This window comes from Ranitomeya imitator, chromosome 3 (genome assembly GCF_032444005.1).
Source record: "Ranitomeya imitator isolate aRanImi1 chromosome 3, aRanImi1.pri, whole genome shotgun sequence".
In the NCBI taxonomy this organism is placed as follows: Eukaryota; Metazoa; Chordata; class Amphibia; order Anura; family Dendrobatidae; genus Ranitomeya; species Ranitomeya imitator.
Genome location: NC_091284.1, coordinates 741,286,972 through 741,359,060, shown reverse-complemented (window position 1 = coordinate 741,359,060; position 72,089 = coordinate 741,286,972).

Here is a 72,089-nt window from a genome sequence, read left to right as displayed (position 1 = left end):
CATAGAATGTAATACAGCACAGCCCCCATAGAATGTAATACAGCACAGCCCCCATAGAATGTAATACAGCACAGCCCCCATAGAATGTAAAGCAGCACAGCCCCAATATAATGCTATGCAGCACAGCCCCCATAGATTTTAATGAAGCACAGCCCCATAGAATGTAATACAGCGCAGCCCCCATACAATGTAATACAGCACAGCCCCATAGAATGCAATACAGCACAGCCCCCATAGAATGTAATGCAGCACAGCCCCATAGAATGTAATGCAGCACAGCCCCCATATAATGTAATACAGCACAGCCCCCATAGAATCTAATACAGCAAGCCCCCATAGAATATAATACAGCCAGCCCCCATAGAATGTAATGCAGCCAGCCCGTAATGCAGCCAGCCCCCATAGAATGTAATGCAAGGAAAAATACTGAAAAACCAGCTCACATATTAGGCATTTGTTGTGGGGAAGCCCAGATACCGTGCAGTCATCACGTGGAACTATAAGGCAAACAGGAAAAGAAATCCAGCTTCCAAAAATATCAAAATTTATTGAGGATAAAATGTAAAGTCCAATGACATGGTTCACAGGAGAATGAGTAGCAGCAGGCTACGCATTTCGAACAATGAGTTCTTTGAAAAAGAACTCATTGTTCGAAATGCGTAGCCTGCTGCTACTCATTCTCCTGTGAACCATGTCATTGGACTTTGGATTTTATCCTCAATAAGAATGTAATGCAGCCAGCCCCCATAGAATGTAATGCAGCACAGCCCCATAGAATGTAATACAGCACAGCCCCCATAGAATGTAATACAGCCAGCCCCCTTAGAATATAATACAGCTAGCCCCCATAGAATGTAATACAGCCAGCCCCCATAGAATGTAATACAGCACAACCCCCATAGAATGTAATACAGCCAGCCCCTATAGAATGTAATACAGCACAGCCCCCATAGAATGTAATACAGCCAGTCCCCAAAGAATATAATACCACACAGCCCCCATAGAATGTAATACAGCACAGCCCCCATATAATGTAATGTAGCACAGCCCCCATAGAATGTAATGCAGCACAGCTCCATAGAATGTAATGCAGCACAGCCCCCATAGAATGTAATACAGCACAGCCCCATAGAATGTAATACAGCTAGCCCCCATAGAATATAATACAGCCAGCCCCCATAGAATGTAATGCAACCAGCCCCCATAGAATGTAATGCAGCCAGCCCCCATAGAATGTAATGCAGCACAGCCCTATAAAATGTAATACAGCACAGCCCCCATAGAATGTAATACAGCCAGCCCCTATAGAATGTAATACAGCACAGCCCCCATAGAATGTAATACAGTCAGTCCCCAAAGAATGTAATACAGCACAGCCCCCATAGAATGTAATACAGCACAGCTCCCATATAATGTAATGCAGCACAGCCCCCATAGAATGTAATGCAGCCAGCCCCCAAAGAATGTAATGTAGCACAGCCCCCATAGAATGTAATGCAGCACAGCCCCCATAGAATGTAATGCAGCCCGCCCCCATAGAATGTAATGCAGAACAGCCCCATAGAATGCAATGCAGCACAGCCCCATAGAATGTAATGCAACCATCCCCCATAGAATGTAATGCAGCACAGCCCCCATACAATGTAGTGCAGCACAGCCCCCATAGAATGTAATGCAGCCAGCCTCCATAGAATGTAATGCAGCACAGCCCCCATAGAATGTAATGCAGCACAGCCCCCATAGAATGTAATACCACAGAATGTAATACAGCACAGCCCCCATAGAATGTAATACTGCCAGCCCCTATAGAATGTAATACAGCACAGCCCCCATAGAATGTAATACAGCCAGCCCCCAAAGAATGTAATACAGCACAGCCCCCATAGAATGTTATACAGCACAGCCCCCATATAATGTAATGCAGCACAGCCCCAATAGAATGTAATGCAGCCAGCCCCCATAAAATGTAATGCAGCACAGCCCCCATAGAATGTAATACAGCACAGCCCCCATAGAATGTAATACAGTCAGCCCCCATAGAATGTAATGCAGCCAGCCCCCATAGAATGTAATGCAGCACAGCCCCAATAGAATGTAATGCAGCACAGCCCCCATAGAATGTAATGCAGCCCGCCCCCATAGAATGTAATACAGCACAGCCCCCATAGAATGTAATACCATAGAATGCAATACAGCACAGCCCCCATAGAATGTAATACAGCCAGCCCCTATAGAATGTAATACAGCACAGCCCCCATAGAATGTTATACAGCCAGTCCCCAAAGAATGTAATACAGCACAACCCCCATAGAATGTAATACAGCACAGCCCCCATATAATGTAATGCAGCACAGCCCACATAGAATGTACTGCAGCACAGCCCCCATAGAATGTAATGCAGCCAGCCCCCATAGAATGTAATGTAGCACAGCCCCCATAGAATGTAATGCAGCACAGCCCCCATAGAATGTAATGCAGCCCGCCCCCATAAAATGTAATACAGCACAGCCCCCATAAAATGTAATACAGCACAGCCCCCATATAATGTAATACAGCACAGCCCCCATAGAATGTAATACAGCACAGCCCCCATAGAATGTAATACAGCACAGCCCCCATAGAATGTAATGCAGCACAGCCTGTTGTGAATTCTGTTGTTAAGCTCCCTCCTGTGGTCATGAATGGTACTTCGGCTGGTTCTGTCCATGGGCTTCCTCTGGTGGTTGTGAGTGGGGCTGCGGCTTCTGAGGTTCCTTCCACAGGTGACGAGGTTAATTCGTTAGCTGGCTGCTCTATTTAACTCCACCTAGATCATTGCTCCATGCCACCTGTCAATGTTCCAGTATTGGTCTAGTTCGCTCCTGGATCGTTCTTGTGCCCTGTCTTCCCAGCAGAAGCTAAGTTCCTGCTTGTTTTTCTCTGTTTGCTATTTTTTCTGTCCAGCTTGCTATTTTGATTTTTGTCTTGCTTGCTGGAAGCTCTGGGACGCAGAGGGAGCGCCTCCGCACCGTGAGTCGGTGCGGAGGGTCTTTTTGCGCCCTCTGCGTGGTCTTTTTGTAGTTTTTTGTGCTGACCGCAAAGTTACCTTTCCTATCCTCTGTCTGTTCAGTAAGTTGGGCCTCACTTTGCTAAATCTATTTCATCTCTGTGTTTGTAATTTTCATCTTAACTCACAGTCATTATATGTGGGGGGCTGCCTGTTCCTTTGGGGAATTTCTCTGAGGCAAGTTAGGCTTTATTTTTCTATCTTAGGGCTAGCTAGTTCCTTAGGCTGTGACGAGGTGCCTAGGGAGCGTCAGGAGCGCTCCACGGCTATTTCTAGTGTGTGTGATAGGATTAGGGATTGCGGTCAGCAGAGTTCCCACGTCTCGGAGCTTGTCCTGTATTATTAGTAACTATCAGGTCATTCCGTGTGCTCTTAACCACCAGGTCCATTATTGTCCTCACCACCAGGTCATAACAGTACAGGTGGCCAAAAGTATTAATGCATCTCAATAGAGGGATAAGAGAAGTTCTGAGACCATTTTTTTTTCTTTGCAGTGTGTTTTGTCTCTCTTTTCCCCTTTACCTCTGGGTGGTTCAGGATACAGGTGTAGATATGGACATTCAAGGTCTGTCCTCTTGTATGGATAATCTCACTACAAGGATACAAAACATTCAAGATTTTGTGGTTCAGAATCCGATGTTAGAGCCTAAGATTCCAATTCCTGATTTGTGTTTTGGGGATAGATCTAAGTTTCTGAATTTCAAAAATAATTGTAAATTGTTTCTTGCTTTGAAACCTTGCTCCTCAGGTGATCCTGTTCAACAAGTGAAAATCATTATTTCTTTGTTACGTGGCGACCCTCAAGACTGGGCATTTTCCCTTGCGCCAGGAGATCCGGCATTGTGTGATGTTGATGCGTTTTTTCTGGCGCTTGGATTGCTTTATGATGAACCAAATTCAGTGGATCAGGCAGAGAAAATCTTGCTGGCTCTGTGTCAGGGTCAGGATGAGGTAGAGATATATTGTCAGAAGTTTAGGAAGTGGTCTGTACTCACTCAGTGGAATGAATGTGCGCTGGCAGCAATTTTCAGAAAGGGTCTCTCTGAAGCCCTTAAGGATGTCATGGTGGGATTTCACATGCCTGCTGGTCTGAATGAGTCTATGTCTTTGGCCATTCAGATCGATCGACGCTTGAGTGAGCGTAAAGTTGTGCACCGTTTGGCGGTATTATCTGAGCATAGACCTGAGCCTATGCAATGTGATAGGACGTTGACCAGAGCTGAACGGCAAGAACACAGACGTCGGAATGGGCTGTGTTTTTACTGTGGTGATTCCACTCATGCTATCTCCGATTGTCCTAAGCGCACTAAGTCTTTCGCTAGGTCTGCCACCATTGGTACGTTACAGTCGAAATTTCTTTTGTCCGTTACTCTGATTTGCTCTTTGTCATCCTATTCTGTTATGGCATTTGTGGATTCAGGCGCTGCCCTGAATTTGATGGACTTGGAGTTTGCTAGGCGCTGTGGTTTTTTCTTGGAGCCCTTGCAGTATCCTATTCCATTGAGAGGAATTGATGCTACGCCTTTGGCCAAGAATAAGCCCCAGTACTGGACCCAATTGACCATGTGCATGGCTCCTGCACATCAGGAGGATATTCGCTTTTTGGTGTTGCATAATCTGCATGATGTAGTCGTTTTGGGGTTGCCATGGCTACAGGTCCATAATCCAGTATTGGATTGGAAATCTATGTCTGTGTCCAGCTGGGGTTGTCAGGGGGTACATGGTGATGTTCCTTTTTTGTCTATTTCGTCATCCACCCCTTCTGAAGTCCCGGAGTTTTTGTCGGATTACCGGGATGTATTTGATGAGCCCAAATCCAGTGCCCTACCTCCTCATAGCGATTGCGATTGTGCTATCAATTTGATTCCTGGTAGTAAGTTTCCTAAGGGCCGACTGTTCAATTTATCTGTGCCAGAACACGCCGCTATGCGGAGTTACATAAAGGAATCCTTGGAGAAGGGTCATATTCGCCCGTCGTCATCACCATTGGGAGCAGGGTTCTTTTTTGTGGCCAAGAAGGATGGTTCTTTGAGACCTTGTATTGATTACCGCCTTCTTAATAAGATCACAGTCAAATTTCAGTACCCTTTGCCGCTGCTGTCTGATTTATTTGCTCGGATTAAGGGGGCTAGTTGGTTCACCAAGATATATCTTCGTGGTGCGTATAATCTTGTGCGTATTAAACAGGGCGATGAATGGAAAACAGCATTTAATACGCCCGAGGGCCATTTTGAGTACCTGGTTATGCCATTCGGGATTTCCAATGCTCCATCAGTATTTCAGTCCTTTATGCATGACATCTTCCGAGAGTACCTGGATAAATTCCTGATTGTTTATTTGGATGATATTTTGGTCTTCTCGGATGATTGGGAGTCTCACGTGAAGCAGGTCAGAATGGTGTTCCAGGTCCTTCGTGCTAATTCTTTGTTTGTGAAGGGGTCTAAGTGTCTCTTTGGAGTTCAGAAGGTTTCATTTTTGAGTTTAATTTTTTCTCCTTCTACTATCGAGATGGACCCTGTTAAAGTCCAGGCCATTTATGATTGGACTCAGCCGACATCTGTGAAGAGTCTGCAAAAGTTCCTGGGCTTTGCTAATTTTTATCATCGCTTCATCAGTAATTTTTCTAGTGTTGCTAAACCGTTGACTGATTTGACCAAGAAGGGTGCTGATGTGGTCAATTGGTCTTCTGCGGCTGTGGAAGCTTTTCAGGAGTTGAAGCGTCGTTTTTCTTCTGCCCCTGTGTTGTGCCAGCCAGATGTTTCGCTCCCGTTTCAGGTCGAGGTTGATGCTTCTGAGATTGGAGCAGGAGCTGTTTTGTCGCAAAGAAGTTCTGATGGCTCGGTGATGAAACCATGTGCCTTCTTTTCTAGAAAGTTTTCGCATGCTGAGCGCAATTATGATGTTGGCAATTGAGAGTTGTTGGCCATGAAGTGGGCATTCGAGGAGTGGCGTCATTGGCTTGAAGGAGCCAAGCATCGCGTGGTGGTCTTGACGGATCACAAGAATTTGACTTATCTCGAGTCTGCCAAACGGTTGAATCCTAGACAGGCTCGTTGGTCGCTATTTTTCTCCCGTTTTGATTTTGTGGTTTCGTACCTTCCGGGCTCTAAGAATGTGAAGGCTGATGCCCTGTCAATGAGTTTTGTGCCCGACTCTCCGGGTGTTCCTGAGCCGGCGGGTATTCTCAAAGAGGGGGTAATTTTGTCTGCCATCTCCCCTGATTTGCGGCGGGTGCTGCAAAAATTTCAGGCTGATAGACCTGACCGTTGCCCAGCGGAGAAACTGTTTGTCCCTGATAAATGGACTAGTAGAGTTATCTCTGAGGTTCATTGTTCGGTGTTGGCTGGTCATCCTGGAATCTTTGGTACCAGAGATTTGGTGTCTAGATCCTTTTGGTGGCCGTCTTTGTCGCGGGATGTGCGTTCTTTTGTGCAGTCCTGTGGGACTTGTGCTCGGGCTAAGCCCTGCTGTTCTCGTGCCAGTGGTTTGCTTTTGCCCTTGCCGGTCCCAAAGAGGCCCTGGACGCATATTTCTATGGATTTTATTTCGGATCTCCCTGTCTCTCAAAAGATGTCGGTCATTTGGGTGGTTTGTGATCGCTTCTCTAAGATGGTCCATTTGGTACCCTTGTCTAAATTGCCTTCCTCCTCTGATTTGGTGCCGTTGTTTTTCCAGCATGTGGTTCGTTTACATGGCATTTCGGAGAACATCGTTTCGGACAGAGGTTCCCAGTTTGTTTCGAGGTTTTGGCGATCCTTTTGTGCTAGGATGGGCATTGATTTGTCTTTTTCCTCGGCTTTCCATCCTCAGACAAATGGCCAAACCGAACGTACTAATCAGACTTTGGAAACATATCTGAGATGCTTTGTTTCTGCTGATCAGGATGATTGGGTGTCCTTTTTGCCTTTGGCTGAGTTCGCCCTTAATAATCGGGCCAGCTCGGCTACTTTGATTTCGCCGTTTTTCTGCAATTCTGGTTTCCATCCTCGTTTCTCTTCAGGGCAGGTTGAGTCTTCGGACTGTCCTGGTGTAGATACTGTGGTGGATAGGTTGCAGCAGATTTGGACTCATGTAGTGGACAATTTGACATTGTCCCAGGAGAAGGCTCAACGTTTCGCTAACCGCCGGCGCTGTGTGGGTCCCCGACTTCGTGTTGGGGATTTGATTTGGTTGTCGTCTCGTTATGTTCCTATGAAGGTTTCCTCTCCTAAGTTTAAGCCTCGTTTCATTGGTCCGTGTAAGATTTCTGAGGTTCTCAATCCTGTGTCATTTCGTTTGACCCTTCCAGCTTCTTTTGCCATCCATAATGTATTCCATAGGTCATTGTTGCGGAGATACGTGGCGCCTGTGGTTCCATCCGTTGATCCTCCTGCCCCGGTGTTGGTTGAGGGGGAGTTGGAGTATGTGGTGGAGAAGATTTTGGATTCTCGTATTTCGAGACGGAAACTCCAGTACCTGGTCAAGTGGAAGGGTTATGGTCAGGAAGATAATTCCTGGGTCTTTGCCTCTGATGTTCATGCTGCCGATCTGGTTCGTGCCTTTCATTTGGCTCGTCCTGGTCGGCCTGGGGGCTCTGGTGAGGGTTCGGTGACCCCTCCTCAAGGGGGGGTACTGTTGTGAATTTTGTTGTTAAGCTCCCTCCTGTGGTCATGAATCGTACTTCGGCTGGTTCTGTCCATGGGCTTCCTCTGGTGGTTGTGAGTGGGGCTGCGGCTTCTGAGGTTCCTTCCACAGGTGACGAGGTTAATTCGTTAGCTGGCTGCTCTATTTAACTCCACCTAGATCATTGCTCCATGCCACCTGTCAATGTTCCAGTATTGGTCTAGTTCGCTCTTGGATCGTTCTTGTGACCTGTCTTCCCAGCAGAAGCTAAGTTCCTGCTTGTTTTTCTCTGTTTGCTATTTTTTCTGTCCAGCTTGCTATTTTGATTTTTGTCTTGCTTGCTGGAAGCTCTGGGACGCAGAGGGAGCGCCTCCGCACCGTGAGTCGGTGCGGAGGGTCTTTTTGCGCCCTCTGCGTGGTCTTTTTGTAGTTTTTTGTGCTGACCGCAAAGTTACCTTTCCTATCCTCTGTCTGTTCAGTAAGTCGGGCCTCACTTTGCTAAATCTATTTCATCTCTGTGTTTGTAATTTTCATCTTAACTCACAGTCATTATATGTGGGGGGCTGCCTGTTCCTTTGGGGAATTTCTCTGAGGCAAGTTAAGCTTTATTTTTCTATCTTAGGGCTAGCTAGTTCCTTAGGCTGTGACAAGGCGCCTAGGGAGTGTCAGGAGCGCTCCACGGCTATTTCTAGTGTGTGTGATAGGATTAGGGATTGCGGTCAGCAGAGTTCCCACGTCTCAGAGCTTGTCCTGCATTATTAGTAACTATCAGGTCATTCCGTGTGCTCTTAACCACCAGGTCCATTATTGTCCTCACCACCAGGTCATAACAACAGCCCCCATAGAATGTAATACAGCCAGTCCCCATAGAATGTAATACAGCACATCCCCCATAGATTGTAATGCAGCCAGCCCCCATAGAATGTAATACAGCACAGCCCCCGTAGAATGTAATACGGCACAGCCCCCATAGAATGTAATACAGCCAGCCCCCTTAGAATGTAATGCAGCACAGCCCCCATAGAATGTAATGCAGCCCCACCCAATAGCCCCACAATCCAGTTATCACTCAGTGATATATTTAAAAAACAAAAAACACTCACCTCTCCTCGTCCCTAGCGCTGCTCCTGGCTCCGGTCTCAGCAGCTGCAGTCTGCCCGGACACACAGCAGGTGCGCGATGATATGACATTGCAGTGCCCTAGGGTCCTGGTCGTTGCAGTAATACAGTTAGGGCCAGAAATATTTGGACAGTGACACAAGTTTTCTTATTTTAGCTGTGTACAAAAACATGTTCAGAAATACAATTATATATATAATATGGGCTGAAAGTGCACACTCCCAGCTGCAATATGATAGTTTCCACATCCAAATCGGAGAAAGGGTTTAGGAATCATAGCTCTGTAATGCATAGCGTCCTCTTTTTCAAGGGACCAAAAGTAATTGGACAATGAACTCTAAGGGCTGCAATTAACTCTGAAGGCGTCTCCCTCGTTAACCTGTAATCAATGAAGTAGTTAAAAGGTCAGGGGTGGATTCCAGGTGTGTGGTTTTGCATTTGGAAGCTGTTGCTGTGAGCAGACAACATGCGGTCAAAGGAACTCTCAATTGAGGTGAAGCAGAACATCCTGAGGCTGAAAAAAAAGAAAAAATCCATCAGAGAGATAGCAGACATGCTTGGAGTAGCAAAATCAACAGTTGGGTACATTCTGAGAAAAAAGGAATTGACTGGTGAAATTGGGAACTCAAAAAGGCCTGGGCGTCCACGGATGACAACAGTGGTGGATGATCGCCGCATACTTAATTTGGTGAAGAAGAACCCGTTCACAACATCAACTGAAGTCCAGAACACTCTCAGTGAAGTAGGTGTATCTGTCTCTAAGTCAACAGTAAAGAGAAGACTCCATGACAGTAAATACAAAGGGTTCACATCTAGATGCAAACCATTCATCAATACCAAAAATAGACAGGCCAGAGTTAAATTTGCAGAAAAACACCTCAAGAAGCCAGCTCAGTTCTGGAAAAGTATTCTATGGACAGATGAGACAAAGATCAACCTGTACCAGAATGATGGGAAGAAAAAAGTTTGGAGAAGAAAGGGAATGGCACATGATCCAAGGCACACCAAAATCCTCTGTAAAACATGGTGGAGGCAACGTGATGGCATGGGCATGCATGGCTTTCAATGGCACTAGGTCACTTGTGTTTATTGATGACATAAGAGCAGACAAGAGTAGCCGGATGAATTCTGAAGTGTACCGGGATATACTTTCAGCCCAGATTCAGCCAAATGCTGCAAAGTTGATTGTACGGCGCTTCATAGTACAGATGGACAATGACCCCAAGCATACAGCCAAAGCTACCCAGGAGTTCATGAGTGCCAAAAAGTGGAACATTCTGCAATGGCCAAGTCAATCTCCAGATCTAAACCCAATTGAGCATGCATTTCACTTGCTCAAATCCAGACTTAAGACGGAAAGACCCACAAACAAGCAAGACCTGAAGGCTGCGGCTGTAAAGGCCTGGCAAATCATTAAGAAGGAGGAAACCCAGCGTTTGGTGATGTCCATGGGTTCCAGACTTAAGGCAGTGATTGCCTCCAAAGGATTTGCAACAAAATATTGAAAATAAAAATATTTTGTTTGGGTTATGTTTATTTGTCCAATTACTTTTGACCTCCTAAAATGTGGAGTGTTTGTAAAGAAATGTGTACAATTCCTACATTTTCTATCAGATATTTTTGTTCAACCCTTCAAATTAAACGTTACATTCTGCACTTGAATTCTGTTGTAGAGGTTTCATTTCAAATCCAATGTGGTGGCATGCAGAGCCCAACTCGCGAAAATTGTGTCACTGTCCAAATATTTCTGGCCCTAACTGTATCTGTCATGATCCGTTCCAGGGTTTATTAGTGTCTGCCCTTTTTTGGACGGATCATGTCAAGGGTTAACTTTGCTCTGCTTCATTCTGGGTACAGGTTTGTTATTTAGCTCCCATGAATCTTGCTAGCAGTGTCAGTTATAGTTCTGTCTTCGGCTTGTGAACCTGACTCTGGAAACCCTTGGTTTGTCCTGCTGTGAACCCTGACTTGTCCTGTGTCTGTTACCCCCCTCTGTCTGCCCTTTCCCTGCTTGATTCTCTGATTCTGACCTCCTGGCTTGGCTATTGACTCTGTCTTGATTTGTCCCTATTGTACCGTATTTTGCTCGCCCTGGTTTACTGATCTCTTGCTACGTCCTGTCTATCCTTTCTGTTTTAATCCTTTTTGTACTGACGTGTTATCTTGTGCCCTGACTCGTCTTTCCTACTATTCTCTTGGCACTAGGTGGCATCTGTTCAGCTGCTCAGTGTGTGCAGTCTCGCGTCCCTATAAAACTCCTCCTGGGTAAGGTTGCGCTGTACTGCACTGCAGCTGCATGACAATATCATTCTCCACTAGGGGGGAGTGATGTTACGTTTGGAGGCAATAAAGGAGATCTCTTTACCAGGTACCACAAACATACAACACATTTCATGCTCCAGTCCACCAGGGGGAGCTATGCTCCTATTTATTAGGGCACTCTTCACACTTAGGTAAAACTGGTGGCCTGGAGAGGAAGTTAGGCAGTTGCTGGCTGAGCTTTGCTCAGGTAGTTGGTCTCTGACAGGGGTGGGAGCCTGTCAGAGGCCTAGATAGAAGGTCACGGAGCTGCGCCTGCCCCACGTGCGGCAGTTCCTAATAAAGGACACGAAAAGAGAACTGTATTGTAGAGAATGAGAATAAGTCATAGCAAAGGAGTGGATGCCAGAAGGAGTTCTGCCCTGCACAGGCTGCCTCCTTCTGAGGCGCAGGATCCCGGTAGCCGGAACACCGAGGGAGCAACAGTCATTTATGCCTTGCTCCAGAGACCGGCAGGACAGCTAACTGCAAGTTACTGATCCGCCCCATACCCAGGAGGCAAGGTGGCACCCACTAGAGGCCAGGGCATGATAGAGTCTCTGTAAAAAGCCTCAAGCCACCGCTCATACGGGTTTGTCCTATCCATCTGGGGGACAGAGAGAGAGATAACATCGATAACATCTACAACATCTGTGAGGACCTTATGAGAGGCTTAGCAATAAGGTACTACAACACCATGGCGCTAGAGGAAGGCTACTGATTTCCACCTGGATAAGGGGACTCTGGATTTGCCTCTAAATCGGCCGGACTCTGCCTGCCCTGTGATCTGGTGCTCTGGACTGTGGATGCTGAAGCCTTCAGTAAAAAGGTAAAGAGACTGCAACCTTGTGTCCTCGTTCTTCACTGCGCCTCACACCATCCACACCACCATTCTACACACTGGGAAGCCCTGGGGACTGGGGACACACTTCACCTGTGGGAAGGTATACCATCTAGCTGCCATAACATCACCCCAGCGGACCCCCTTAGAGCAGCGTCGGTCATCCTGACCGAATACCACAGGTGGTGTCACGAACATATCCCTTTAAAGACCTATTCCCCTTTTACACGGACGTCCCGAGGACCACGGACCGGGTCAGCTACCGTGACATCCCCCCGAGAACCGAAGGACCCGGTACGGAGTACCCCTAGCCCTTTGAGGCGCTCCAACATCATCGCGCACCCGCAGTGTTAGCACCAGGCAGAGCGAGGAATGATGGGAGAGGGAGCATCAGGAGATGCTCTCTCCTCCATCATTGCATTCAATTGGCTGGCTGGCGGGGGGGTGAGTCGGCGGCGGTGGGGGGGTGAGTCAGGGGGGGGGAGTCGGCGCTGGCAAGCAGCCCACGACTGCCACCGGCCCTTCTGGCATTTGCCAGAACTGCCGATGGCCAGTCCGGCCCTGGATCCAGCCCAGGCGTTAAGTGATGCTCCTCGCGATGCTCTGTTCCCAGTGATGCCTTGCGGCAATAACCCGTGATGATGTAGCGGTCTCACGAGACCGCTACATCATCAGATTTGGCTTTCAGTACCATCTTTATGCCGACGACACACAACTATATATGTCATCCCCTGGCCTTACTCCTGCTGTACTACAGAACACCACTGACTGTCTGTCAGCAGTCTCTGACATCATGTCTGCTCTCTATCTGAAACTCAACCTCTCCAAAACTGAACTTCTTCTGCTCCCACCATCTACTAAGCTCCCTAAACCTGACGTTTTCCTCTCCGTGGGTGGCACCATAATAACACCCCGGCAGCAGGTGCGCTGTCTAGGTGTTATGTTTAACTCCGATCTCTCCTTCACATCCCATATACAATCTCTTGCCCGATCATGCCGCTTTCACCTAAAGAACATCTCTAGAATCCATCCTTTTCTCACTATAGAAACAACAAAAACCCTCACTGTCGCCCTGATCCACTCCCGCCTGGACTACTGCAACGCTCTATTACTTGGCCTCCCCCTCACTCGAATTTCCCCTCTCCAGTCCATCCTTAATGCAGCAGCCAGAGTCATCTATCTAGCTAATCGTTACTCAAACGTGTCCGCTCTTCGCCAGTCATTACACTGGCTGCCCATTCATTACAGGATACAATTCAAAGTACTTGTTCTCACCCACAAAGCTCTTCACAGTGCAGCACCCCCTTACATCTCCTCCCTCATTTCTGTCTATCGGCCTAACCTACCTCTGCGCTCTGCAAATGACTTTCGACTAACCTCTGCACTAATCCGTACCTCCCACTCCCGACTACAAGACTTCTCCCGTGCTGCGCCAATCCTCTGGAATGCTCTACCCCAAGAAATTAGGACGATCCAGAATTTGCATAGTTTTAGGCGCTCCCTCAAAACACATTTGTTGAGAGCGGCCTATTATGTTCCCTAATCTTTTGTACAGCTGACATGTGCGCGCAATGAGCGCGAGCAGAATCGCGATCCGCCCGTGCCCATTAACTAGTTAAATGCCTCCGTCAAGCGCTGACAGTGGCATTTAACTAGCGCTCCCGGCCGCACGGCCGGGGGTGCTCGCACTGCTGACCCCGTCACATGATCGGGGGTCAGCAGTGCATTGCCATAACAACCAGAGGTCTCCTTGAGACCTCTATGGTTGTTGATGGCCGATTGCTTTGAGCGCCACCCTGTGGTCGGCGTTCAAAGCAACCCTGCATTTCTGCTACATAGAGGTGATCTGTACTTCACCTCTATGTAGCAGAGCCGATCGAGTTATGCATGCTTCTAGCCTCCTATGGAGGCTATTGAAGCATGCCAAAATTTTTAAAAAAAGTGATTAAAAATATAAAAAAAAATAAAAAATATATAAAAGTTCAAATCACCCCCCTTTCGCCCCAATCAAAATAAAACAATTTTAAAAAAATCAAACATACACATATTTGGTATGGCCGCTTTCAGAATCACCCGATCTATCAATAAAAACAAAGGATTAACCTGACCGCTAATTGGCGTAGCGAGAAAAAAAATCAAAACGCCAAAATTACGTTTTTTTGGTCGCCGCGACATTGCATTAAATTGCAATAGCGGGCGATCAAAAGAACTTATCTACACCAAAATGGTATCATTAAAAACACCAGCTCGGCACGCAAAAAATAAGCCCTCACCTGATCCCAGATCATGAAAATTGGAGACGCTACAAGTAACGGAAAATCGCGCATTTTTTTTTTTCAGCAAACCTTGGAATTTTTTTTCACCACTTAGATAAAAAATAATCTAGACATGTTAGGTGTCTATGAACTTGTAATGACCTGGAGAATCATAATGGCAGATTAGTTTTAGCATTTGGTGAACCTAGCAAAAAAGCCAAACAAAAACAAGTGTGAGATTGCACTTTTTTTGCAATTTCATCACACTTGGAAATTTTTTCCCGTTTTCTGTTACATGGCATGGTAAAACCAATGGTATCGTTCAAAAGTACATCTCGTCCCGCAAAAAATAAGCCCTCACATGGCCATATTGACGGAAAAATAAAAAAGTTATGTGGCTCTGGGAAGGAGGGGAGCAAAAAACGAAAATGAAAAAGCGGAAAAAGCTAGGGGGGTGAAGGGGTTAATTATTGTATTGTTAACATTGTTACTTATGACTGTTGTGTTTGAAGCTGTTAGGGCGGTTTCACACTTGCGTTTTTGTCTGCAGCATTTTTTGCACAAAAAAAACGCATGTGTTTTTTTCCCTATATTTAACATAGAAAACGCATGCGTTTTTTTGTGTACGCGTTTGGTCGCGTTTTCAATCACATGCGTTTTTTTACTACATGCGTTCATTTTCAAAAATGCAACTTGTAGCATTTTTGAGAGGCGTTTTTTGGACACAAAAAAACGCATGCGTTTTCATGCGGTTTTTTGGGGTCAAAAAACACATTGGAGTCAATGGGAACGCATGCGTTTTTTTGTGGATGCGTTTGCATGCGTTAAAAACGCATGCATTTTTAAATAAAAAAACATAAATACACACTGATTAACCACCCCACACCATAAAATTGATAAAGGGATCCTACCCCTAACCCTAACCCTACCCCTAACCCTAACTCTACCCCTAACCCTAACCCTACCCCTAACCCTAACCCTACCCCTAACCCTACCCCTAACCCTAATCCCTTTAAGGGTAGGGGTAGGGTTAGGGGTAGGGTTAGGGGTAGGGTTAGGGGTAGGTGTTGTGAATTCTGTGGCTGAATTCACTCCTGTGGTCACAAGTGGTACTGCAGCTTCTGAGCTTCCTCCCTCAGGTGTTCTGGTGAGCTCGTTAACTGCTTCATTACTTAACTCCGCCTGATGCTGCTATCCTTGCTCCTTGTCAATGTTTCAGTGTTGGATCTGAGCTTCTCCTGATTGTTCCTGTGACCTGCTGCTCTGTATAGCTAAGTGCTTTTTGCTTTTTTGTTGCTTTTTTTCTGTCCAGCTTGTCTTTTGTTTTGCTGGAAGCTCTGAGACGCAAAGGGTGTACCGCCGTGCCGTTAGTTCGGCACGGTGGTTTTTTTTTTTGCCCCCTTTGCGTGGTTTTGCTTTAGGGTTTTTTGTAGACTGCAAAGTTCGCTTTACTGTCCTCGCTCTGTCCTAGAATATCGGGCCCCACTTTGCTGAATCTATTTCATCCCTACGTTTTGTCTTTTCATCTTACTCACAGTCATTATATGTGGGGGGCTGCTTTTTCCTTTGGGGAATTTCTCTGGGGCAAGTCAGGCCTAATTTTCTATCTTCAGGCTAGCTAGTTTCTTAGGCTGTGCCGAGTTGCCTAGGTAGTGGTTAGGCGCAATCCACAGCCGCTTTTAGTTGTGTTTAGGATAGGATCAGGTGTGCAGTCTACAGAGTTTCCACGTCTCAGAGCTCGTTCTTGTATTTTTGGGTATTTGTCAGATCACTGTGTGCGCTCTGATCGCTAAGCACACTGTGTTTCTGGATTGCCTTCATAACACCTGTCATTAGCAAACATAACAGTACAAGGTGCCTAACTAATGATTCTCAATAGAGGGAAAGAAAAAGTTCTGACATCATTTTTTTTTTTTTTTTTTTTTCTGCTCTGTGTTCATTTTTTTTTTCCCCTAGACATTTGGGTGATTCTGGACACAGGTGTGGACATGGATATTCAGGGTCTGTGCTCTTCAATGAATAATCTCGTTATAAATGTACAAAAAATTCAAGATACTATTGATCAGAAATCTATGTTAGAACCAAGAATTCCTATTCCTGATTTGTTTTTTGGAGATAGAACTAAGTTTCTAAGTTTCAAAAATAATTGTAAGCTATTTCTGGCCTTGAAACCTCATTCTTCTGGTAATCCTATTCAACAGGTTTTGATTATTATTTCTTTTTTGCGCGGCGACCCTCAAGACTGGGCATTTTCTCTTGCGCCAGGAGACCCTGCATTGAGTAGTGTCGATGCGTTTTTCCTGGCGCTCGGATTGCTGTACGATGAGCCTAATTCAGTGGATCAGGCTGAGAAAAATTTGCTGGCTTTGTGCCAGGGTCAGGATGATATAGAAGTATATTGTCAGAAATTTAGGAAATGGTCAGTACTCACTCAGTGGAATGAATCTGCGCTGGCAGCTTTGTTCAGAAAGGGTCTCTCTGAGGCTCTTAAGGATGTCATGGTGGGATTTCCTATGCCTGCTGGTTTGAATGAGTCTTTGTCTTTGGCCATTCAGATCGGTCGACGCTTGCGCGAGCGTAAATCTGTGCACCATTTGGCGGTACTGCCTGAGGTTAAACCTGAGCCTATGCAGTGCGATAGGACTATGACTAGAGTTGAACGGCAGGAATACAGACGTCTGAATGGTCTGTGTTTCTACTGTGGTGATTCCACTCATGCTATTTCTGATTGTCCTAAGCGCACTAAGCGGTCCACTAGGTCTGCCGTCATTGGTACTGTACAGTCCAAATTCCTTCTGTCCATTACCTTGATATGCTCTTTGTCGTCGTTTTCTGTCATGGCGTTTGTGGATTCGGGCGCTGCCCTGAATCTGATGGATTTGGATTATGCTAAACGTTGTGGGTTTTTCTTGGAGCCTTTGCGGTGTCCTATTCCATTGAGAGGAATTGATGCTACACCTTTGGCCAAGAATAAACCTCAATACTGGGCCCAGCTGACCATGTGCATGGCTCCTGCACATCAGGAAGTTATTCGCTTTCTGGTGTTGCATAATCTGCATGATGTGGTCGTGTTGGGGTTGCCATGGCTACAAACCCATAATCCAGTATTGGAATGGAATTCCATGTCGGTATCCAGCTGGGGTTGTCAGGGGGTACATGGTGATGTTCCATTTTTGTCGATTTCGTCATCCACCCCTTCTGAGGTCCCAGAGTTCTTGTCTGATTATCAGGATGTATTTGAAGAGCCCAAGTCCGATGCTCTACCTCCGCATAGGGATTGTGATTGTGCTATCAATTTGATTCCTGGTAGTAAATTCCCTAAAGGTCGATTATTTAATTTATCCGTGCCCGAACACGCCGCTATGCTCAGTTATGTGAAGGAATCCCTGGAGAAGGGACATATTCGCCCATCGTCATCACCACTGGGAGCAGGGTTCTTCTTTGTAGCCAAGAAGGATGGTTCGCTGAGACCGTGTATTGATTACCGCCTTCTTAATAAGATCACTGTTAAATTTCAGTATCCCTTGCCATTGTTATCTGACTTGTTTGCTCGGATTAAGGGGGCTAGTTGGTTCACTAAGATAGATCTTCGTGGTGCGTATAATCTGGTGAGAATCAGGCAAGGAGATGAATGGAAAACTGCATTCAATACGCCCGAGGGTCATTTTGAGTATCTAGTGATGCCGTTCGGACTTGCCAATGCTCCATCTGTGTTTCAGTCCTTTATGCATGACATCTTCCGAGAGTACCTGGATAAATTCCTGATTGTGTACTTGGATGACATTTTGATCTTCTCAGATGATTGGGAGTCTCATGTGAAGCAGGTCAGAATGGTTTTTCAGGTCCTGCGTGCTAACTCTTTGTTTGTGAAGGGATCAAAGTGTCTCTTCGGTGTGCAGAAAGTTTCATTTTTGGGGTTCATCTTTACCCCTTCTACTATCGAGATGGATCCAGTTAAGGTCCAAGCCATCCAGGATTGGATTCAGCCGACATCTCTGAAAAGTCTGCAAAAGTTCCTGGGCTTTGCTAATTTTTATCGTCGCTTCATCTGTAATTTTTCTAGCATTGCCAAACCATTGACCGATTTGACCAAGAAGGGTGCTGATTTGGTTAATTGGTCTTCTGCTGCTGTGGAAGCTTTTCAGGAGTTGAAGCGTCGTTTTTGTTCTGCCCCTGTGTTGTGTCAGCCAGATGTTTCTCTTCCGTTCCAGGTCGAGGTTGATGCTTCTGAGATTGGAGCAGGGGCGGTTTTGTCACAGAGAGGTTCTGATTGCTCAGTGATGAAACCATGTGCTTTCTTTTCCAGGAAGTTTTCGCTCGCTGAGCGTAATTATGATGTGGGCAATCGAGAGTTGCTGGCCATGAAGTGGGCATTCGAGGAGTGGCGTCATTGGCTTGAAGGAGCTAAGCATCGCGTGGTGGTATTGACTGATCATAAGAACTTGACTTATCTCGAGTCTGCCAAGCGCTTGAATCCTAGACAGGCCCGTTGGTCGTTATTTTTTGCCCGCTTCGACTTTGTGATTTCGTACCTTCCGGGCTCTAAAAATGTGAAGGCGGATGCTCTGTCTAGGAGTTTTGTGCCCGACTCTCCGGGTTTATCTGAGCCAGCGGGTATCCTCAAGGAAGGAGTCATTGTGTCTGCCATCTCCCCTGATTTGCGGCGGGTGCTGCAAAAATTTCAGGCGAATAAACCTGATCGTTGTCCAGCAGAGAAACTGTTCGTCCCTGATAGGTGGACTAATAAACTTATCTCTGAACTTCATTGTTCGGTGTTGGCTGGTCATCCTGGAATCTTTGGTACCAGAGAGTTAGTGGCTAGATCCTTCTGGTGGCCATCTCTGTCACGGAATGTACGTACTTTTGTGCAGTCCTGTGGGATTTGTGCTAGGGCTAAGCCCTGCTGTTCTCGTGCCAGTGGGTTGCTTTTGCCCTTGCCGGTCCCAAAGAGGCCTTGGACACATATTTCGATGGATTTCATTTCTGACCTTCCCGTTTCTCAAAAGATGTCAGTCATTTGGGTGGTCTGTGATCGCTTTTCTAAAATGGTCCATCTGGTGCCCTTGGCTAAATTGCCTTCCTCCTCTGATTTGGTACCTTTGTTCTTTCAGCATGTGGTTCGGTTGCATGGCATTCCTGAGAATATTGTTTCTGACAGAGGTTCCCAGTTTGTTTCAAGGTTTTGGTGAGCCTTTTGTGGTAGGATGGGCATTGACCTATCCTTTTCCTCGGCTTTCCATCCTCAGACTAATGGCCAGACCGAACGAACCAATCAGACCTTGGAAACTTATCTGAGAAGTTTTGTTTCTGCAGACCAGGATGATTGGGTGTCCTTTTTGCCGTTGGCTGAGTTCGCCCTTAATAATCGGGCCAGCTCGGCTACCTTGGTTTCTCCATTTTTTTGCAATTCTGGGTTCCATCCTCGTTTCTCTTCAGGACAGGTTGAGTCTTCGGACTGTCCTGGTGTGGATTCTGTGGTGGATAGGTTGCAGCAGATCTGGACTCAGGTAGTGGACAATTTGATCTTGTCCCAGGAGAAAGCTCAACTTTTCGCTAATCGCAGACGCCGTGTGGGTCCCCGACTTCGTGTTGGGGATCTGGTTTGGTTATCTTCTCGTCATATTCCTATGAAGGTTTCCTCTCCTAAATTTAAACCTCGTTTTATTGGTCCGTATAGGATTTCTGAGGTTCTCAATCCCGTGTCTTTTCGTTTGACCCTCCCAGACTCCTTTTCCATACATAATGTATTCCATAGGTCGTTGTTGCGGAGATACGTGGCACCTATGGTTCCATCTGTTGAGCCTCCTGCCCCGGTTTTGGTGGAGGGGGAATTGGAGTATATTGTGGAGAAGATTTTGGATTCTCGTGTTTCTAGACGGAAACTCCAGTATCTGGTTAAATGGAAGGGTTATGCTCAGGAAGATAATTCCTGGGTTTTTGCCTCTGATGTTCATGCTTCCGATCTTGTTCGTGCCTTTCATGCGGCTCATCCTGGTCGGCCTGGGGGCTCTGGTGAGGGTTCGGTGACCCCTCCTCAAGGGGGGGGTACTGTTGTGAATTCTGTGGCTGAATTCACTCCTGTGGTCACAAGTGGTACTGCAGCTTCTGAGCTTCCTCCCTCAGGTGTTCTGGTGAGCTCGTTAACTGCTTCATTACTTAACTCCGCCTGATGCTGCTATCCTTGCTCCTTGTCAATGTTTCAGTGTTGGATCTGAGCTTCTCCTGATTGTTCCTGTGACCTGCTGCTCTGTATAGCTAAGTGCTTTTTGCTTTTTTGTTGCTTTTTTTCTGTCCAGCTTGTCTTTTGTTTTGCTGGAAGCTCTGAGACGCAAAGGGTGTACCGCCGTGCCGTTAGTTCGGCACGGTGGGTTTTTTTTTTGCCCCCTTTGCGTGGTTTTGCTTTAGGGTTTTTTGTAGACTGCAAAGTTCGCTTTACTGTCCTCGCTCTGTCCTAGAATATCGGGCCCCACTTTGCTGAATCTATTTCATCCCTACGTTTTGTCTTTTCATCTTACTCACAGTCATTATATGTGGGGGGCTGCCTTTTCCTTTGGGGAATTTCTCTGGGGCAAGTCAGGCCTATTTTTCTATCTTCAGGCTAGCTAGTTTCTTAGGCTGTGCCGAGTTGCCTAGGTAGTGGTTAGGCGCAATCCACAGCCGCTTTTAGTTGTGTTTAGGATAGGATCAGGTGTGCAGTCTACAGAGTTTCCACGTCTCAGAGCTCGTTCTTGTATTTTTGGGTATTTGTCAGATCACTGTGTGCGCTCTGATCGCTAAGCACACTGTGTTTCTGGATTGCCTTCATAACACCTGTCATTAGCAAACATAACAGGTAGGGTTAGGGTTAGGGGTAGGGTTAGGGGTAGGGTTAGGGTCCCTTTAGGGTTAGGGTTAGGGGTAGGGTTAGGGTTAGGGTTAGGATCCCTTTAGGGTTAGGGTTAGGATCCCTACCCCTAACCCTACCCCTAACCCTAGCTCTTTCTGTTTATAGTGGGTTTTTTACTTTATTTTGATGATTGCAGCTGTCACACATTTAACTGCATGCGTTTAAAAAACGCAAACGCATGAAAAAATGCATGTAAACGCGTCAAAACGCCACGTTTTTTTCACCACATGCAAAAACGCATGCGTCAAAAAAACGCAGCGTTTGCACGCGTTTACATGCGTTTTTTCACCATGCATTTTTTTTTAAACGCATGCGTTATGAAACGCAAGTGTGAAACCAGCCTTAAACTGTAAAGCGCTTCGGAATATGTTGGCGCTATATAAATAAAGAGTATTATTATTATTATCTGGGGTCATTGCCACAATGCATTCTTCGGGCCGGAGCGCCGCAAGGAGCGGGAAAGGCTGCCGCGGACGCCGGAAGGTAAGAATATAATGATTTTTTTTTTATTATTATTTTTAACATTATATGTTTTTACTATTGATGCTGCATAGGCAGTATCAATAGTAAAAAGCTGGTCACACTTACAGGGTTAATGGCAGCGTTAACGTTATGCCGCGGTGTAACGCAGTCCGTTTAACGGACTGCTAAAACGCTATGTGGGCGCTGACGAGGGGAGTATGGAGGGGCCAATTGGTGGCTGGACTGTGCCAGTCGCTGATTGGTCGCGCCCAGCCAGCCGCGACCAATCAGCGACGTGGGAATTCCGTGACAGACAGACAAACAGACAAACAGATGGAAGTGGACCTTAGACAATTATATATATAGATATATATGTCATTGACATATATATATATATATATATATATATATATTTATATATATATATATTTAATACAGAACTAGATAGCATAAAAGCCGGTAATTCAATTGACGGCTTTCGCTATCTCCTTATCAAACCTGACAGGATATGAGACATGCTTTACATACAGTAAACCATTTCATATCCCTTAGATTTTTACATATTTCTCACTAGTAATGTTAGAAGTGTCTGTGTGTAAAATGTGGGAGCTCTAGGTGTTAAAATAAAGGGTTAAATCACGGAAAAAACTGGCTTGGGCTCCCGCGCAATTTTCTCCAACAGAGTGGGAAAGCCAGTGACTGAGGGCAGATATTAATAGCCTAGAGAGGGACCATGGTTATTGCCCCCCCTGGGGAAATGTAGCGTGGGAATTTTTCTGAATATTTTCCCACACTTTTGCATTCTAGGGTTGAGCGAAACGGGTCGTTCATTTTCAAAAGTCGCCGACTTTTGGCAAAATCGGGTTTCATGAAACCCGATCCGACCCCTGTGCGGGGTCGGCCATGCGGTACGCGACTTTCGCGCCAAAGTCGCGTTTCAATGACGCGAAAAGCGCCATTTCTCAGCCAATGAAGGTAAACGCAGAGTGTGGGCAGCGCAGTGTGATGACATAGGTCCTGGTCCCCACCATCTTAGAGAAGGGCATTGCAGTGATTGGCTTGCTGTCTGCGGCGTCACAGGGGCTATAAAGGGGCGTTCCCGCCGACCGCCATGTTACTGCTGCTGATCTGAGCTTAGGGAGAGGTTGCTGCCGCTTCGTCAGAAGCAGGGATAGCGTTAGGCAGGGTCCATTAACCACCAAACCGCTTGTGCTGTAGCGATTTCCACTGCCCAACACCACCTTCGGTGTGCAGGGACAGTGGAAGCTACATTTTTTTTTTTTTTCCCCTCAGCGCTGTAGCTCATTGGGCTGCCCTAGAAGGCTCCCTGATAACTGCATTGCTGTGTGTACACCGCTGTGCAAACCAACTGCTTTTTTCAAAGCACAAATCCTCTTGTTCCTTCCTTTCTGCACAGCTATCTTTTTTGTTTGTGCACACTTTTTATTTAATTTGTGCATCAGTCCACTCCTTATTGCTGCCTGCCATACCTGGCTGAGATTACTGCAGAGAGATAGTAATTGAAGGACACTCCCTGTTTTTTTTTTTTTTTTTTTTTTTGTGGGACATTAAGATTGACATTTCTGCTAGAGTGCCATCCCTGTGTGTGCCATCTCTCACTCAGTGGGCCATAGAAAGCCTATTTATTTTTTTGCTTGATTTGGGTTATAAAATCTACCTGAAAAAATCACTACATCAATCAGTGGGAGAAAAATATTGGCCTCAGGGCTTGTGTGCCACTCTTGACTCCTGTGTGTGCCATCTCTCAGTCAGTGGGCCATAGAAAGCCTATTTATTTTTTTGCTTGATTTTGGTTCTAAAATCTACCTGAAAAAATCACTACATCAATCAGTGGGAGAAAAATATTGGCCTCAGGGCTTGTGTGCCACTCCTGACTCCTGTGTGCATCATCACTCACTCAGTGGGCCATAGAAAGCCCATTTTTTTTTTTTTTTGCTTTATTTGGGTTCTAAATTCTACCTGAAAAAATCAATAAATCAATCAGTGGGAGATTAATATTGGCCTTTGGGCTTGTGTGCCAGTCCTAAGCGTGCCATCTCTCTCTCTCAGATAGTGGGCCATAGAAAGCCTATTTATTATTTTTTTTATTGGGTTTATAAATTTTCCCTGAAACCCAAAAAAAAAAAGTGGGAGATTAATATTGGCCTCTGGGCTTGTGTGCCAGTCCTGAGTGTGCCATCTCTCTCTCAAATAGTGGGCCATAGAAAGCCTATTTATTTTTTTGCTTGATTTGGGTTCTAAAATGTACCTGAAAAAATCACTACATCAATCAGTGGGAGAAAAATATTGGCCTCAGGGCTTGTGTGCCACTCCTGACTCCTGTGTGCATCATCACTCACTCAGTGGGCCATAGAAAGCCCATTTTTTTTTTTGTGCTTTATTTGGGTTCTAAATTCTACCTGAAAAAATCAATAAATCAATCAGTGGGAGATTAATATTGGCCTTTGGGCTTGTGTGCCAGTCCTAAGCGTGCCATCTCTCTCTCTCAGATAGTGGGCCATAGAAAGCCTATTTATTATTTTTTTTATTGGGTTTATAAATTTTCCCTGGAAAAAAAAATAAAAAAGTGGGAGATTAATATTGGCCTCTGGGCTTGTGTGCCAGTCCTGAGCGTGCCATCTCTCTCACAAATAGTGGGCCATAGAAAGCCTATTTATTTATTTTTTTTTGGTTTTATAAATTCTCCCTGAAAAAAAAAGGGAGATTAATATTGGCCTTTGGGCTTGTGTGCCAGTCCTAAGCGTGCCATCTCTCTCTCTCTCTCAGATAGTGGGCCATAGAAAGCCTATTTATTATTTTTTTTATTGGGTTTATAAATTTTCCCTGGAACAAAAAAAAAAAAGTGGGAGATAAATATTGGCCTCTGGGCTTGTGTGCCACTCCTGACTCCTGTGTGCGTCATCTCTCACTCAGTGGGCCATAGAAAGCCTTTTTTTGTTTTATTTGTTTTCTAAATTCTCCCTGAAAAAATCATTTTATTTTATTTGGTTTCTAAATTCTTCCTGAAAAAATCATTTTATTCTATTATTTTTTTTTCCTAAAGTCTCCCTGAAAAAAAACAAAAAAACAAATCAGTGGGAGATTAATATTGCCCTTTCTGCTTGTGTGCCAGTCTTGACTCCTGGGTGTGCCATCTCTCTCTCTCTCTCCAATTGTGGGCCATAGAAAGCCTATTATTTTTTTAGCTTGATTTGGGTTCCAAAATCTACCTGAAAAAATCACTACATCAATCAGTGGGAGATAAATATTGGCCTCTGGGCTTGTGTGCCACTCCTGACTCCTGTGTGCGTCATCTCTCACTCAGTGGGCCATAGAAAGCCTTTTTTTGTTTTATTTGTTTTCTAAATTCTCCCTGAAAAAATCATTTTATTTTATTTGGTTTCTAAATTCTTCCTGAAAAAATCATTTTATTCTATTTTTTTTTTTTTCCTAACGTCTCCCTGAAAAAAACAAAAAAAAACAAATCAGTGGGAGATTAATATTGCCCTTTCTGCTTGTGTGCCAGTCTTGACTCCTGGGTGTGCCATCTCTCTCTCTCTCTCCAATTGTGGGCCATAGAAAGCCTATTATTTTTTTAGCTTGATTTGGGTTCCAAAATCTACCTGAAAAAATCACTACATCAATCAGTGGGAGATAAATATTGGCCTCTGGGCTTGTGTGCCACTCCTGACTCCTGTGTGCGTCATCTCTCACTCAGTGGGCCATAGAAAGCCTTTTTTTGTTTTATTTGTTTTCTAAATTCTCCCTGAAAAAATCATTTTATTTTATTTGGTTTCTAAATTCTTCCTGAAAAAATCATTTTATTCTATTATTTTTTTTTCCTATAGTCTCCCTGAAAAAAAAAAAAAATCAAATCAGTGGGAGATTAATATTTACATTTGTGCTTCAGTGACAGTCCTGCGTGTGTGGTATCTCTCTCATTTGTTGCCACCAACAACAGAGTGTGTAACATTGTGCCTGATTTTCGTTGTGGTCTCACTCACCTGTAAAGGGGTAGCTAAATCATACTGAAGTTATAGCTCACCGTGTAATTTGTGTGACAGCAACAAATACCGTTAGTTTGTTTACGTTTTTAAAACAATGAGGAAGTCTGGTGGAAGAGGTCGTGGCCGGGGGCGTTCATTGTCAGCTGGTAATGAGGGTAGTGGTGGAGGATCAGCTGGTCGTGGGAAAAAAAATATTGCACCTAAGTCTGGAGCTGTGGAGCCAGGTTCGTCGTCTGGCTACACAAGGCCTCGAACGCTCCCTTTTCTGGGAGTAGGAAAACCGCTTTTAAAGCCGGAGCAGCAAGAGCAAGTTTTGGCTTATCTTGCTGACTCAGCCTCTAGCTCTTTTGCCTCCTCTCGTGAAACTGGTAAATGTCAAAGCAGCGTGTCGTTAGTGGATGTTCATGGTCAGGGACAAGTCGCTTCCTTGTCCTCTTCAGCAAAAACAACAACAGAGAAGAATGCAGCAGGCGACACAACGGGTTACTCCATGGAGCTCTTTACACATACCGTCCCTGGCTTAGAAAGTGAAGCAGTTAACAGTCCATGCCCATTACAAGTTGAATCTGACATGGAGTGCACTGATGCACAGCCACAGCCAGACTACTATGCTGGTCCTTTGACTCAGACCACAACATTGCCCTCGCAGGGTAATGATCAAGAATCAGACCCTGATGAGACTATGTTGCCCCATCACGAACGCTATACCACCGACCGACACGGTGACACAGACGAAGTTGCACACGAGCTACAAGAAGAGGTAATAGATGACCCAGTTCTTGACCCCGATTGGCAGCCATTGGGGGAACAGGGTGCAGGCGGCAGCAGTTCTGAAGCGGAGGAGGAGGGGCCGCAGCAGGCATCAACATCGCAACAGGTTCCATCTGCCGGGCCCGTATCTTGCCCAAAACGCGTGGCAAAGCCAAAACCTGTTGGAGGACAGCGTGGCCATCCGGTTAAAGCTCAGTCTGCAATGCCTGAAAAGGTATCCGATGCTAGAAAGAGTGCAGTCTGGCATTTTTTAAAACAACATCCAATTGATCAGCGCAAAGTCATCTGTCAAAAATGTTCAACTACCTTAAGCAGAGGACAGAATCTGAAAAGTCTCAATACAAGTTGCATGCATAGACATTTAACCACCATGCATTTGCAAGCCTGGACTAACTACCAAACGTCCCTTAAGGTTGTAGCACCCTCGGCCAATGAAGCTAGTCAGCAACGCAACATCCCTTCCGGCAGTGTAGGGCCACCATTTTCCGCACCACCTGCAGTATCTGTGCAGGTTTCTTTGCCAGGCCAAAGCAGTCAGGGTCAGGGAATCACCAGTTTCGTAGTAGGAAACACTGCATCTAGGGCACCGGCGGCAACAATACCATCTCCCCCCGTCTCTCAGTCTGCCATGTCCACCGGCACCCCCGCTAGTTCCACGATCTCCAGCTCTCCAGTCCAGCTCACCCTACATGAGACTATGGTTAAAAAAAGGAAGTACTTAGCCTCGCATCCGCGTACACAGGGTTTGAACGCACACATAGCTAGACTAATCTCGTTAGAGATGATGCCCTACCGGTTAGTTGAAAGCGAAGCTTTCAAAGCCCTGATGGACTACGCTGTACCACGCTACGAGCTACCCAGTCGACACTTTTTTTCCAGAAAAGCCATCCCAGCCCTCCACCAGCATGTTAAAGAGCGCATCGTCCATGCACTCAGGCAATCTGTGAGCACAAAGGTGCACCTGACAACAGATGCATGGACCAGTAGGCATGGCCAGGGACGTTACGTGTCCATCACGGCACACTGGGTAAATGTGGTGGATGCAGGGTCCACAGGGGACAGCAAGTTTGGGACAGTTCTGCCTAGCCCACGGTCTAGGAAACAGTTGGCTGTAGCCGTTCGCACCCCCTCCTCCTCCTCTTCGTCCTCCTGCAGAAGCGAGAGCTCGTCCACAGACCGCAGTCGCACAACCACTCCATCCGCAGCTGCCACTGTTGCACACCAGGTCTCCCATTATGGGGCAGCTACTGGCAAACGTCAGCAGGCTGTATTGGCTATGAAGTGTTTGGGCGACAACAGACACACCGCGGAAGTTCTGTCCGAGTTCTTGCAGAAAGAAACGCAGTCGTGGCTGGGCACTGTAGATCTTGAGGCAGGCAAGGTAGTGAGTGATAACGGAAGGAATTTCATGGCTGCCATCTCCCTTTCCCAACTGAAACACATTCCTTGCCTGGCTCACACCTTAAACCTGGTGGTGCAGTGCTTCCTGAAAAGTTATCCGGGGTTATCCGACCTGCTCCTCAAAGTGCGTGGACTTTGCTCACATATCCGCCGTTCGCCCGTACACTCCAGCCGTATGCAGACCTATCAGCGTTGTTTGAACCTTCCCCAGCATCGCCTAATCATAGACGTTGTAACAAGGTGGAACTCAACACTGCACATGCTTCAGAGACTGTGCGAACAGAGGCGGGCTGTTATGTTTTTGTGGGAGGATACACATACACGGGCAGGCAGTAGGATGGCAGACATGGAGTTGTCAGGTGTGCAGTGGTCGAAGATTCAAGACATGTGTCAAGTCCTTCAGTGTTTTGAGGAATGCACACGGCTGGTTAGTGCAGACAACGCCATAATAAGCATGAGCATCCCCCTAATGCGTCTGCTGATGCAAAGTTTGACGCACATAAAGGATCAGGCGTCTGCAGCTGAGGAAGAGGAAAGCCTTGATGACAGTCAGCCATTGTCTGGCCAGGGCAGTGTACAGGACGAGTTAGCGGGCGAAGAGGAGGAGGAGGACGAGGAGGATGATGGGGATGATTATATTTTTAATGAGGAAGCTTTTCCGGGGCCACTGGAAATTGGTGGCGCGGCAAGGCCGGGTTCTGGTTTTTGGAGGGACACAAGTGACGTGGATTTGCCTGAAACTGCCCCTCAACCAAGCACAACCGCAGATTTGAGAACTGGAACTTTGGCCCACATGGCGGGTTATGCCTTACGTATCCTCAAAAGGGACACACGCATAACTAAAATGATGAACGATGACGATTACTGGTTGGCCTGCCTCCTTGATCCTCGCTATAAAGGCAAATTGCAAAATATAATGCCACATGAGAACTTGGAACTAATATTAGCAACCAAACAATCAACTCTTGTTGACCGTTTGCTTCTGGCATTCCCTGCACACAGCGCCCGTGATCGTTCTCACACGAGCTGCAGGGGCCAGCAGACCAGAGGAGTTAGAGGGGCAGAAATCAGAAGTGGCGTTGGCCAGAGGGGTTTTCTGACCAGGTTGTGGAGTGATTTTGCTATGACCGCAGACAGGACAGGTACTGCAGCATCAATTCAAAGTGACAGGAGACAACATTTGTCCAGTATGGTTACAAACTATTTTTCATCCCTTATCGATGTTCTCCCTCAACCGTCATTCCCATTTGATTACTGGGCATCAAAATTAGACACCTGGCCAGAATTGGCAGAATATGCATTGCAGGAGCTTGCTTGCCCGGCAGCTAGTGTCCTATCAGAAAGAGTATTCAGTGCTGCAGGTTCAATACTAACAGAAAAAAGGACTCGTCTGGCTACCCAAAATGTAGATGATCTAACCTTCATTAAAATGAACCACAACTGGATTTCGAAATCTTTTGCCCCACCTTGCCCGGCTGACACCTAGCTTTCCTATGAAAAGGTCTTGCCTGTGGACTATTCTGAATGCCTTTTCCAATCTCGTAATACGACATGTTTACACCTCACTAAATGGCCAAACTCCCCACACGGGGCCGTGGTATCGACACTTGGCGACAGCACCCGTGAGAGTGCTGTTTGTCTGAAGAGGTGGGTGTGCCCGCTTTTGGTCGACGGCACTGCCACTGGGTCCCTCCTAGTACAATAAAGTGTCTCTGGCGGTGGTGGTGCGCACCCAACGTCAGACACACCGTTGTAATATGAGGGGCCCTGGGCCTGTACCGCCGGCCACAAGACAGTTCCCCCCCCCCAGCTCAAACAGTGCTCTACCACTTGCAAAATTATCTCACAGCTCCACCAATGTTTAGTCTATGCGCTGACATCCTTCAATGCCTGCCACTGACAATACCATTGTATTGACATTTTTGTTATGTTAGGCCTTCGAAGCCTGTCTGCGGTCACTCCTTCCACTATGCCTCCACTGACCACACCACTGCTGCCCGTGTACCCCTGGAACCAATTTAAAATTGCCTACAGCCATGTGTTATTATTTTAGGCCTTCGATGCCTGTCTGCGGTCACTCCTTACAATATGCCTCCACTGACCACACCACTGCTGCCCATGTACCCCTGGAACCAATTTAAAATTGCATACAGCCATGTGTTATTATTTTAGGCCTTCGATGCCTGTCTGCGGTCACTCCTTACAATATGCCTCCACTGACCACACCACTGCTGCCCATGTACCCCTGGAACCAATTTAAAATTGCCTACAGCCATGTGTTATTATTTTAGGCCTTCGATGCCTGTCTGTGGTCACTCCTTCCACTAGGCCTCCACTGACCACACCACTGCTGCCCGTGTACCCCTGGAACCAATTTAAAATTGCCTACAGCCATGTGTTATTATTTTAGGCCTTCGATGCCTGTCTGCGGTCACTCCTTACAATATGCCTCCACTGACCACACCACTGCTGCCCGTGTACCCCTGGAACCAATTTAAAATTGCCTACAGCCATGTGTTATTATTTTAGGCCTTCGATGCCTGTCTGCGGTCACTCCTTCCACTAGGCCTCCACTGACCACACCACTGCTGCCCGTGTACCCCTGGAACCAATTTAAAATTGCCTAAAATTGTCTTCTTTATATTATTGCCAAGAAGATGCAAAACAATGAAAATAATAAAATCATTATTTACCAAAAAAATAGAGTAAGTCAAAACCACATTGCAAATAAACATTCATTACAAATCAAGAAGCAGGGCGCGTCCGAGGGTGAGTATATACCTAATAAGAATATAATCACCCTCGGACGCGCCCTGCTTCTTTCCGACAGCCTTCCTTCCTAAGAATCAGCCCTTCCGTGGTGTAGAGAGAGGGTTTGTTACACTCCAAGGTGTTCCCCAGGTTGCCTTTCCTGAGCTTCGATCTTCATGCTCTCGTTTAGTAGTTGTCGGAAAGTAGGCTGCATTAGGCTTACAAATTGGGTATGGGGTGGAGAGAGATGGTGTGTTACACTCCAAGGTGTTCCCCAGGTTTCCTTGCCATTGCTTCGGTCTTCGGACTCTCGTTTAGTAGTTGTAGAAAACTACACTGCATTAGGCCTACAAAATGGGTATCGGGTGGAGAGAGATGGTGTGTTACACTCCAAGGTGTTCCCCAGGTTGCCTTTCCTGAGCTTCGATCTTACGGCTCTCGTTTAGTAGTTGTTGGAAACTACACTGCATTAGGCCTACAAATTGGGTATGGGGTGTAGAGAGATGGTGTGTTCCACTCCAAGGTGTTCTCCAGGTTGCCTTTTCTGAGCTTCGATCTTCCGGCTCTCGTTTAGTAGTTGTTGGAAACTACGCTGCATTAGGCCTACAAATTGGGTATGGGGTGTAGAGAGATGGTGTGTTCCACTCCAAGGTGTTCTCCAGGTTGCCTTTCCTGAGCTTCGATCTTCCGGCTCTCGTTTAGTAGTTCTTGGAAACTACACTGCATTAGGCCAACAAATTGGGTATGGGGTGTAGAGAGATGGTGTGTTCCACTCCAAGGTGTTCTCCGGGTTGCCTTTCCTGAGCTTCGATCTTCCGGCTCTCGTTTAGTAGTTGTTGGAAACTACGCTGCATTAGGCCTACAAATTGGGTATGGGGTGTAGAGAGATGGTGTGTTCCACTCCAAGGTGTTCCCCAGGTTTCCTCGCCAATGCTTCGATCATCATGCTCTCGTTTAGTAGTTGTTGGAAACTACACTGCATTAGGCCTACAAATTGGGTATGGGGTGTAGAGAGATGGTGTGTTCCACTCCAAGGTGTTCTCCAGGTTGCCTTTCCTGAGCTTCGATCTTCCGGCTCTCGTTTAGTAGTTCTTGGAAACTACACTGCATTAGGCCTACAAATTGGGTATGGGGTGTAGAGAGATGGTGTGTTCCACTCCAAGGTGTTCTCCAGGTTGCCTTTCCTGAGCTTCGATCTTCTGGCTCTCGTTTAGTAGTTGTTGGAAACTACGCTGCATTAGGCCTACAAATTGGGTATGGGGTGTAGAGAGATGGTGTGTTCCACTCCAAGGTGTTCCCCAGGTTTCCTCGCCAATGCTTCGATCATCATGCTCTCGTTTAGTAGTTGTTGGAAACTACGCTGCATTAGGCCTACAAATTGGGTATGGGGTGTAGAGAGATGGTGTGTTCCACTCCAAGGTGTTCCCCAGGTTTCCTCGCCAATGCTTCGATCATCATGCTCTCGTTTAGTAGTTGTTGGAAACTACGCTGCATTAGGCCTACAAATTGGGTATGGGGTGTAGAGAGATGGTGTGTTCCACTCCAAGGTGTTCTCCAGGTTGCCTTTCCTGAGCTTCGATCTTCCGGCTCTCGTTTAGTAGTTCTTGGAAACTACACTGCATTAGGCCTACAAATTGGGTATGGGGTGTAGAGAGATGGTGTGTTCCACTCCAAGGTGTTCCCCAGGTTTCCTCGCCAATGCTTCGATCATCATGCTCTCGTTTAGTAGTTGTTGGAAACTACGCTGCATTAGGCCTACAAATTGGGTATGGGGTGTAGAGAGATGGTGTGTTCCACTCCAAGGTGTTCTCCAGGTTGCCTTTCCTGAGCTTCGATCTTCCGGCTCTCGTTTAGTAGTTCTTGGAAACTACACTGCATTAGGCCTACAAATTGGGTATGGGGTGTAGAGAGATGGTGTGTTCCACTCCAAGGTGTTCTCCAGGTTGCCTTTCCTGAGCTTCGATCTTCCGGCTCTCGTTTAGTAGTTCTTGGAAACTACACTGCATTAGGCCTACAAATTGGGTATGGGGTGTAGAGAGATGGTGTGTTCCACTCCAAGGTGTTCCCCAGGTTGCCTTTCCTGAGCTTCGATCTTCCGGCTCTCGTTTAGTAGTTGTTGGAAACTACGCTGCATTAGGCCTACAAATTGGGTATGGGGTGTAGAGAGATGGTGTGTTCCACTCCAAGGTGTTCTCCAGGTTGCCTTTCCTGAACTTCTATCTTCAGGCTCTCATTAAATTGTGGTTAAACGGAACAACTGCATTTGGCGTACTAGTTGGTTTGGGGCCTACTATCGGTGTCTGCCACTCCTTGCTGTTCTCCTGGTTTCCTGTCCTGAAATTCCGTTTTCAGGCGCTCGTTAAGTAGTTGGTAATGTTAGACTGCATTTGGCCTACTAGTTGGGTTGGGGCCTACTATCGGTGTCTGCCACTCCTTGCTGTTCTCCTCCACTGAACAAAGCTGTGCCGCCTGTTTACTACGGTTGCCAATTTTGAACTGCATTTCGACTACTTACTGATTTGGGCCTACTCTCTGTGTCAGCCTCTCATTCCAGTTGTCCTCCACTGCAATGCCCCCTGGTTATTCCTGTGTTACCAATTTTGAACTGCATTTAGCCAACTTTATTCTTTGGGCCTATATCTGTGTTTCCTCCTCATCCTGCACATTGCCCAGCCAGTGATAGATGAGTCTGCTGGTACATTGACCCATAACACAACATTCCCCGTGCACGCTACACAACAACATTGTGACCCTGCTGAAAGTCAGGTTGCTCTTCCCGCATACCATACCACCTTACACGGGGACAAAGAGGAAGGTGCAGATGAAAGTGCAGGTTCCTTCATCAGGTGGGGGGAGGAATACTAGTTGGCGATGTCACTGGCACAGGGCCTCTCATAGTACGCAAAAGTGTTGCTGTCGGTGGGAGGCGCCCCCGCCGTGCAAACACACCGCTGTACTTTGAGGGGCCCTGTGCCAGTGCCAATGCCAACGAGTGGGCCCCCCCTGCTTGCTCAGGTTCACAGCACTTGCAAAGTTGAAATACTTACCTCTCCCTGCTCCACTGCCGTGACGTGGTCCAGATTTCCTGGGCCCACTAATTACTTGAACCAGCCCTACCCACCACAACTTTAGCCAAATGAACCCCAATTTCAAATGCCTTCCAATTATTATAAGGTAAATTACGCTTGACAAGCTTCATTAAGAAGAATGGATGGTTTTGACATTAAAATGGGCACTCTAGGTGTTTTCCTGGCCCCCACTCACTGCCGACTATGCTGCCCCATTGACTTGCATTGGGTTTCGTGTTTCGGTCGATCCCGACTTTACGTCATAATCGGCCGATTTCACTCGACCCGACTTTTGAGATAGTCGGGTTTCGCGAAACCCGGCTCGACTCTAAAAAGGTCAAGGTCGCTCAACTCTACTGCATTCCATTCATTCCCCAGTTTTTACAATCAAGGCATTAGCAGGCTCCTGGTTGTAAAATTATTTAACCCCTTCAGATGGATTTACATCATGGGACATATTTGTATGGCGGATAGGTATGGGATATTGTTGTTTTTTTATTTTTCCTTTTTTTTCACAAGATCGAGGGTCATCAATTGAATTGAGAGTACAATAAAGATATTAAAACCCATGTGTATTTATTTCATTAAAATACTTTATTCATAATGTGTGTGTGTGTTTATTTAACCCTTTATTACTATTGGATTAATAATGGATAGGTGTCTTATTGACATCTCTCCATTATTAACCTGGCTTAATGTCACCTTACAATAGCAAGGTGACATTAACCCTTTATTACCCCATATCCCATCGCTACTCGGGAGTGGGAAGAGAGAGGCTAAGTGCCAGAATAGGCACATCTAAGGCTACTTTCACACTTCCGTCGGTACAAGGCCGTCGCAAACCGTCGGCCCGACGTACCAACGGACATTGTGCTAAATTTAGCACAACGTGGGCAGCGGATGCAGTTTTACAACGCATCCGCTGCCCATTGTGATGAGCGGGGAGGAGGGGGCGGAGTTCCGGCCGTGCATGCGCGATCGGAAATGGCGGACACGTCGCACAAAAAAACGTTACATTGAACTTTTTTTGTGCGTCGCGTCCACCAAAACACGACGACGGATGCGACGTGTGCCCATTCGTCGCGATCCGTCACTAATACAAGTCTATGTGCAAAAAACGCATCCTGCAAGCACATTTGCAGGATGCGTTTTTTGCCCATAACGACGGATTGCGACGGAGCCCAGAAGACGGAAGTGTGAAGGTAGCCTAACAGATGTGCCTTTTCTGGGGTGGCTGGGGGCAGATGTTTTTAGCCTGGGGGGGGGGCTTTTAGTAACCATGGACCCTCTCCAGGCTATTAATATCTGCCCTCAGCCACTGGCTTTCCTACTCTGGCGGAGAAAATTGCCCTGGAGTCCACACCAGTCAGTGGCAGCCCCCTACTGTCTCTGATTGTAGTCTCTTTTACCATATGACTTGTTTTTCTGTTCTATTTGCTTATCTTTTATGCTGATAATGAAAGATCAGTCTGTGGCTGATAATTATCTGATCCTTTTAACAACTGAATGTTTTATGGCCACATACTGATCTTTTAATATCAGCAGAAAAGATAAGAAAATAGAACAGAAAAACAGGTCTTTTCTAGATTTCCATTTTAGATGACTCCTTTGTTTAACATTTAGGTTTTTGCATTAAAGAAAGAAAAAACTAAAGAACTGACTTGCTGAATTGTAGAGGCCCAGATGACTCCTCTCCCTCTCCAGGATTTCTGTATTCATGTTAATCACGGATAGTCTAGTCTTTGAAGAAGCTCAATAGCAATTTGTTACTACACCAAAGGTACCGTCACACTAAGCGACGCTGCAGCGATACCGACAAAGATGTCGATCGCTGTAGCGTCGCTGTTTGGTCGCTGGAGAGCTGTCACACAGACAGCTCTCCAGCGACCAACGATCCTGAAGTCCCCGGGTAACCAGGGTAAACATCGGGTTACTAAGCGCAGGGCCGCGCTTAGTAACCCGATGTTTACCCTGGTTACCGTTGTAAATGTAAAAAAACAAACACTACATAATTACATTCCCGGTGTCTGGTCAGGTCCCTCGCCTTCAGCTTCCAGCACTGACTGAGCGCCGGCCGTAAAGTACAGCGGTGACGTCACCGCTGTGCTCTGCTTTACAGCTGGCCGGCGCTCACCAGTCAGTGCGGGAAGCTGAAGGCGAGGGACATGACCAGACACCGGGAATGTAAGTATGTAGTGTTTGTTTTTTTACATTTACAACGGTAACCAGGGTAAACATCGGGTTACTAAACGCGGCCCTGCGCTTAGTAACTCGATGTTTACCCTGGTTACCAGTGACGACATCGCTGAATCGGCGTCACACACGCCGATTCAGCGATGTCAGCGGGAGATCCAGCGACAAAATTAAGTGCTGGACTTTCCCCAGCGATCAACGATCTCCCAGCAGGGGCCTGATCGTTGGTCGCTGTCACACATAACGATTTAGTTAACGATATTGTTGCTACGTCACAAAAAGCAACGATATCGTTAACGATATCGTTATGTGTGACGGTACCCCAAATCTCTTGTCTTGTACATCTGAATATTTCCCTCTTCTCATCCTGTGTCCTGAATGAAAACAGAATATCTGTGGAGTCTTGGGACAACCCCAAGATGACTGCATAAGTGGCACATTGCTCACCACTCCGACACATAGAGGAGCACTCTCTCCCACCTCCCCTATTTTACTTACTTATATAGCACCATTAATTCCACAGCTCTTTACAGATATTATCAGCATTGTCCCCATTGGGGCTCACAATCTAGATTCCCTATCAGTATGTCTTTGGAGTGTGGAAGAAAACCAGAGAACACAGGCAAACATGGGAAGAACATACAAACTCCTTGCAGATGTTGTCCTTGGTGGGATTATGAACCCAAGACCCCAACATTGCAAGGCTGCAGTGCTAACCACCGAGCCACCGTACTGACCGCTATATGGTGCACACATACGCTATTAAGGCTTAAAGACTTGTGTTATCCTTATACACATCAGGCTCTCACCTACCACGGAAACCTTCAAAAGGAACCTGAAGACCCACCTCTTCCGACAAGCCTACAACCTGCAGTGATCCCCAGTATACTGAACCGCCACATGACCAGCTCTACCCTCACCTAGTGTATCCTCACCCATCCCCTGTAGACTGTGAGCCCTCACGGGCAGGGTCCTCCCTCCTCCTGTACTTGTGTGTGCCTTGTTTTACTCATGTTTATTGTACTTGTCTATATTTGCCCCGTTCACATGTAATGTGCCATGGAATAAATGGCACTATAAAAATGAATAATAATAATAATAATAATAATAATAATAATGGACAAGCCCTAGAGGTTTCTTCTTTTTATGGCTCACTGTCATGTCGGACGCTATTCACACTAGGGCGTCCGACAGACAGCGGTAATTCCACATTTGTCCACTATACACTCAGTGGCGCCGGCTAGATTTTATCCAGGTTATCCAGGGTTAATCTGGCTGGTAATCTGGTTGGAGGCTGGGTCACGCCCATGGCCTTTAAATAGTTATTCTGGACTTTGGGCGTCGCCGATTATAGCTTGTGTTTTGTGCCTGGTGATCTCGGTCTGGAGTGGTGGTCTAGGAGTTGAAGTATCGTATCTGGTGGTGTATTATCCTTTGTCATATTTCTCCTTCCTATATTTGTGTTTATTTTTGCCCTGTGCACATTATAGTGTTTTCCTGTGTGTCTGCGGCGTGGTGCGTTTTCAATTTTCCCTGTCTGTACTTTCTGTGTAGGTTGGTGTGTGGTCTTATCACTGGGTGGCGGGTGGAGGTTTCAGCATTGGGCTGAAACAGGAGTTAGGGTCAGGCCTGGCGGCCCAGACAAGAACACCATCAGTGTAAATTCTGGGAGAGGGACAGACAGGGTTTTCCCTAGTCTGAGGGAAATCGCAGGGGCCCGGGTAATCAGCTTTAGTCTACCCAATACCCCCGTGACACTCACTCAGACGTCAGCAGTTTTCATGGATAGAACTTGTACCTATTGTAGTCTGTGGGGCTGTTCACATGTCACAAATTGCTCAGTGCGCATTGTTTCCTTTGGTCTGTCCCTGTAAATAGGCTAATAAATAACCGCCAATTGGTAAAGCTTTACTGATCGGCGGTCATATCAGGCTGCTGGTCTATCTTTATAAGCAAAGGGTGTAAGAGGGTGACCGAGGCCTATTGTTCAACTGATTCACTGAGAAGCGCACCTCAAAATCTTACTAGGAATGGAAGTCAGACTGGGAATCGCATAAGGGAATTGAGACGGGACTCATGGAAGTTACAGAGCCGGACGGAGTATCCCAGGGGTCAGAGTTGCCACAGAGGAAAGGGATAGCTTAGCGAACAGAAAAGTTTGTGCCCAATTCTGTGTATTTCAATGTGATGAAAATGGACAGATAAGTAATCTTCTTTGTTATAAAACAAATTTGATGTCCCCTAAAGCGTGTGCAGCAGTTCCTGAAGTTTGCTTATTTGTAGGGTGCCACGGTGTGGGAACATAGCAGCCCCTCGCCCATGACTACTGCCCTGTGCACCTTACAAATGTACACAACTCTGAAGACTGCACTGTTATCTTTTTCTACATTAGGGCATCCCGATAAAACTTAAGAAGCTTTGTGTCATACTAACATGGCATTAGTACTCAAGCGATGACTAAATAATGAAACTCATTTATAAACGCACGTGTAGAATTGCTCATTATTCCTTAGCTGCTTCTGTTCAGGTCTTATTCTATTAAGTGGTATTCAGACCTGGAACACCCGCCAGGTCTGCGGGGTACTCGCACTGGGTCTGGTACTTAAGGGGATGTATCGCAGCGGCGACCTGTTCTGTGGCCCTGGGGGCCCATGTAAAAGGGATTTGAATAAAGTTTGTGTTTGTGACGCCACCTGTGGTTCTCAGTCAGAGTTGACCGATGCTGCTTAAAGGGGTCCACTGGGGTGATGTTATGGCAGCTAAGATGGTATAGCTTCCCACAGGTGAAGCTGGGTCCCCAGGGCTCCCGGTGTGTAGATAGAGATGGTGGGTAGTGTAGAAAGAAACAGAGGACATAGGTTTGCAGTCTCTTTACGTGGTTTACTGAAGACTTCAGGCAGCCACAGCCCTGGGCACCAGATCACAGGTACAGGCAGGATCCGGCCGTCTTGGAGGCAAGATCAGAGTCCCCTTTACCAGGTGGAGTTAGAAGCCTTCCCACTAGCATTGTGGTGTAGTTGCTTGCTGCCTGTGGCTTCTGTCAAGGTCCTCACTGTTCTCTCTGTCCTCCATAAAGGTGGGACACCAATCCATATGCAGGTGGCTTGAGCACGACCCGGGCTCTATGCGCCACTGTGTCTCCAGGTGTTAGGGTGGACAGGTGACATGTAGTCCAGCTGTCCTGCCAGTTTCTGCTGTGCCTCTTATAGTCTGTCATAACCTCGGTCTTCCGGCTACCGGTATCTGCGCTCTGCCAGGAGGTAGCTCAGTCGCTGATATTCTCCCCAGTTCTTTACTCTCCTTTGCTTCGCTCTCCTCCACGCTCACTATAATGCGTTCTTCCTTCTGTATTATCTCTATCCAGGAGCTGCAGCACCCTCGTGGCTGCACGGCCCCTCACTTTCCTCTCTGCCTCAGACTGCCCAAGTCTGCTGTCTGGTACTGCAGCGCCCCAGAGATCTGGTCGTTGCAGTAACGTCGCTCTGTCACTAAGGGGAGTGATGGTACGTCTGATGGCACTGAAGGAGTTCTCTGACCAGGTATCACCAGCACACATTACACTTCACACTCCGGCCACTAGGGGGAGAAAAAGGCTTTATTTATTGGGCCACTCCTCACACTGGTAAAACTAGGGGTTGGATAGGAAGTTAGTGCAGAAGCTGACTGGGTTGGATTCAGGCAGCATCCCGTGGCAGGGGGTGCTGCAGGGAGAAGATTCAGGGGGGCCCTGTCAGGCGTGGGAACCTGGCAGGTACCTAGCGAACAGAACAGAACGTTACGGAACCGCGCCTGCACTTCCTTGCGGCGGTATCCTAAGAAAGAGACACGAAGCGAAGGATATTGTGGAACAGTGAGAAAAGAGATCAGCACAAAGGAGATCCAGTAGGAGTCGTGCCCCGAGAATGGCAACATCCTACTGAGGCGCGTAGCCGGTGGCCGGAACACCGAGGAAGTAACTGACTCTATGCCTTACTTCAAACTCTGCAGGACAGTTAATTATAGGTTGGCTGTCTACCTTAAATTTCCTACGAAGACATAGGGGGCAACACGTGGAGAGGGGCGTCTCTAGGGTCCCGGAAGAGCTCCGAGCCTTCCCATCATACGGGTGCGTCCTAGCCATAACATACCTGGGGGACGAGAAACTAGTAACATCTGGAACGAAATAGAAAGAAAGAGAAAGAACTAGAAAGAACGAACGAACGAACTAGAACAGAAGTTGTGAGGACTATACCGAATGCTCAGCAGGGTACCACTACAACACACAGGCACTATTGATAGGCAACGATTTCCACCTGCAAGGGGAACTCTGGATGCGCCATCGGACCGGCCGGTCTCTGACAGCCTGGTTAATTGTGCTCTGGATTGAGGATCCTGAAGTCTTCAGTATAGAGGTAAAGAGACTGCAACCCTGTGTCCTCGTTATTGTCTGCACCTCACACCATCACCATCCACCTTAATGGGAAGCCCTGGGGACATACTTCACCTGTGGGAAGTCACACCATCTAGCTGCCATCACATCACCCCAGTGGACCCCAAGCAGCGTCGGTCGCCCTGACCGAATACCACAGGTGGCGTCACGAAACCTTGACAGACTCCTATCACCTTTCATTGGACGCCCCTTAGCAGGGTCACGGACCGGGTCCAGCCACCGTGACATCCCCAGAACCGAGACAAAGAGGACCGGTACCGAGTAACCAGCGGCCCTGCGTCTGGGGGCGATCCAACTTGGCGTCACGAACAGGATTGTACTTAAGCCTGAAGAATCAGGTAATGTGTGCCTTGAAATTGTGATTGAATTGTGCATGAACCGTGATTTATTGCAAGGACTGTGTGTTGCTGATTGTCGCAAGATTCCCGCCAAAACCGCCGCCATTACAGCGCCACGAGGAGCGCAGGAGAAGAAGAAGGGCGTGGAAGTGGGCGTGAAAGAGCTGCAGAGCGCGAACGACAATGACTGCCCAATCTAAATATTTCTGCACCTTGAGGACGTGTCCGTCAGCAACTAAGATCCGCCTCCTGATTCTCAATGGAGGGCAGAGACAAAGGAAACGGAACCGCCCACGAAGGAGAGAGCGGGAAAGAGACCAGGAAGCGACCCACGTGGAGGACGCCATGGCCAGTCGCTCAGACCCAGACTGCGGGGTTGAAGCAGAGGGCTCCCCCAGCTACCCGGACGAGCACAGCAGCCAAACCTCCACAACTGGGACCGGTCTCCTGCAGGGTGAGATGGAGGATCTCATGGAACAGCTTCTCCAGTGGCGGCTGGAGACCAAGGCCTCGTGCCAGGAGGCACCGGCGGAGGAACTCTCGACCCCGGATCCTTTGCCATCACCGGAGCTGGCTGCAATGGAGGAAGTCGCATCGACCGGTGAGTCTGCCGACCCCGTCCCGCAGGCAGAGGACCTGTAAATAGGCCCCATCGCAGCGCCCCCACCCTCTGGGACCCATAGGCTCCAGCGCCTCCTGCCCTGGGACCAGGCCACGGGCATGGAACACTTCCTAAAGGCCCCGATTTTGCCGATCACCATGCCAGGCGAGGTCTATGCAGAGCGCACAGTGTGTCGCTGGGTGAACCCGGGATCTGACTTCATGGGGTTCTCCGGGGTGAAGACACAGGAAGGGGAGATGGTGGAGGCCCACAGCTGGGAAGCATACCAGACCCAGCTGAACCGGCAGTGGGAGGAACAGGAGGAGAAATACCAGGCCGGGCGAGAGGCCCACTACCGGCAGGACCTCGCAGTGAAGGACCGGGCCTGCAAAGACCGCACCACCCACCAGGCCCCGCGCAGGCAGGGCACCGTTGTGGATTTCAAGCTCCGTGGGGGATGGGGCTTCATCAAGGAGCCGGACCTGTATTCCGAGGTTTTCATTAACCGGAGTCCCATCTCAGAGAGAGCCACCCGGATCGGGATCTCTACCCGGGGGAAGAGGTAACCTACACGCGACACTTTGGGGAAAGGGGGTGGTTTGCCCTGAATATCCGCAAGTGGCCAGGCCCCGTGACGTCATCGACAGACAAAGTGCCGGAGAAGCCGTCCCCTGTAGCGAGGGTGCCCCCTTGTGGCCGAACCACGACTGACACTAAAACTACGGTGGTGACTCCCACATGCACCATTGTGAAGACAACCACTTGTACCGTGGACACTACCACTACGGTGGTTGCAGAAAGCCCAGCCTCAGGAGTGGTTGGCGCCTCGGCCGCTGCGAGGTTCAGAACAATTGCCACCCAGACCCCTGACTGGAGTCCAGGATCTCCTGTGACAACACCGAGTGCCCGCGAGTACCCGGGTGGGTGGCCTCGACCACTGCTGCCGGTGGAGTTGTCACAACCACCCATGCAGAGGAAATAAACCTCGGAAACCTGAAGATGTACATAGTTAACTCTTTGTTTTCCCTGCTCCTTTTCCTACTTGAACCAGGGTTAACTCCTAGGGATCCCTTTGTTTACCCGGGATCCCTCTTCCTTTTGTTTGTTCATCATTGTTTCCGAAGACTGTCGGATCATGAACAGTGAATGATTCCAAAACTGTGTTTGTATATAGTTCGCACCTCATTAAAGGCGACCTCTACTGGTTTTGCATCGAAAGAAGACTTTGCGAAGAGACTGCTTGGATACAGCACAGAAGGTCTTGCTTTCAATAGACTTGCAGACAGAGAGAATCTGCACTACCTCACAGAGACTTGGTTCCCTCTTAAAGGGAATGTCCATATGTTGCACTAAGTTAAAATGTTAATAATGTTGTGATTCAGAAAACTGTTGATAATGTTGCTAGAAATTGGGGACAGGAAAGATTGAAAGTGAACCCGTAGGGGTTAGAGAGAGAGTCCTCCTGAGAACTGTAGAACGATAGTTGGTTGCTGAAAGAGAGACAATGACAGTAGGAGCTAGGCGGTCCTGCATTGGTGAAGCTAGAAAGAAAAGAAAAGAAAAGTTAAGTTATCTTGTAGTACTTTATAGTAGGCCTTTAGTGGGTTCAGCTATACGCCCTTAAAGGAAAAGTTAAATTATTGTTCAGAATTTGCACTTAGTAGAATACCCAGAAGGGTATCAGAAGTTATTTATAGTCAAAAATGTTATTTAAGAATATTTAACCTTGTTTTGTTTGTAACGTTCAAGTGTCCTCACCTCCCATAAAGGGAAGCATTGTTATATTTACTTGTTTCAAGCATTTCAAAATTTTGTATGTCTTTTGCTAACATGTATTGTTATTTTTCTTCCCAGTCCAGGAGTACTGGATTTAACTGCGGGGGGGGGGGGGGGGGGGAGTGCAGAGATCTGGTTGTTGCAGTAACGTCGCTCTGCCACTAAGTGGAGAAATGGTACGTCTGATGGCACTGAAGGAGTTCTCTGACCAGGTATCACCAGCACACATTATACTTCACACTCCGGCCACTAGGGGGAGAAAAAGGCTTTATTTATTGGGCCACTCCTCACACTGGTAAAACTAGGGGTTGGATAGGAAGTTAGTGCAGAAGCTGACTGGGTTGGATTCAGGCAGCATCCCGTGGCAGGGGGTGCTGCAGGGAGAAGATTCAGGGGGGGCCCTGTCAGGCGTGGGAACCTGGCAGGTACCTAGCGAACAGAACAGAACGTTACGGAACCGCGCCTGCACTTCCTTGCGGTGGTATCCTAAGAAAGAGACACAAAGCGAAGGATATTGTGGAACAGTGAGAAACGAGATCAGCACAAAGGAGATCCAGTAGGAGTCGTGCCATTACTCCAAAAGAAACATAAAAAAGTCAGATTAATGTTTGCAAATGCACATAGGAACAAAGACCTTCATTTTTGGCAACCTGTCCTGTGGTCTGATGAAACTAAAATTGAACTTTTTGGGCATAATGACCATTGTTACGTTTGGAGGAAAAAGGGAGAAGCTTGGAAATCTTCTCCAGCAAGATGGCACTGCCGACGCCTGCGCAATAGCAGCTATCGGATCACCTCTATATACAATGATAGCTGCTACTGCGCAGGCACGGCGGGTGCCTTTTTAAAATTGATTTTTTTTTTGTACTATCTGAATAACATCAAAAACAGTTATTATTAGGACAGTAAACATCCGAATATGCTGCAGAGCAGGTGCCATGGCTGGCCCCTGCCTGCAGAAGTTTTTTTGCTTCAGTATGTAGAGGTATTCATTATGCAAACTAGAGGGCAGGTCACAGAGGGATCAGTGTTGTGAATTCTGCTCTTGGGCTCCCTCCGGTGGTTATGAGTGGTAGTGCTGCTGTCTTGGATCGCAGCATTTATCAGGTGTGTTCACTTTTTGCAATTTGGACTCAGCTATTTAGTCCTGCTTGATCCTTTAGTCAGTGCGAGTTGTCCATTGTTTTTGGAGGATTCACATCCCTTTCTGGTCTCTCCTGTTGCTGTGCTCTTCAACAAAGATAAGTCCTGGCTTTGTTTTTGCTGTCCACATGCTGTGGGCCTTATAGTTCAGTGCATTTTCATGTTTTGTCTTGTCCAGCTTGTCTGTGAAAGGATTTTTTGCAGCCAAGCGGTATCTCTGGAGATGCAGATATACCCTCCATGTCTTTAGTCAGATGTGGAGTTTTGTATTTTCTGTGGTGGATATTTTCTAGTGTTTTAATACTGACCGCATAGTTCTCTGTCCTATTCTTTCTTTTTAGCTAGTAAGGCCTCCTTTGCTAATCCTGATTTCAGTCTGCGTTTGTCATTTCCCTCTCCTTTCACAGTCAATATTTAGAAGAAAAGGTGCGGGGTCTGGAAGAAAGAATAGCAACTTTGAAACTCATCAAAGAGAATGAAGACTTTCTAGACAGAACAGAAGCATCTCTACTGGTCACAGAAGGTGCAAAAAGTGTCAGAGAACCTCCAAAAGCAGATGAGTGGAAGCATGTGACCAAAAGAAGCAAGAAGACCATGGAGAAATCACCAACCACACAACTGAAGAACCGATATCAAATCTTTGTAGAGGATGAAGATGGCACACCTAAGAATGAAGCAATACCAGCAAGCAAAAAAGAAAAGGGCACACAGCAACAAGTGACAGCAAAAAGTACAGCCAAGAAGCAACGAAGAGTGGTGGTGGTGGGAGACTCACTACTGAGAGGCACCGAAGCAGCCATCTGCAGACCGGACATAACTGCAAGAGAAGTATGCTGCCTTCCAGGTGCGATGATCAAGGATGTGACCGATAGGATACCAAAGCTCTTCAGCTCCAAGGACGTCCACCCATTTCTTCTGATACATGTTGGCACCAATGACACGGCAAGGAAGGACCTACCGAAAATCTGCAAGGACTTTGAAGAGTTGGGGAAGAAAGTAAAGGAACTGGATGCACAGGTAGTTTTTTCTTCTATCCTTCCAGTAGACGGGCATGGCACCAGGAGATGGAACAGGATCCTTGATGCAAACAACTGGCTAAGACGATGGTGCAGACAACAAGGATTTGGATTCCTGGACCACGGTGTGAATTACTGGTATGATGGACTCCTCGCCAGAGACGGACTACACCTCAACAAACCTGGGAAACACACATTCGCCAGAAGACTCGCTACACTCATCAGGAGGGCGTTAAACTAGAAGAAGAGGGGACGGGAAGAAAAACATTAGACTCGAACAAAGACGACCCAGGAAAACATACTCAGAAGGGAGGTAAGAACATTTCTAAAACAATCCACAGTGAGGAGATTGGAACAAAACAAAATCCTCTAAACTGCATGCTCGCAAACGCCAGAAGCCTGACAAACAAGATGGAAGAACTAGAAGCAGAAATATCTACAGGTAACTTTGACATAGTGGGAATAACCGAGACATGGTTAGATGAAAGCTATGACTGGGCAGTTAACTTACAGGGTTACAGTCTGTTTAGAAAGGATCGTAAAAATCGGGGAGGAGGAGGGGTTTGTCTCTATGTAAAGTCTTGTCTAAAGTCCACTTTAAGGGAGGATATTAGCGAAGGGAATGAGAATGTCGAGTCCATATGGGTTGAAATTCATGGAGGGAAAAATGGTAACAAAATTCTCATTGGGGTCTGTTACAAACCCCCAAATATAACAGAAAGCATGGAAAGTCTACTTCTAAAGCAGATAGATGAAGCTGCAACCCATAATGAGGTCCTGGTTATGGGGGACTTTAACTACCCGGATATTAACTGGGAAACAGAAACCTGTGAAACCCATAAAGGCAACAGGTTTCTGCTAATAACCAAGAAAAATTATCTTTCACAATTGGTGCAGAATCCAACCAGAGGAGCAGCACTTTTAGACCTAATACTATCTAATAGACCTGACAGAATAACAAATCTGCAGGTGGTTGGGCATTTAGGAAATAGCGACCACAATATTGTGCAGTTTCACCTGTCTTTCACTAGGGGGACTTGTCAGGGAGTCACAAAAACATTGAACTTTAGGAAGGCAAAGTTTGAACAGCTTAGAGATGCCCTTAATCTGGTAGACTGGGACAATATCCTCAGAAATGAGAATACAGATAATAAATGGGAAATGTTTAAGAACATCCTAAATAGGCAGTGTAAGCGGTTTATACCTTGTGGGAATAAAAGGACTAGAAATAGGAAAAACCCAATGTGGCTAAACAAAGAAGTAAGACAGGCAATTAACAGTAAAAAGAAAGCATTTGCACTACTAAAGCAGGATGGCACCATTGAAGCTCTAAAAAACTATAGGGAGAAAAATACTTTATCTAAAAAACTAATTAAAGCTGCCAAAAAGGAAACAGAGAAGCACATTGCTAAGGAGAGTAAAACTAATCCCAAACTGTTCTTCAACTATATCAATAGTAAAAGAATAAAAACTGAAAATGTAGGCCCCTTAAAAAATAGTGAGGAAAGAATGGTTGTAGATGACGAGGAAAAAGCTAACATATTAAACACCTTCTTCTCCACGGTATTCACGGTGGAAAATGAAATGCTAGGTGAAATCCCAAGAAACAATGAAAACCCTATATTAAGGGTCACCAATCTAACCCAAGAAGAGGTGCGAAACCGGCTAAATAAGATTAAAATAGATAAATCTCCGGGTCCGGATGGCATACACCCACGAGTACTAAGAGAACTAAGTAACGTAATAGATAAACCATTATTTCTTATTTTTAGTGACTCTATAGCGACAGGGTCTGTTCCGCAGGACTGGCGCATAGCAAATGTGGTGCCAATATTCAAAAAGGGCTCTAAAAGTGAACCTGGAAATTATAGGCCAGTAAGTCTAACCTCTATTGTTGGTAAAATATTTGAAGGGTTTCTGAGGGATGTTATTCTGGATTATCTCAATGAGAATAACTGTTTAACTCCATATCAGCATGGGTTTATGAGAAATCGCTCCTGTCAAACCAATCTAATCAGTTTTTATGAAGAGGTAAGCTATAGACTGGACCACGGTGAGTCATTGGACGTGGTATATCTCGATTTTTCCAAAGCGTTTGATACCGTGCCGCACAAGAGGTTGGTACACAAAATGAGAATGCTTGGTCTGGGGGAAAATGTGTGTAAATGGGTTAGTAACTGGCTTAGTGATAGAAAGCAGAGGGTGGTTATAAATGGTATAGTCTCTAACTGGGTCGCTGTGACCAGTGGGGTACCGCAGGGGTCAGTATTGGGACCTGTTCTCTTCAACATATTCATTAATGATCTGGTAGAAGGTTTACACAGTAAAATATCGATATTTGCAGATGATACAAAACTATGTAAAGCAGTTAATACAAGAGAAGATAGTATTCTGCTACAGATGGATCTGGATAAGTTGGAAACTTGGGCTGAAAGGTGGCAGATGAGGTTTAACAATGATAAATGTAAGGTTATACACATGGGAAGAGGGAATCAATATCACCATTACACACTGAACGGGAAACCACTGGGTAAATCTGACAGGGAGAAGGACTTGGGGATCCTAGTTAATGATAAACTTACCTGGAGCAGCCAGTGCCAGGCAGCAGCTGCCAAGGCAAACAGGATCATGGGGTGCATTAAAAGAGGTCTGGATACACATGATGAGAGCATTATACTGCCTCTGTACAAATCCCTAGTTAGACCGCACATGGAGTACTGTGTCCAGTTTTGGGCACCGGTGCTCAGGAAGGATATAATGGAACTAGAGAGAGTACAAAGGAGGGCAACAAAATTAATAAAGGGGATGGGAGAACTACAATACCCAGATAGATTAGCGAAATTAGGATTATTTAGTCTAGAAAAAAGACGACTGAGGGGCGATCTAATAACCATGTATAAGTATATAAGGGGACAATACAAATATCTCGCTGAGGATCTGTTTATACCAAGGAAGGTGACGGGCACAAGGGGGCATTCTTTGCGTCTGGAGGAGAGAAGGTTTTTCCACCAACATAGAAGAGGATTCTTTACTGTTAGGGCAGTGAGAATCTGGAATTGCTTGCCTGAGGAGGTGGTGATGGCGAACTCAGTCGAGGGGTTCAAGAGAGGCCTGGATGTCTTCCTGGAGCAGAACAATATTGTATCATACAATTATTAGGTTCTGTAGAAGGACGTAGATCTGGGTATTTATTATGATGGAATATAGGCTGAACTGGATGGACAAATGTCTTTTTTCGGCCTTACTAACTATGTTACTATGTTACTATGTAATATTTGTGGGGGGCTGTCTATCCTTTTGGGGATTTTCTCTGAGGCAAGATAGTTTTCCCGTTTCTATCTTTAGGGGTAGTTAGTCCTTAGGCTGTGTCGAGGTGTCTAGGGAGTGTTAGGTACATCCCACGGCTATTTCTAGTTGTGCTGCTAAGTTCAGGGTCTGCGGTCAGTACAGGTACCACCTTCTCCAGAGTACGTCATATGCTGCTCCTAGGCCGCCAGATCATAACAGTACAACTGGCCAACAATGAGTTAATTGCATCTCAGAAGAAAGGAGGAAAGGTTTTGAGCTATTTTTTTTTCCTTAGCCTGTTTTGTCTTTTCCTCCCTCTTAATCTCTGGGTGGCTGCGGAACCTAGTAATAACATGAATGTTCAGGAGTTAGTTTCTCGTGTGGATCAGCTTGCTGCTATGGTACAGGGTATTTCAGATTATATTGTTCAGACTCCTGCCTTAGAACCTAAGATTCCCACTCCTGATTTATTCTTTGGTGACAGATCCAAATTTTTGAGTTTCAAAAATAACTGTAAACTGTTTTTTGCATTGAGACCCCGGTCCTCTGGTGATCCCATTCAGCAGGTTAAAATCATCATATCCCTGCTGCGTGGTGACCCACAGGATTGGGCATTTTCCCTGGAATCTGGCAATCCTGCTTTGCTTAATGTTGATTCTTTCTTTCAAGCATTGGGGTTATTGTATGATGAGCCTAATTCTGTGGATCAAGCTGAGAAGATCTTGTTGGCCCTGTGTCATGGTCAAGAAGCGGCAGAATCATATTGCCAGAAATTTAGAAAATGGTCTGTACTGACTAAATGGAATGAGGATGCCTTGGCGGCAATTTTCAGAAAGGGTCTTTCGGAATCCGTTAAAGATGTTATGGTGGGGTTCCCCACGCCTGCTGGTCTGAGTGATTCTATGTCTCTGGCCATTCAGATTGATCGGCGCTTGCGCGAGCGCAGAGTTGTGCACACTGTGGCGTTGTCCCTGAGCCTATGCAGTGTGATAGGATTTTGTCTAGAGCTGAACGACAAAGATTCAGGCGTCAGAATAGGTTGTGTTTTTACTGCGGCGATTCTGCTCATGTTATTTCTGATTGCCCTAAGCGTACAAAGAGAATCGCTAATTCTGTTACCATCAGTACTGTACAACCTAAATTTCTGTTATCTGTGACCTTGATCTGCTCATTATCATCATTTTCTGTCATGGCATTTGTGGATTCAGGCGCCGCTCTGAACTTAATGGACTTAGATAGGGTTGAGCGAAACGGGTCGTCCATTTTCAGAAGTCGACGACTTTTGGCAAGGTCGGGTTTCATAGGTCGGGTTTCATGAAACCCGACCCGACCCCTGTGTGGGGTCGGCCATGAGGTCGGCGATCTTCTGAATCTGGTATCGGAATTCCGATACCGAGTTCCGATATGTTTGCAATATCGGAAATCGGTATCGGAATCCATATTTCAGTGTAAAAGAAAGAATTAAAATAAAAAATATTGCTATACTCACCCTCTGACGCGCCCTGGTACTAACCGGCAGTCTTCCTTCCTTAGAATCAGCGCTTGAAAGACCTTCGGTGATGTCGCGGCTTGTGATTGGTCGCGCGACGGCCCATGTGACCGCTCACGCGACAAATCACAAGCTGCGACGTCACCGAAGATCCTTCAAGCGCTGATTCTTAGAAAGGAAGGCTGTCGGAAAGAAGCAGGGCGCGTCCGAGGGTGAGTATATTCTTATTAGGTATATACTCACCCTCGGACGCGCCCTGTTTCTTTCCGGGTATAGCAATATTTTTTATTTTAATTTCTTTTACACTTAAATATGGATCCTAGGGCCTGAAGGAGAGTTTCCTCTCCTTCAGACCCTGGGAACCATAGTAACCCATTGCAATGCATTGGGTTTCGGGTTTCGGCCGACCCCGACTTTTTTATAGGATCGGCCGATTTCACTCGACCCGACTTTTGAGAAAGTCGGGTTTCGTGAAACCCGACCCGATCCAATAAAAGTAAAGGTCGCTCAACCCTAGACTTAGACTTTGCCAGACGTTGTGGTTTCCCCTTGCAACCTTTGCAGAACACTATTCCTTTAAGGGGCATTGATGCTACACCATTGGCTATAAATAAACCTCAGTTTTGGACACAGCTGACCATGCGCATGGCGCCAGCCCATCAGGAAGATTGTCGTTTTCTGGTGTTGCATAATTTGCATGATGATATTGTGCTGGGTTTTCGATGGTTACAGGTACATAATCCGGTGTTAGATTGGAGATCTATGTCTGTGACTAGTTGGGGTAGTCAGGGGGTTCATGGTCACGTTCCTTTGATGTCAATTTCCTCTTCCCCATCTTCTGAAATTCTTGAGTTTTTGTCAGATTTCCAGGATGTATTTGATGAGCCCAAATCCAGTTCCCTTCCACCGCATAGGGACTGTGATTGTGCTATTGACTTGATTCCAGGTTGTAAGTTCCCTAAGGGCCGATTTTTCAACCTGTCTGTGCCAGAACATGCCGCCATGCGGAGCTATATTAAGGAGTCTTTGGAGAAGGGGCATATTCGGCCATCTTCTTCACCATTGGGAGCAGGTTTTTTTTTTTGTTGCCAAGAATGATGGCTCCTTGAGACCCTGTATTGATTATCGCCTTTTAAATAAGATCACGGTCAAATTTCAATACCCTTTGCCTTTGCTTACTGATTTGTTTGCTAGGATTAAGGGGGCTAGCTGGTTTACTAAGATTGACCTTCGAGGGGCATATAATCTTATTCGTATTAAGCAGGGTGACGAATGGAAAACTGCATTTAATACGCCCGAAGGCCATTTTGAATACCTTGTGATGCCATTCGGACTCTCTAATGCCCCATCTGTGTTCCAATCCTTCATGCATGATATCTTTCGGAGTTATCTTGATAAATTCATGGTTGTATATTTGGATGATATTTTGATTTTTTCCGATGATTGGGAGTCTCATGTGAAACAGGTCAGGATGGTATTTCAGATCCTCCGTAATAATGCATTATTTGTGAAGGGGTCAAAGTGCCTCTTTGGAGTGCAGAAGGTTTCTTTTTTGGGCTTCATTTTTTCTCCCTCATCTATAGAAATGGATCCGGTTAAGGTTCAGGCCATTGATGATTGGATTCAGCCCACATCTGTGAAGAGCCTTCAGAAATTCTTGGGCTTTGCTAATTTTTATCGTTGTTTCATTGCCAACTTCTCCAGTGTGGTTAAACCTCTGACCGATTTGACGAAGAAAGGCGCTGATGTGACGAATTGGTCCTCCGCGGCTGTTTCTGCCTTTTAGGAGCTTAAACGCCGATTTACTTCTGCCCCTGTGTTGCGTCAGCCTGATGTTTCTCTTCCATTTCAGGTTGAGGTTGACGCGTCTGAGATTGGGGCAGGGGCCGTTTTGTCTCAGAGGAATTCTGATGGTTCCTTGATGAAACCGTGTGCCTTCTTTTCTCGGAAGTTTTCGCCTGCGGAACGCAATTATGATGTCGGCAATCGGGAGTTGTTGGCTATGAAGTGGGCATTTGAGGAGTGGCGACATTGGCTTGAGGGGGCCAAGCACCGTATTGTGGTCCTGACCGATCATAAGAATCTGATTTACCTCGAGTCTGCCAAACGGCTGAATCCTAGACAGGCTCGATGGTCCCTGTTTTTCTCCCGTTTTGATTTTGTGGTCTCGTACATTCCTGGTACTAAGAATGTTAAGGCGGATGCCCTCTCTAGGAGTTTTTTTCATGATTCCCCTGGGGTTCTTGAGCCGGTCGGCATTCTGAAGGAAGGGGTGATTCTTTCTGCCATCTCCCCTTATTTACGACGGGTTCTTCAGGAATTTCAGGCTAATAAACCTGACCACTGTCCAGTGGGGAAACTGTTTGTTCCTGATAGATGGACTAGTAAAGTGATTTCTGAGGTTCATTGTTCTGTCTTGGCTGGCCATCCTGGGATTTTTGGTACCAGAGATTTGGTTGGTAGGTCCTTTTGGTGGCCTTCTTTGTCACGGGATGTGCGTTGTTTTGTGCAGTCCTGTGGGATTTGTGCGCGGGCTAAGCCTTGCTGTTCCCGCACTAGTGGGTTGCTTCTGCCTTTGCCGGTCCCTGAGAGACCTTGGACGCATATTTCTATGGATTTTATTTCAGAGCTTCCGGTATCCCAGAGGATGTCTGTTATCTGGGTGGTTTGTGACCGGTTTTCTAAGATGGTTCATTTGGTACCTTTGCCTAAACTGCCTTCCTCTTCTGATTTGGTTCCTCTGTTTTTTCAGCATGTGGTTCGTTTGCTTGGCATTCTGGAGAATATTGTGTCCGATAGAGGTTCCCAGTTTGTTTCTAGGTTTTGGCGGGCCTTTTGTGCTAGTCTGGGCATTGATTTATCTTTTTCTTCCGCATTTCATCCTCAGTCAAATGGCCAAACCGAGCGAACTAATCAGACTTTGGAAAATTATTTGAGATGCTTTGTGTCTGCTGATCAGGATGATTGGGTGGCTTTCTTGCCATTGGCCGAGTTTGCCCTTAATAATCGGGCTAGTTCTGCTACCTTGGTTTCGCCTTTTTTTTGTAACTTTGGTTTTCATCCTCGTTTTTCTTCAGGGCAGGTTGAGCCTTCTGATTGTCCTGGTGTGGATTCTGTGGTTGACAGGATGCAGCAGATTTGGGCTCATGTGGTGGACAATTTGGTGTTGTCTCAGGAGGAGGCTCATCGTTTTGCTAACCGTCGTCGGTGTGTTGGTTCCCGGCTTCGGGATGGGGATTTGGTCTGGTTGTCTTCCCGTCATGTTCCTATGAAGGTTTCTTCCCCTAAGTTCAAGCCTCGGTTTATTTGTCCTTATAGGATTTCTGAGATTATCAATCCAGTGTCTTTTCGTTTGGCCCTTCCAGCCTCTTTTTCCATCCATAATGTTTTCCATAGATCTTTGTTGCGGAAGTATGTGGTGCCCGTTGTTCCCTCTGTTGATCCTCCGGCCCCGGTGTTGATTGGTGGGGAGTTGGAGTATGTGGTTGAGAAGATTTTGGATTCTCGTTTTTCAAGGCGGAAGCTTCAGTATCTGGTCAAATGGAATGGTTATGGCCAGGAGGATAATTCTTGGGTTGTTGCCTCCGATGTTCATGCTGACGATTTGGTTCGTGCCTTTCATTTGGCTCATCCTGATCGGCCTGGGGGCTCTGGTGAGTGTTCGGTGACCCCTCCTCAAGGGGGGGTACTGTTGTGAATTCTGCTCTTGGGCTCCCTCCGGTGGTTATGAGTGGTAGTGCTGCTGTCTTGGATCGCAGCATTTATCAGGTGTGTTCACTTTTTGCAATTTGCACTCAGCTATTTAGTCCTGCTTGATCCTTTAGTCAGTGCCAGTTGTCCATTGTTTTTGGAGGATTCACATCCCTTTCTGGTCTCTCCTGTTTGCTGTGCTCTTCAACAAAGATAAGTCCTGGCTTTGTTTTTGCTGTCCACATGCTGTGGGCCTTATAGTTCAGTGCATTTTCATGTTTTGTCTTGTCCAGCTTGTCTGTGTAAGGATTTTTTGCAGCCAAGCGGTATCTCTGGAGATGCAGATATACCCTCCATGTCTTTAGTCAGATGTGGAGTTTTGTATTTTCTGTGGTGGATATTTTCTAGTGTTGTAATACTGACCGCATAGTTCTCTGTCCTATTCTTTCTTTTTAGCTAGTAAGGCCTCCTTTGCTAATCCTGATTTCAGTCTGCGTTTGTCATTTCCCTCTCCTCTCACAGTCAATATTTGTGGGGGGCTGTCTATCCTTTGGGGATTTTCTCTGAGGCAAGATAGTTTTCCCGTTTCTATCTTTAGGGGTAGTTAGTCCTTAGGCTGTGTCGAGGTGTCTAGGGAGTGTTAGGTACATCCCACGGCTATTTCTAGTTGCGCTGCTAAGTTCAGGGTCTGCGGTCAGTACAGGTACCACCTTCTCCAGAGTATGTCATATGCTGCTCCTAGGCCACCAGATCATAACAGATCAGTAACCTGTCAGCAGTCTGCATTATGAATACCTTATCAGAGCACCACATAAAGACCCCCCACAGGCCGCCCCAGGGTATGGGCATATCATTAACACAAAATTAAAAATAAAGATTAAACAACAACCATAAGACGGATTTCATCACCTAGGTATCATTTTAATCAATATAACTACACGGACCTGACAACCGTCTGTAGGTTACTGTGCACAATCCTGCTGAAAGGTTCCCTTTAAGGTTAACAAATTCTATGTTTTGGAGTGGCCATCACAAAGCTCTCATCTCAATCCTATTGAAAATTTATGGGCAAAGCTGAAAAGGCCAGTGCGAGCAAGGCGACCTACAAACCTGCATCAGTTACACCAGTTTTGTCAGGAAGAATGGGTCCAAATTCCAACCACCTATTGTGAGAAGGAGATCCCAAACATTTGACCAAAGTCATTCAGTTTAAGGGCGATGGTACCAAATACTAATGAAATGTATGCAAACTTTTGATGTAGCAGTAAGTAATAAAAATGCCTTAACCCCTTCATGACCCAGCCTATTTTGACCTTAAAGACCTTGCCGTTTTTTGCAATTCTGACCAGTGTCCCTTTATGAGGTAATAACTCAGGAACGCTTCAATGGATCCTAGCGGTTCTGAGATTGTTTTTTCGTGACATATTGGGCTTCATGTTAGTGGTAAATTTAGGTCAATAAATTCTGTGTTTATTTGTGATAAAAACGGAAATTTGGCGAAAATTTTGAAAATTTCGCAATTTTCACATTTTGAATTTTTATTCTGTTAAACCAGAGAGTTATGTGACACAAAATAGTTAATAAATAACATTTCCCACACGTCTACTTTACATCAGCACAATTTTGGAAACAAAATTTTTTTTTGCTAGGAAGTTATAAGGGTTAAAATTTGACCAGCGATTTCTCATTTTTACAACGAAATTTACAAAACCATTTTTTTTAGGGACCACCTCACATTTGAAGTCAGTTTGAGGGGTCTATATGGCTGAAAATACCCAAAAGTGACAACATTCTAAAAACTGCACCCCTCAAGGTGCACAAAACCACATTCAAGAAGTTTATTAACCCTTCAGGTGCTTCACAGCAGCAGAAGCAACATGGAAGGAAAAAATGAACATTTAACTTTTTAGTCACAAAAATGATTTTTCAGCAACAATTTTTTTTTTATTTTCCCAATGGTAAAAGGAGAAACTGAACCACGAATGTTGTTGTCCAATTTGTCCTGAGTACGTAGATAACTCATATGTGGGGGTAAACTACTGTTTGGGCGCACGGCAGGGCTTGGAAGGGAAGGAGCGCCATTTGACATTTTGAATGAAAAATTGGCTGCACTCTTTAGCGGACACCATGTCACGTTTGGAGAGCCCCCGTGTGCCTAAAAATTGGAGCTCCCCCACAAGTGACCCCATTTTGGAAACTAGACGCCCCAAGGAACTTATCTACATGCATAGTGAGCCCTTTAAACCCCCAGGTGCTTCACAAATTGATCCATAAAAATGAAAAAGTACTTTTTTTTCACAAAAAAATTCTTTTAGCCTCAATTTTTTCATTTTCACATGGACAACAGGATAAAATGGATCCTAAAATTTGTTGGGCAATTTCTCCTGAGTACGCTGATACCTCATATGTGGGGGTAAACCACTGTTTGGGCGCACGGCAGGGCTCGGCAGGGAAGGAGCGCCATTTGACTTTGTGAATGAAAAATTATCTCCATCGTTAGCGGACACCATGTCGTGTTTGGAGAGACCCTGTGTGCCTATGCATTGGAGCTTCCCCACAAGTGACCCCATTTTGGAAACTAGACCCCCCAAGGAACTTATCTAGATGCATACTGAGCACTTTAAACCCCCAGGTGCTTCACAGAAGTTTATAACGCAGAGCCATGAAAATAAAAAATAATTTTTCTTTTCTCAAAAATGATTTTTTAGCCTGGAATTTCCTATTTTGCCAAGGGTAATAGGAGAAATTGGACCACAAATGTTGTTGTCCAGTTTGTCCTGAGTACGCAGATACCCCATATGTGGGGGTAAACCACTGTTTGGGCGCACGGCAGGGCTCAGAAGGGAAGGCACGCCATTTGGCTTTTTAAATGGAAAATTAGCTCCAATCATTAGCAGACACCATGTCGCGTTTGGAGAGCCCCTGTGTGCCTAAACATTGGAGATCCCCCACAAATGACCCCATTTTGGAAACTAGACCCCCAAAGGAACTAATCTAGATGTGTGGTGAGCACTTTGAACCCTCAAGTGCTTCACAGAAGTTTATAACGCAGAGCCATGAAAATAAAAAAAAAAATTTCTTTTCTCAAAAATGATTTTTTAGCCCGCAATTTTTTATTTTCCCAAGGGTAACAGGAGAAATTTGACCCCAAAAGTTGTTGTCCAGTTTCTCCTGAGTACGGTGATACCCAATATGTGGGGCTAAACCACTGTTTAGGCACATGCTGGGGCTCGGAAGTGAAGTAGTGACGTTTTGAAATGCAGACTTTGATGGAATGCTCTGCGGGCGTCATGTTGCGTTTGCAGAGCCCCTGATGTGGCTAAACAGTAGAAACCCCCCACAATTTTGGAAACTAGACCCCGAAAGGAACTTATCTAGATGTGAGGTGACCACTTTGAACCCCCAAGTGCTTCACAGAAGTTTATAATGCAGAGCCGTGAAAATAATAAATACGTTTTCTTTCCTCAAAAATAATTATTTAGCCCAGAATTTTTTATTTTCCCAAGGGTAACAGGAGAACTTGGACCACAAAAGTTGTTGTCCAGTTTCTCCTAAGTAAGCTGATACCCCATGTGTGGAGGTAAACCACTGTTTGGGCACACGTCGGGGCTCAGAAGGGAAGTAGTGACTTTTGAAATGCAGACTTTGATGGAATGGTCTGCGGACGTCACGTTGCGTTTGCAGAGCCCCTGGTGTGCCTAAACAGTAGAAACCCCCCACAAGTGACCCCATTTTAGAAACTAGACCCCCCCAAGGAACTTATCTAGATATGTGGTGAGCACTTTGAACCCCCAAGTGCTTCACAGACGTTTACAACGCAGAGCCGTGAAAATAAAAAATAATTTTTCTTTCCTCAAAAATGATGTTTTAGCAAGCAATTTTTTATTTTCACAAGGGTAACAGGAGAAATTGGACCCCATTAATTGTTGCGCAGTTTGTCCTGAGTATGCTGGTACCCCATATGTGGGGGTAAACCACTGTTTGGGCACACGTCGGGGCTCGGAAGTGACGGAGCACCATTTGACTTTATGAATACAAGATTGGCTGGAATCAATGGTGGCGCCATGTTGCGTTTGGAGACCCCTGATGTGCCTAAACAGTGGAAACCCCTCAATTCTACCTCCAACACTAACCCCCCACACCCCTAACCCTAATCCCAACTGTAGCCATAACCCTAATCACACCCCTAACCACAACCCTAATTCCAACCCTAACCCTAAGGCTATGTGCCCACGTTGCGGATTCGTGTGAGATTTTTCAGCATCATTTTTGAAAAATCCGCGGGTAAAGGGCACTGCGTTTTACCTGCAGATTTACCGTGGATTTCCAGTGTTTTTTGTGCGGATTTCACCTGTGGATTCCTATTGAGGAACAGGTGTAAAACGCTGCGGAATCCGCACAAAGAATTGACATGCTGCAGAAAATACAACGCAGCATTTCCGCGTGGTATTTTCCGCACCATGGGCACAGCGGATTTGGTTTTCCATAGGTTTACATGGTACTGTAAACCTGATGGAACACTGCTGCGAATCCGCAGCGGCCAATCCGCTGCGGATCCGCAGCCAAATCCGCACCGTGTGCACATAGCCTAATTCTAAAGGTATGTGCACATGCTGCGGAAAACGCTGCAGATCCGAAGCAGTTTCCCATGAGTTTACAGTTCAATGTAAACCTATGGGAAACAAAAATCGCTGTACACTTGCTGCGGAAAAACTGCACGGAAACGCAGCAGTTTACATTCCGCAGCATGTCACTTCTTTGTGCGGATTCCGCAGCGGTCTTACAACTGCTCCAATAGATAATCGCAGTTGTAAAACCGCAGTGAAATGCGCAGAAAAACCGCGGTAAATCCGCGATAAATCCACAGCGGTTTAGCACTACGGATTTATCAAATCCGCAGCGGAAAAATCCGCAGAGGAACAGAATACGTGTGCACATACCGAAACCCTAACCCTACCCCTAACCCTACCCCTAACCCTAACCCTAACCCTACCCCTAACCCTACCCCTAACCCTAACCCTAACCCTAGCCCTAACCCTAACCCTAACCCTACCCCTACCCCTAACCCTACCCCTAACCCTAACCCCACCCCTAACCCTACCCCTAACCCTAACCCTACCCCTAACCCTACCCCTAATCCTACCCCTAACCCTAACCCTAGTTCTTACCCCAACCTTAGTGGAAAAAATTTTTTTTATTTTTTTTATTGTCCCTACCTATGGGGGTGACAAAGGGGGGGGGGGGCATTTACTATTTTTTTTATTTTGATCACTGAGATTAGTTATATCTCAGTGATCAAAACTCACTTTGGAACGAATCTGCCAGCCGGCAGATTCGGCGGGCGCACTGCACATGCGCCCGCCATTTTGGAAGATGGCGGCGCCCAGGAAAGAAGACGGACGGATCCCGGAAGGCTCGGTAAGTATAAGGGGGGGGAGATCAGGGCACGGGGGGGCGTCGGAGCACGGGGGGGTGGATCGGAGCATGGGGGGGTGGATCGGAACACGGGGCGGGTGGATTGGAGCACGGGGTGGGGGATCGCTGTGCAGGGGGGTGGATCGGAGCACGGGGGGGGGATCGCTGTGCGGTGGGGGTGATCGGAGTGTGGGGGGTTGATTGGAGCACGGGGGGTGTGATTGGAGCACGGGGGAGCGGACAGGAGGACGGGGGAGCGGAGCACAGGACGGAGGGGAGCGGACCACAGATCGGAGGGCTGGGGGGACGATCGGTGGGGTGGGGTGGGTGCACATAAGTGTTTCCAGCCATGGCCGATGATATTGCAGCATCGGCCATGGCTGGATTGTAATATTTCACCAGTTTTTTAGGTGAAATATTACAAATCGCTCTGATTGGCAGTTTCACTTTCAACAGCCAATCAGAGCGATCGTAGCCACGGGGGGGTGAAGCCACCCCCCCTGGGCTAAACTACCACTCCCCCTGTCCCTGCAGATCAGGTGAAATGGGAGTTAACCCTTTCACCCGACCTGCAGGGACGCGATCTTTCTGTGACACAGCATATGCGTCACAGGTCGGATTGGCACCGACTTTCATGACGCATACGCTGTGTCACAGGTCGGGAAGGGGTTAAAGGGAACCTGTCACCCCGTTTTTTCAGATTGAGATAAAAATACTGTTAAATAGGGCCTGCGCTGTGCGTTACAATAGTGTATGTAGTGTACCCTGATTCCCCACCTATGCTGCGAAATACATTACCAAAGTCGCCGTTTTCGCCTGTCAATCAGGCTGGTCAGGTGGGCGTGGTGACATCGCTGTTTCCTCCCCAGTTTTCCGTTGGTGGCGTAGTGGTGTGCGCATGTCCAAGTGCCGAATACACTGCGCGCAGGTGAAGAAAAAGCGCGCGATCTGCGCTATTACCCTTGTCATCGGTGGGGGCGGCCATCTTCCTGAGGCCACGCGTGCGCAGATGGAGTGCTCTGCTGCATGGGGCTTCAGGAAAATGGCCACGGGATGCCGCGCATGCGCAGATGGAGATCGCGGCGGCCATTTTCCCAAAGCCGAGTTTGCATCTCAGGGAGTGACGAAGCAACGTGTGAAACGCGCGTTGGAGTGCGGGGAGCAGTAGCACCACGTGGGAAATGAATCCTGGTTAGTATATGGAGATTTTTCTTCTTACTATGTGCTGGTTACCGTCCTATTAGGGAATACTATAGGTGATTTCACTATGTGCACTTTATTTATGTACCTGGAGGTTATATATACCCCGTTATTTATGCACTTTATGTAATATTACCTGGATTGGATTGAATACCCATAAGCATTTTATCTACCCATTTATTTAGATTTATCAGATTTGGTATATATTTCCCTTTACATGGAAGTTGAAATTATATGGTATGAAGTATTCTCATGATGAATTATTCAGATTACGGGTGGTGCTCTGCTCCCTCTGGTTTTTAATTTTGTCTTTTATGTTTTTTATTATGTCTCTGTGTTAGTTTGGATTGGTATCTCTAATAAAATTATTTATATTTGTATAATATGGTTTTTGGATTCCGTTATTTACTTTGACATATTTGTTCAAGTGGTTCTTTTTTTAGTTCATATTTAGTTGTCTGCTTGAGTCTTACTTTGTAAGTTATTTGGTTCTTTTTGCTCCTATTCTTTTTGGGTTCAAACTCCACCACAATGTCTGCTAAGCTCCACCACCACATCTGCTAAGCTCTACCATCACATCTGCTAAATTCCGCTAACACATCTGCTAAGATCTGCCACCACATCTGCTAAGCTCCAGCACATCTGCTAAGCTTCACCACATCTGCTAAGCTCCACCACTACATCTGCCAAACTCCACCACAATGTCTGCTAAGCTCCACCACTACATCTGCCAAACTCCACCACAATGTCTGCTAAGCTCCACCACATCTGCTAAGCTCTGCCATCACATCTGCTAAATTCTGCTAACACATCTGCTAAGCTCTGCCACCACATCTGCTAAGCTTCACCACCACATCTGCTAAGCTCCACCACCACCACCACATCTGCTAAGCTACGCCACCAAATCTGCTAAGCTCTGCCACCACATCTGCTAAGCTCTGCTACCACATCTGTTAAGCTCCGCCATCTTATCTGCTAAGCTTCGCTACCACATCTGCTAAGCTCTGCCACCACATCTGCTAAGCTGCACCATCACATCTGCTAAGCTCCACCACTACATCTGCTAAGCTCTGCGACCACATCTACTAAGCGCTGCCACAACAACTGCTAAGCTCCACCAGAGATTGAGGGAGACAAGCTCCAACACCACATCTTCTAAGCTCCGCCACGCCATCTTCTAAGCTCCGCCACCACATCTGCTAAACTACGCCACCACATCTGCTAAGCTCCGCTGGTGATTGGGGGGGCAGCTTTCACTGTGTCTAAGGGTGGTTTCACACTTGCGTTTTTGTCTGCAGCATTTTTTTTTCAAAAAAACGCATGCGTTTTTTTTCCCTATATTTAACATTGAAAACGCACGCGTTTTTTGTTGTACGCGTTTGGTCGCATTTTGAAACGCATGCGTTTTTTTACTGCATGCGTTCATTTTCAGAAATGCAACCTGTAGTATTTTTGAGAGGCGTTTTTTGGACCAAAAAAAACGCATGCGTTTTCATGCGGTTTTTTTGGGTCCAAAAATACATTGGAGTCAATGGGGACGCATGCGTTTTTTTGTGCATGCGTTTTTTTGCGTTAAAAACGCATGCGTTTTTATATTAAAAAACCAGAAAACACACTAATATGCCACCCCCCAACATAAAAGTGATAAAGGGATCCTAACCCTAACCCTACCCCTAACCCTACCCCTAACCCTAACCCTAAGGGATCCTAACCCTAACCCTACCCCTAACCCTACCCCTAACCCTAACTCTACCCCTAACCCTAAGGGATCCTAACCCTAACCCTACCCCTAACCCTAACCTTAAGGGATCCTAACCCTAACCCTACCCCTAACCCTAAGGGATCCTAACCCTACCCCTAACCCTACCCCTAACCCTACCCCTAACCCTAACCCTAAGGGATCCTAACCCTAACCCTAACCCTACCCCTAATCCCTTTAGGGTTAGGGTTAGGGGTAGGGTTAGGGGTAGGGTTAGGGGTAGGGTTAGGGTTAGAGGTAGGGTTAGGGTTAGGATCCCTTAGGGTTAGGGTTAGGGTTAGGGTTAGGGGTAGGGTTAGGGGTAGGGTTAGGATCCCTTAGGGTTAGGGTTAGGGGTAGGGTTAGGATCCCTTAGGGTTAGGGGTAGGGTTAGGGTTAGGGTTCGGATCCCTAACCCTACCCCTAACCCTAACCTTAAGGGATCCTAACCCTAACCCTACCCCTAACCCTAACCCTAACCCTAAGGGATCCTAACCCTAACCCTACCCCTAACCCTACCCCTAACCCTACCCCTAACCCTAACCCTAAGGGATCCTAACCCTAACCCTACCCCTAATCCCTTTAGGGTTAGGGTTAGGGTTAGGGGTAGGGTTAGGGGTAGGGTTAGGGTTAGGATCCCTTAGGGTTAGGGTTAGGGTTAGGGGTAGGGTTAGGATCCCTTAGGGTTAGGGTTAGGGGTAGGGGTAGGGTTAGGATCCCTTAGGGTTAGGGTTAGGGGTAGGGTTAGGATCCCTTAGGGTTAGGGGTAGGGTTAGGGTTAGGGGTAGGGTTAGGGTTCGGATCCCTAACCCTACCCCTAACCCTAACTATTTCTGTTTATAGTGGGTTTTTTACTTTATTTTGATGATTGGCAGCTGTCACACATTTCTCAGCATGCGTTTAAAAAACGCAAACGCATGAAAAAACGCATGTAAACGCGTCAAAACGCCGCGTTTTTTCACCACATGCAAAAACGCATGCGTCAAAAAAACGCAGCGTTTGCACGCGTTTACATGCGTTTTTTCACCATGCGTTTTTTGCGTTTTTTACCGCAAAAACGCACCCAAAAAAACGCAAATGTGAAACCAGCCTAACATCATAAAAATGACATTATAAAAGTAGAGAAGGAACACCCCTCCTCCTCTACAGCTGCAGCTGAGTGTTCCTTCCCTGCAAAAGCTCCGGTCACACAGTACAGATATATGACTGTGATAGGAGCCTCTCAGTAACCAATCAGCGCTTTGTGTTACTCCCAGGGAGAGTGCTCATTCATCGGTTAATGCAGTTCTTGCCACTGATAAGAGCCTATTATTACCAATGAGCAGCGTCGGACTGGAGCACCTTGGGCCCACCAGAGAAAATCATTCTTGGGGCCCACTATGTAGCTACATAGAAATAGATACAAGACCACCAATTGTGCAGTAAAAAGCGCTAATATCAGGGTATAATATAAGGTAGTACACGCAGGGCCGTATTTAGAGTCTTTGGCAGAAATCGCTGATGTGAATGTAGCCTTTTGCAGCAGATCCGGCAGTTTTTCCACATCTGCCGCGTAACAGATAACTTACGGCAACTATGTTCGGCCTCATTCATTCCCTATGGGACTTACGGGCATGTGCAGCACTTGTGATATTGCCACGATCCGACAAATGCGGTACTTGCAGCAATGGAAAAAAACACTGCTAGCCTTGCTTGCAAAACCGCAAGTGCCACACATGTCCGCAAGTAGCCATCACTACCTGTCCCTGCACCTTGCTAGCTCATCCCTAACCATCCCTCCCTGACCTAAAACTACACTATAAGGCTGCCGTCACACTATCAGTATTTGGTCAGTATTTTAATCAGTATTTGTAAGCCAAAACCAGGAGTGGAACAATTAGAGGAAAAGTATAATAGACACATATGCACCACTTCTGCATTTATCACCCACTCCTGGTTTTGGCTTATAAATACTGATGTAAAATACTGACCAAATACTGACCGTGTGACGGCAGCCTAATGCTTTAGAAAATCAATTAAACAATTTATTAACTGCCATATTCCTATGATAATGAGGGCTCCAGGCTACGGTGTAGACTGAGACGGGCAGTCTCCGGGTCTCCATTGTCTCTCTGTGCACACCCTCAGTCCCTGCCTCACTGCCTGTGCTGCACTGTGCACAGACCTCCCTCCACCGGACCCCGTAATCGCCGCTCGCAGTAGCATATGGCAGAGGTGTATCTAGGGTTTCTGCAACCAGGGGCAAGAATTCATTTTGGTGCCACCCCTCCCCGCCAATGACATATGCGATTTGCACACTTAGTCATGTACCCACGAGCCGCTCTCCCTAATGCTCTCAATGTTCAGTGAAAAACAGAGAAGCAGAGGAGAAGCTCGTTGTCACATGACCATAAGTATGAAAGTCGCATATGAGTGAAGTGTCCATGTGACGACTGCTGGAACCTGCAAAGCTGAATCCTGACATCGCAGCTTCTGAATTCTCACAACTAGTGCACTGCACACTTTTAGGGCAGTCTCACACGCCCAGATAATTCCGGTACCGGAAAAATGGGTACCGGAATTATCTGTGTCCGTGTGCCGGTGCGTTTCTGTGGCACATCAGTGTGGCACACGTGCGGCACACGTGTGCAGCCCGTGTGCCCACTGGGTACCACACGCACCGTGCCGGAGACAGCGCTAAAGTTTAGCGCTGTCTCCTGCATCGTGCTGAAGCCCCATTCATATCTTCCCTGCAGCAGCGTTTGCTGTAGAGAAGATATGAATAATAGTGTGTAAAATCCAGATCCAGGTTTTACACGGACCCATTGACTTTAATGGGTCCATGTAATACGTGCGTTCCCACGAACACTGACATGTCTCCGTGTTTGGCACATGGAGACACGGTCCGCAAAAAATCAATGACATCTGCACAGATGCATTGATTTTAATGCGTCTACGTGTGTCAGTGGCTCCGGTACGTGAGGAAACTGTCACCTCACGTACCGGAGCCACTGACTTGTGAAACCGGCCTTAGGATTCTCCCTGACCGGTGGACAGTCATGTCAGCACAAGCATGCGATTTGTATACCTCTGGCCACATTCCGACTAGACGTGTCTGGCCTCGCTCAGTTCATTTTCATTGAGTGAGGCCACACATGTCTAGTCAGCACGTGACGGCATGAATGTAAATCGCCAGCACAAGAGAGTCCTGACAGCGTGCAGTGCGCACTGTGAGGCTATGTGCACACGTTCAGGATTTCTCGCAGAAAATTCCTGAGAAAAACCTGAAATATTCTGCAAGAAATCTGCATGCGTTTTTGCCGCGTTTTTGATGCGTTTTTCTGGACATTTCCCAATGCGTTTTGTAGTGGGAAATCTGCAAAAAAAATGCAAAATTAATGAACATGCTGCGTTTTTTACCGCGATGCGTTTTTTTTTCGCAGAAAAAACGCATCATGTGCACAAAACATGCGGAATTCATTTTAAATGATGGGATGCTTATTGTTTGCTGTTTTTTTGAGGTTTTATAGGATATATATCTGGAAAAAACATGAAAAAAAACGCGGAAAAAACAGCAACGTGTGCACACAGCCTGAGAATTCAGAAGTCTGCAGTCACAGAGAATGACTCATCACAAACCTGGACATTCCCTTTAATGCTCCTAACATAAATACAAAATGAGAGTTATTTAGTATCACAAATAACATTTACATGTAGGTACCTTTTAGATGACGTCGTCTCTGGAGCCGTTCTTCTGTTCTTCATCTTGTCCAGACCCCATGATGAGTTTTCTCATCCACAGCCATCTCTGCAGACTTCCATCTTCTCCGCTCTTTTGCAGAAAATCTCCACATGATGCCCTTAACCCCTTCCCGACCTTTGACGCCATGTAGGCGTCATGAAAGTCGGTGCCAATCCGACCCATGACACCTATGTGGCGTCATGGAAAGATCGCGTCCCTGCAGGCCGGGTGAAAGGGTTAACTCCCATTTCACCCGATCTGCAGGGACAGGGGGAGTGGTAGTTTAGCCCAGGGGGGGTGGCTTCACCCCCCCGTGGCTACGATCGCTCTGATTGGCTGTTGAAAGTGAAACTGCCAATCAGAGCGATTTGTAATATTTCACCTATTATAACTGGTGAAATATTACAATCCAGCCATGGCCGATGCTGCAATATCATCGGCCATGGCTGGAAACACTAATGTTCCCCCACCCCACCGATCGCCCCCCCCAGCCCTCCGATCTGTCCGGTACACTGCTCCGGCTCCCCTCCGTCCTGTGCTCCGCTCCCCCCGTGCTTTTGTCCGCTCCCCCCGTGCTCCAATCACCCTCCCCGTGCTCCAATCACCCCCCCTGCACTCCGATCCACCCCCGTGCTCCGTTACACCCCCCCGTGCTCCGTTCCACCCTCCCCCGTGCTCCGTTCCACCCCTACCGCGCTCCGATCCACCACCCCATGCTCCGATCCCCCCCCCCTGTGCTCCCCCCACCCCATCATACTTACCGATCCTGCCGGGGTCCGTCCGTCTTCTCCCCGGGCGCCGCCATCTTCCAAAATGGCGGGCGCATGCGCAGTGCGCCCGCCGAATCTGCCGGCCGGCAGATTCGTTCCAAAGTGCATTTTGATCACTGAGATATAATCTATCTCAGTGATCAAAATAAAAAAAATAATAAATGACCCCCCCCCCCCCCCTTTTGTCACCCCCATAGGTAGGGACAATAAAAAGTAAAGAATTTTTTTTTTTTCCCCACTAATGTTAGAATAGGGTTAGGGTTAGGGCTAGGGTTAGGGCTAGGGTTAGGTATAGGGTTAGGGGTAGGGTTAGGGTTAGGGGTAGGGTAGGGTTAGGGCTAGGGTTAGGGTTAGGATTAGGGGTAGGGGTAGGGCTAGGGTTAGGGTTAGGGGTAGGGTTAGGGCTAGGGTTAGGGTTAGGGTTAGGGATAGGGTTAGGGTTTCGGTATGTGCACACGTATTCTGGTCCTCTGCGGATTTTTTCGCTGCGGATTTGATAAATCCGCAGTGCTAAACCGCTGCGGATTTATGGCGGATTTACCGCGTTTTTTCTGCGCATTTCACTGCGGTTTTACAACTGCGATTTTCTATTTGAGCAGTTGTAAAACCGCTGCGGAATCCGCACAAAGAAGTGACATGCTGCAGAATGTAAACCGCTGCGTTTCCGTGCAGTTTTTCTGCAGCATGTGTACAGCGATTTTTGTTTCCCATAGGTTTACATTGAACTGTAAACTAATGGGAAACTGCTGCGGATCCGCAGCGTTTTCCGCAGCGTGTGTACATACCTTTAGAATTAGGCTATGTGCACACGGTGCGGATTTGGCTGCGGATCCGCAGCAGTGTTCCATCAGGTTTACAGTACCATGTAAACATATGAAAACCAAATCCGCTGTGCCCATGGTGCGGAAAATACCGCGCGGAAACGCTGCGTTGTATTTTCCGCAGCATGTCAATTCTTTGTGCGGATTCCGCAGCGTTTTACACCTGTTCCTCAATAGGAATCCACAGGTGAAATCCGCACAAAAAACACTGGAAATCCGCGGAAAATCCGCAGGTAAAACGCAGTGCCTTTTACCCGCGGATTTTTCAAAAATGATGCTGAAAAATCTCACACGAATCCGCAACGTGGGCACATAGCCTTAGGGTTAGGGTTGGAATTAGGGTTGTGGTTAGGGTTGTGATTAGGGTTATGGCTACAGTTGGGATTAGAGTTAGGGGTGTGTTGGGGTTAGTGTTGGAGGTAGAATTGAGGGGTTTCCAATGTTTAGGCACATCAGGGGTCTCCAAACGCAACATGGCGCCACCATTGATTCCAGCCAATCTCGTATTCAAAAAGTCAAATGGTGCTCCCTCACTTCCGAGCCCCGACGTGTGCCCAAACAGTGGTTTACCCCCACATATGGGGTACCAGCATACTCAGGATAAACTGCGCAACAATTACTGGGGTCCAATTTCTCCTGTTACCCTTGTGAAAATAAAAAAATGCTTGCTAAAACATCATTTTTGAGGAAAGAAAAATGATTTTTTATTTTCACGGCTCTGCCTTGTAAACGTCTGTGAAGCACTTGGGGGTTCAAAGTGCTCACCACATATCTAGATAAGTTCATTGGGGGGTCTAGTTTCTAAAATGGGGTCACTTGTGGGGGGTTTCTACTGTTTAGGCACACCAGGGGCTCTGCAAACGCAACGTGACGTCCGCAGACCATTCCATCAAAGTCTGCATTTCAAAAGTCACTACTTCAATTCCGAGCACCGGCATGTGCCCAAACAGTAGTTTACCCCCACATATGGGGTATCACCGTACTCAGGAGAAACTGGACAACAACTTTTGGGGTCCAATTTCTCCTGTAACCCTTGGGAAAATAAAAAATTCTGGGCTAAATAATTATTTTTGAGGAAAGAAAACGTATTTATTATTTTCACGGCTCTGCATTATAAATTTCTGTGAATCACTTGGGGGTTCAAAGTGCTCACCATACATCTAGATAAGTTCCTTTCGGGGTCTAGTTTCCAAAATGGGGTCACTTGTGGGGGGTTTCTACTGTTAAGCCACATCAGGGGCTCTGCAAACGCAACGTGACGCCCGCAGAGCATTCCATCAAACTCTGCATTTCAAAACGTCACTACTTCAATTCCGAGCACCGGCATGTGCCCAAACAGTAGTTTACCCCCACATATGGGGTATCACCGTACTCAGGAGAAACTGGACAACAAATATTGGGGTCAAATTTCTCCTGTTACCCTTGGGAAAATTAATAAATTCTGGGCTAAATAATTATTTTTGAGGAAAGAAAACGTATTTATTATTTTCACGGCTCTGCATTATAAACTTCTGTGAAGCACTTGGGGGTTCAAAGTGCTCACCACACATCTAGATAAGTTCCTTTCGGGGTCTAGTTTCCAAAATGGGGTCACTTGTGGGGGGTTTCTACTGTTAAGCCACATCAGGGGCTCTGCAAACGCAACGTGACGCCCACAGAGCATTCCATCAAAGTCTGCATTTCAAAACGTCACTACTTCACTTCCGAGCCCCGACATGTGCACAAACAGTGGTTTACCCCCACATATGGGGTATGAGCGTACTCAGGAGAAACTGGACAACAACTTTTGGGGTCAAATTTCTCCTGTTACCCTTGGGAAAATAAAACATTGCAGGCTAAAAGATCAATTTGAGAAAATAATTTTTATTTTTTATTTTCATGGCTCTGCGTTATAAACTTCTGTGAAGCACTTGGGGGTTCAAAGTCCTCACCACACATCTAGATTAGTTCCTTTGGTGGACTAGTTTCCAAAATGGGGTCATTTCTGGGGGATCTCCAATGTTTAGGCACACAGGGGCTCTCCAAACGTGACATGGTGTCCGCTAATGATTGGAGCTAATTTTCCATTTAAAAAGCCAAATGGCGTGCCTTCCCTTCCGAGCTTTGCCGTGCGCCCAAACAGTGGTTTACCCCCACATATGGGGTATCAGCGTACTCAGGACAAACTGGACAACGACATTTGGGGTCCAATTTCTCCTATTACCCTTGGCAAAATAGGAAATTCCAGGCTAAAAAAATCATTTTTGAGGAAAGAAAAATTATTTTTTATTTTCATGGCTCTGCGTTCTTCTGTGAAGCACCTGGGGGTTTAAAGTGCTCAATATGCATCTAGATAAGTTCCTTGGGGGGTCTAGTTTCCAAAATGGGGTCACTTGTGGGGGAGCTCCAATGTTTAGGCACACAGGGTCTCTCCAAACGCGACATGGTGTCCGCTAACAATTGGAGCTAATTTTCCATTCAAAAAGTCAAATGGCGCGCCTTCCCTTCCGAGCCCTGCCGAGTGCCCAAACAGTGGTTTACCCCCACATATGAGGTATCATCGTACTCGGGAGAAATTGCCCAACAAATTTTATGATCCATTTTATCCTATTGCCCATGTGAAAATGAAAAAATTGAGGTGAAAAGAATTTTTTTGTGAAAAAAAAGTACTTTTTCATTTTTACAGATCAATTTGTGAAGCACTTGAGGGTTTAAAGTGCTCACTAGGCATCTAAATAAGTTCCTTGGGGGGTCTAGTTTCCAAAATGGGGTCACTTGTGGGGGGTTTCTACTGTTAAGCCACATCAGGGGCTCTGCAAACGCAACGTGACGCCCACAGAGCATTCCATCAAAGTCTGCATTTCAAAACGTCACTACTTCACTTCCGAGCCCCGACATGTGCACAAACAGTGGTTTACCCCCACATATGGGGTATGAGCGTACTCAGGAGAAACTGGACAACAACTTTTGGGGTCAAATTTCTCCTGTTACCCTTGGGAAAATAAAACATTGCAGGCTAAAAGATCAATTTGAGAAAATAATTTTTATTTTTTATTTTCATGGCTCTGCGTTATAAACTTCTGTGAAGCACTTGGGGGTTCAAAGTCCTCACCACACATCTAGATTAGTTCCTTTGGTGGACTAGTTTCCAAAATGGGGTCATTTCTGGGGGATCTCCAATGTTTAGGCACACAGGGGCTCTCCAAACGTGACATGGTGTCCGCTAATGATTGGAGCTAATTTTCTATTTAAAAAGCCAAATGGCGTGCCTTCCCTTCCGAGCTTTGCCGTGCGCCCAAACAGTGGTTTACCCCCACATATGGGGTATCAGCGTACTCAGGACAAACTGGACAACGACATTTGGGGTCCAATTTCTCCTATTACCCTTGGCAAAATAGGAAATTCCAGGCTAAAAAAATCATTTTTGAGGAAAGAAAAATTATTTTTTATTTTCATGGCTCTGCGTTCTTCTGTGAAGCACCTGGGGGTTTAAAGTGCTCAATATGCATCTAGATAAGTTCCTTGGGGGGTCTAGTTTCCAAAATGGGGTCACTTGTGGGGGAGCTCCAATGTTTAGGCACACAGGGGCTCTCCAAACGCGACATGGTGTCCGCTAACAATTGGAGCTAATTTTCCATTCAAAAAGTCAAATGGCGCGCCTTCCCTTCCGAGCCCTGCCGAGTGCCCAAACAGTGGTTTACCCCCACATATGAGGTATCATCGTACTCGGGAGAAATTGCCCAACAAATTTTATGATCCATTTTATCCTATTGCCCATGTGAAAATGAAAAAATTGAGGTGAAAAGAATTTTTTTGTGAAAAAAAAGTACTTTTTCATTTTTACAGATCAATTTGTGAAGCACTTGAGGGTTTAAAGTGCTCACTAGGCATCTAAATAAGTTCCTTGGGGGGTCTAGTTTCCAAAATGGGGTCACTTGTGGGGGAGCGCCAATGTTTAGGCACACAGGAGCTCTCCAAACGCGACATGGTGTCCGCTAACGATGGAGATAATTTTTCATTCAAAAAGTCAAATGGCGCTCCTTCCCTTCCGAGCCTTACCATGTGCCCAAACAGTGGTTTACCCCCACATATGAGGTATCAGTGTACTCAGGAGAAATTGCCCAACAAATTTTAGGATCCATTTTATCCTGTTGCCCATGTGAAAATGAAAACATTGAGGCTAAAAGAATTTTTTTGTGAAAAAAAAGTACTTTTTCATTTTTACGGATCAATTTGTGAAGCACCTGGGGGTTCAAAGTGCTCACTATGCATCTAGATAAGTTCCTTGGGGCGTCTAGTTTCCAAAATGGGGTCACTTGTGGGGGAGCTCCAATTTTTAGGCACACGGGGGCTCTCCAAACGTGACATGGTGTCCGCTAAAGAGTGGAGCAAATTTTTGATTCAAAAAGTCAAATGGCGCTCCTTCCCTTCCAAGCCCTGCCGTGCGCCCAAACAGTGGTTTACCCCCACATATGAGGTATCAGCGTACTCAGGACAAATTGGACAACAACTTTCGTGGTTCAGTTTCTCCTTTTAGCATTGGGAAAATAAAAAAATTGTTGCTAAAAGATAATTTTTGTGACTAAAAAGTTAAATGTTCATTTTTTCCTTTCATATTGCTTCTGCTGCTGTGAAGCACCTGAAGGGTTAATAAACTTCTTGAATGTGGTTTTGAGCACCTTGAGGGGTGCAGTTTTTAGAATGGTGTCACTTTTGGGTATTTTCAGCCATATAGACCCCTCAAACTGACTTCAAATGTGAGGTGGTCCCTAAAAAAAATGGTTTTGTAAATTTCGTTGTAAAAATGAGAAATCGCTGGTCAAATTTTAACCCTTATAACTTCCTAGCAAAAAAAAATTTTGTTTCCAAAATTGTGCTGATGTAAAGTAAACATGTGGGAAATGTTATTTATTAACTATTTTGTGTCACATAACTCTCTGGTTTAACAAAATAAAAATTCAAAATGTGAAAATTG